At 36.1% G+C, this 72,089-nt stretch overlaps 2 protein-coding genes and 1 long non-coding RNA gene across 8 annotated transcripts; all 3 read right to left on the bottom strand.

The window, feature by feature from the left end:
* Nucleotides 1-24,286: 24,286 nt before the first annotated feature.
* On the bottom strand, nt 24,287-25,901 carry LOC113092949 (uncharacterized). The gene is made up of 2 exons (XM_026258747.1): nt 25,245-25,901; nt 24,287-24,547 (listed from the first exon to the last, which is right to left on the bottom strand). Exons 1-2 carry the CDS (start codon nt 25,899-25,901, stop codon nt 24,380-24,382), a joined length of 825 nt encoding a protein of 274 aa, XP_026114532.1. The 3' UTR covers nt 24,287-24,379.
* A 52-nt stretch (nt 25,902-25,953) lies between these two features.
* Nucleotides 25,954-26,449, bottom strand: LOC113092961 (uncharacterized). Its single transcript, XR_003287666.1, has 2 exons — nt 26,385-26,449; nt 25,954-26,061 (listed from the first exon to the last, which is right to left on the bottom strand). It is a non-coding gene; the product is annotated as an uncharacterized LOC113092961 (long non-coding RNA).
* Nucleotides 26,450-27,337: 888 nt separating this feature from the next.
* LOC113092956 (low density lipoprotein receptor adapter protein 1-B-like) lies at nt 27,338-70,120 on the bottom strand. 6 transcript variants are annotated; one of them, XM_026258756.1, is made up of 10 exons: nt 69,860-70,120; nt 42,635-42,777; nt 41,479-41,591; nt 39,065-39,179; nt 38,806-38,878; nt 36,984-37,079; nt 35,196-35,308; nt 34,962-34,996; nt 29,731-29,762; nt 27,338-28,432 (listed from the first exon to the last, which is right to left on the bottom strand). In XM_026258756.1, exons 1-10 carry the CDS (start codon nt 69,942-69,944, stop codon nt 28,386-28,388), a joined length of 852 nt encoding a protein of 283 aa, XP_026114541.1. In that variant the 5' UTR covers nt 69,945-70,120; the 3' UTR covers nt 27,338-28,385. The 6 variants fall into 6 exon arrangements, with proteins under 6 accessions (XP_026114541.1, XP_026114542.1, XP_026114539.1 ...); XM_026258757.1 differs by having other exon boundaries at nt 35,202-35,308; XM_026258754.1 differs by lacking the exon at nt 29,731-29,762 and having other exon boundaries at nt 27,339-28,432; nt 35,202-35,308.
* Between the last annotated feature and the right edge of the window lie 1,969 nt (nt 70,121-72,089).

The raw sequence follows: 72,089 nt of genomic DNA, 5'->3' as shown, positions 1-72,089 counted from the left end.
ATAAAACAGACTTGGATAAGCCAGTCATTTTTTCTGAAAAGTATTACTTAAAAAAAACATAGGCATCTCTGCAAGCTAATGGTAAATTTATTTACTTAAAAATTTCAGATTAAAAACACAATAAATTATAATATTATCATGCTTTTGCATGGTTTATACTCCAGTTACCGCAATGCAAACAGCTCTGAAAACTATCTAAATATTGAAATAGAGTAAAGAGGTGAACTTACACAGAGCCCAGGCACGAATGAGATGAGTCTAAACCGAGACTGTGGATAAGAAACTGAACATCTGAAACGGTACACAAAAACCTATCAAGCCACTCCTCAACATCGTAATTTCCTTTTAAGGAGAAGTTTTTTTTTTTTTTATTAGTATTTTGTACTACATACAGACCCACACATGGATTATAAATATTTTTAATTTATTTAGCTTCACATTACAAAGCTTGAATGAAATGTGTTCATATTCCACTTTTGGATTATTGGAGATGTTTACAGCTTTGTGTTTGTTGTTTCAGTAAGTTCTTAGATAAAAAATAATTTAGTTCACAAAAAATTTAATTTCTGTCAATTTCTTACCCTAATGTCATTTCAAAAAATGTTTTGTCTTTTTTTTCTCTCTCTCTCTCTTTCTCTCTCTCTATGGAATAAGCACTAAAAAAATGTCCCATATGCTTTTGTTCTAAATTTGCAGATCTACTGAACTCATTTGATAGCTGTAAGACACAGACTGCCTTTAAGTCGTATTCACTGAAAATGTATTGCCATTAATACTGATTTAGACACATTTGAGAACAAAAGGTAATTGCCCTCAATGACCTCAAACTTGGTGTTGATAATAATAAAAACCATTAAGAACAGAGCATCAGTAATAACTGAGCAGCAAATTTACATATTTTAATGATTTCCAAAGGATCATGTTGCACTGAAGACTGGAGTAATGATGCAGAACACAGAAATAAATAACATTTTAAAATATATTAAAATAGAAAAGTTCTTTTAAACTATAATATTTCACAATATTCAGTTTTTTTACTGTATTTTTGATCAAATAAGTGCAGCTTTGGTGAGAATGAGTGACTTCTTGCAAATCCTTAAAAAAAATATTTTGGCCACCATTATGTGAAGACAAGGGGTCATATGATGTTGCTAAAATGAACATTAATTTGTGTATTTGTTGTAATGAAATGAATTTACGTGGTTTAAGGTAAAAAATAAATAGAAAAATATTATTTTCCACATACTGTACTTCATTGTTTCTCCTCTATGCCCCGACTTCTGAAACGCATTGATTTTTACAAAGCTCATCGTTCTGAAAAGCGAGGTGTGCTCTGATTGGCCAGCTATCCAGTGCGTTGTGATTGGCTGAATATCTCAAGCGTTGCATGTCGTGCCACTTAAATACAAAATCCTGTCTGCATTTGTGATCAGAGAAATGACAAACAACAAGCTCTACTCTACACTGCTCAAAACTCACGATGAATCATCAGTGGCAAATTTTCTTATGTAAACATAATAACAAACTGTGATTTAAAACAGCCGGCATTGTAGTTCACCCTCCCAGGACCAGGAAACAGTAAAATTACATAAAATAAAATGTGCTGCACACATCTGAATATTTGGGTTGAACTGTTCTGGAACAATGTTGTAAATACAACTTAAAGGGGGGGGGGGTGAAATGCTATTTCATGCATACTGAGTTTTTTACACTGTTAAAGAGTTGGATTCCCATGCTAAACATGAACAAAGTTTCAAAAATTAAGTTGTACGTTTGAAGGAGTATTTCTGTTCCCAAAATACTCCTTCCGGTTTGTCAAAAGTTTCGGAAAGTTTTTTTCGAGTATGGCTCTGTGTGACGTTAGATGGAGCGGAATTTCCTTATATGGGTCCTGAGGCACTTCTGCCGGAAGAGCGTGCGCTCCTGTATAGCAGAGGACTGAGAGCACAACAGACCTTCACTGATCAGAGCGAGAGCGTCACGAAATGTCACAAAAGGAGTGTGTTTTTGGTTGCCAGGGCAAGACAACCCTGCACAGATTACCAAAAGAGAAACAGCATTAAGGGACCAGTGGATGGAGTTTATTTTTACAGAGCATCAACCGAGTTGTGCAAGTGTTTGTGTTTGTTCCCTGCATTTCGAAGATGCTTGTTTTACAAACAAGGCCCAGTTTGACGCCGGATTTGCACATTGTTTATTTCTTAAGGATAATGCAGTCCCAACGAAAAAGGGTCACGATCGTGTGTTGGAACCGCAGGCGGTGAGTAAAACTGCTTCAAATATCTCTGTGTTGTTAACTTAGCTATCGGCGCGTAAGCACATCAAGTAAACAACAACGTTGTTGCTGATGCTGCTCTTGTTAAATTTCAGCCTCTGGATCTGATTCTGGATCATAAATATACGCTGAATCTGACTGTTAGCCATGGTTTGTTTTGGTTGGTTTTGTCTTCACGGTGTCACAGCTTCCAAACGCTCTCAACGCAAAAGCCTACTGGCGCTCGTGATTCTTTAGCTCCGCCCACACGTCACGCCTCCAGCCGGTCGTGTTTTTCCGGGAAAAATCGGTACAGACTATCTTTCTCTTATGAATATAATAAAACTAAGACTTTTTGGAGTTATAAAGGATGCAGTACTACTCTATAGGTACTCAAGATTAACAGGATATTGAGTGAAAACGAGCATTTCACCCCCCCCCCCCCCCCTTTAAAGGGGTCATATGATGCAATGTCAAGTTTTCCTTTCTATTTGGAGTGTTACAAGGTGATTGTGCATAGATAAGAAGTTGAAATTGCAAGACTAAAATCTCAAAGCCAAAGAGATATTCCTTATCAAAGTTAAGACTCCACCACACCCTTCTGAAATGGCTCGTTCAAACATGCTCCACATCTACATCACTGCGTGGAAATATTTGCGTAATGCTGCCTAAATGATCATGCAGTTGAAGCAGTTATGTCAGGGAGATGCTGTGTGTATCTAGACAAAAGCAAAAGTACTTTATTTGGCCTTCAGAAAGTAGAAGGCAGAAAGTAGAAAGTAGAAGTAGAAGATTTAGGAATCTTTAAGATTACTTACAACAGAACTGCAATACATTTTATGGATGACCGTTTTGTGAATCTAGGAGAGTAGATCATTTTGACTTTGCTACGACAATTTGGTGCTTCTGAATCAGCTACTGTAAGTATGTTTTGTTATTAGTTTAAGCATTTTCTATCGAATGTTCAAATGAGGAGTTTAGCATTTTGTGTGAGTGAGAGAGTCACATCACAGTCTTAACCGTGGCTTGTGTACTGCAAACACATACGAGCTTCATCACTGTATCTGTCACACAACTCTGTTCCCCTTTCAGGCTTGAACTGATGGTAAAGCTAAGGAAATTACTACTGTCTTTACATTTATTTTGAAAGATGTAACTGACGTTTATGGAGAGGGACGTTACATTTCTGTCGAGTGCTTCCGGTGTTTGGCCAATTACAATGCACTGGGTCAGCTAGCCAATCAGAACAGACTGTGCTTGACGGAAGGAGGGACTTTGTAGAAAACAACGCATTTGAGAGAGGCGGGGCCTACAATAATGTACAGTATTTGAAAAATAATGTGTTTTTTTAACATTAAAGCATGTCAATATTTTGTAACACCAAATACACAAAATAATTAACTTTAAAAAAGCATAATATGACCTCTTAAACCTCTAATTTTTAGTCTTGTCCTATTTTGAAAGGCCAAACAAAGTATCTGTGCTTTCGCAAGTAAACACAAAGTGTCTTCACAACATGGCGGCAGCAGTGGCAGCACAGGAAAGTTGATAACTCAATCTGTCTGCAAACAGCATTTCTGTAACTGTATCTGGAACAGATACATTTACAGATAAAATGTCATAGCACTATAAAAACATCCTGTAAGTTTTACAGCTCAAAACTCTCTCGTAAAAACAGATTTTAAAGTGACGTGTGCCAAAGTATGGTGACACATACACAGAATTTGTGCTCTGCATTTAACCCATCCAAATGCGTGCACACACACCGTGAACACACACCTGGAGGAGTGAGCAGCTATATTGGGAGCAGTGCCTTGCTCAAGGGTCTCACCTCAATCGTGGTATTGTGGGTGGAAGAGAGCCCTGTTGATTCACTCCGCCCACCTACAAATTCCTGCCGGACCTGAAACTCGAACCCCAAACCTTCGAATAACAAGTCCAACTCTCTAACCATTAGGCCATAAAATAAACAAGAGTAACAAAACAGTACTTCATCAAACAAGGCTGAGTCCACATGGTATATATTAAGGTGAGCTAAACTGGCTATTATTACACACATCTGGATATGATGAGTCATGATAGTCTGGCAAAGTTTAATGAGAATTGTAGTCCAAAACAAGAGGCTGTCATCTGGGAAGATTGCCCTCTGGTGGCTCTCATGGACACAAGGGTTAACGGCTGTGACAGACCGATTGTTGAATGTGGCATTTTATGTCTTAATAGTGTGACTTAACCTCACCTCCGCAGAAGATTATCGCCATCTTCGACATCACTTCCTGCTTTATTCATTATTTTATTCACTTAGCTCAGGTTCAGATGTCCTGCGTGGATGTGTACAGTGTTGGTTCAGTTATCAAAAAAACTTGGCTAATTTTTTTGATTTTATACAATATTATTTATATTGTTATTTCTTAAGGGGTGAGTCACCAATTTAATTCTGAAAGGGTCAATTCAATATTTGAATTTAAGGAGATTTTTGTTTAGTTTTGTAAAGAAAAACCAGTTGTGAACCACTGTTTCTGACACATATTCTACAATCTTGAATGATTTCATAAACCAGAGGAATCTCAATAGGCATTTTATTACTTGACATGTTGTGTTTCATTAAGAAGTAAATGAATAGTTGACCCAAAAATAAAAATTTGGCTGAATTTACATAGCAGATTTACGTAGACAGGGCCAACATGTAAACTTACCACAGTTCATTGTATTTTATTTTCTGTGTGTTGTTTAGGGCCATTCTGAATGGGAATCAAATACAGCAGATGTTATAATAGACAGACATGTTAAAAAAGCAAATAATAGAGTAGGAGTTTGCATGGACAAAAAATAAATGTAAATTTGCTGTCATTTCGTACTTCTATCTACCATTGTTCTTATGAAATGATGCAGTTTCACGATTAAAAACTTATCAAGGACTGATTAAAAATCACAATTGCTTCATCTGATAAAAGAGCTTAATTTGAGAGAAATTAGAAGTTCCTACATATAAACAAAACACATTCAGTATGGTAGTCCAATTTCACCTCTTTTGCCCGTTCACACATACAGTATTGTGTTGCTCTTTTCCAAAGAAATTTCTCAGGAAGTTCCAGGCACTCAAACTGAGCTACTAATAGCTTACAGCTGTTAAACTCTCTACTCTCTTGTCCAAAGAAATCACAAATTTATCGAGTTAGGATGGTCCAGTGGCCAATATATTTTTTTTTAACAATTAAAGCTAACATTCTTGTACTATTTAATTGGTGCAGCTCCCTGTGGGACATACTCCCCCACATTTTGGATATTTACTTTCAACCTAATGCTTTATTTTGTCTCATCACAAAAGTTTCTCACATACAAGTTTAAGTGTCGTCGTATTGTGAGGCTGTCAGCTGTCATGCTTTCTAGTAAAATAAAGAAGGCCTTCTAGCTAATGGATAAAATGCATACTGTATTTGAAATTCTAAATAATGGAGAGAGTTGTTTCTCCCGCCAGCTCTTCCTCAGATGCTCACATGTGTTCCTAGATTGAAAACAGGTAACAGGAATAAGCACAATTGACAATGAAAGGTGACAAGACTTACGACTGTAATTTGTTTTGAAACTGGTCGTGAAACCATTTAGATGGATGCCAAAGCTTTTTAGGTCATGTAGAATTTGCAAATCTATGTCCCAGATTGTTTGCTGTATTCCATGGCTTCCCACCAACTGGCAACCTGGGGTTTTGAAAATACTTTTGGGTAAATTGGCAGCGGAGGAATCCCATATACCCCCCCAAAAACAACATATGTTTAAAATTATGGTCACTGAGAAGTTCTGAAGAAATTTCTCTGGAAGTTTCAGACTAAATGAGACTGATTTCCTCAGTTCAACAAAGCTGAGATGCCTGCTGATCATATGTCCTTCAGTCTTTTCTCTTTTCCAAAGAAGTTTAGAGTCAATGTATTCCAGATGCCAGAATTAGACTTTACTGCTCAGCTGCAGAACATGAGTGGTGCAAGTTGATGGTTAGTTCCAGTGCTGGTTTTTAATGTGTAATAAGAAGAGATCATCAATGGATTAACAGGGCATTGGGTTTTCTCAGTAAACACAGATACAGGTGTATCTCATTAAATTAGAATGTTGTGAAAAAGTTAATTTATTTCAGTAATTCAACTCAAATTGTGAAACTCGTGTATTAAATAAATTCAATGCATACAAGTTTTGGTTCTTTTAATTGTGATGATTTTGGCTCACATTAACAAAAAAAAAAAAAAAAAAATTCAATATCTGAACAACTTAGAATAGGTTGACATGGCAATCAGCTTATCAACTCAAATCACCTGCAAAGTTTCACCACTTGCTGCAGCCTGTAGTGCACTGACGTCACATACCTATGTCAGGTATGTGTTTACCGTGAATGCGAAAAGTGACATAAGGTATGTCTATAACACATGGTGCCTACACATGGTGACTGCACATGCATTTGTAATTTGCATTGCACGATGACGTTAGTTGTTTGCGTCGTGCATGACGTCACACGTCGTTAAAGTACTCTAATAAACTAATAAAATGTTAAAGTAATAAAGAACATTAAGATGGAAAAAAAGAAGGGAAAATTTTAACCATGTTTCATCTGATGTAAAATTATATGGAGTTTACAATTTACAATATATTAACATTCTGTTGCACTTTACTTCACTGTGTATGCTGTAATATTACACTTTAATGGCACTTCATATATTTCTTATTAAGCTAGTCATCATTACAACATATAAAGAACAGTTATCGGCTCTAGTGGTGTAGATGGTAAAACGTATGGTTCACAATTTGATGGGAACGACCCAGCTTTGAATCTGCTTTTTGACTGTTTTTTCTCCCTTTTCAAATCTCAAATCACACCAGGAAATAATTTATTTTCAATCAAAAATAAGGAAATAAGGGCTTTATTGTCCCAATAAGGTAGCATCCATTTAACAATTTGAATTAAAATTATAATTTACATACTGTTTTATGATGTACTACAGTACTGAGCTGCAGATAATTGCCACTATTTGCAATTAGAAGTATAAATAGCAGAAAATTCTGCTATTTTAACAGTGTAAATAGAATATATAGCTATTTGCATTTGGAAATAGCCACTGCCTTTCTTATGTAACTTTTTCCTCTGCCATGGTTCTTGTTTATTTATTTATTAACTCTAATTTTGGTCATTTTTCATTTGAGTCAGTTCGGGAGTTCGGAGCAGGATCGCGAATCATGAGTCGGTTCAGGATTTCAGAGCGGGTTCACAAATCATTTGAGTCAGTTTGGGGTTCGCGAATCATTTGAATCAGTTCGGGAGTTCGGAGCGGGTTCGCGAATCATTTGAGTCAGTTTGGGAGTTCAAAGTGGGTTTGCGAATCATTTGAGTCAGTTTGGGAGTTCGGAGCGTGAATCATTTGAGTCAGTTCGGGATTTCGGAGCGTGAATCATTTGAGTCAGTTCGGGATTTCGGAGTTGGTTCGCGAATCATTTGAGTCAGTTTGGGAATCGCGAATCAATTGAATCAGGTTGAGAGTTCGGAGCGGGTTCGCGAATCATTTGAGTCAGTTCGGGAGTTCAAAGCGGGTTTGCGAATCTTTTTAGTCAGTTCGAGAGTTTGTAGCGGGTTCGCGAATCATTTGAGTCAATTCGGGAGTTCGGAGCGGCTTCGCGGATCATTTGAATCAGTTTGATAGTTCGGAGCTGGTTCGTGAATCATTTGAGTCAGTTCGGGAGTTCGGAGCGGGATCGCGATTCATTTGAATCACTTCGGGAGTTCATAGCGGGTTCGCGAATCATTTGAGTCAGTTCGGGGGTTCAAAGTGGGTTTGCAAACCCTAAGGAGTTCTATATAGAACTCCAATGAAACCTTTTTTCTAAGAGTGTTATCCAGTGTTGGGCAGTAACTGTAAGTGTAACGCAGTTACTTTTGACAGTAACCAATACTGTAATGCATTACTTTTTAAATAAATTAACTCTGTTACCATTACCATATGGTGCATTGTCTGTTACTTTTTTTTAAATTGATTAATTTTGACTGAAGTGCAGCCTAACCTGTTTGCAGCAGCGACGCATTGTAAACATCCACTGTAAACACGAAGACGCACATGTTTCCGTTTATTCATTATCTTAGTGAAGTGAAGTGAAGTGACATTCATTGAAGTGGCAGCCATTTATGCTGCGGCGCCCGGGGAGCAGTTGGGGGTTCGATGCCTTGCTCAAGGGCACCTAAGTCGTGGTATTGAAGGTGGAGAGAGAGCTGTTCATGCACTACCCCCACCCACAATTCCGTCCGGCCCGAGACTAGAACCCACAACCCTTCGATTGGGAGTCCAACCCTCTAACCATTAGGCCACGACTTCCCCGGACTTGTGCGGCAGTCATGGCGAGTCAAGGCGAGAGCAACACAAGTTTCTCAAAGTGGAAATATGCTCATTATTTCACTTTAGTTGAGCATAAAAACAAAAACCTTTTAGTCAAATTTAAGCTGTCTTTCTGGTTTGAATGTCCCATTTTAGCCCCACGAATTTCTAATCCGTGCGCTGAGATTTTGTAAACCGTACCCTCGGTTTTTGAATCTGTACCCACAAATTCATAATCTGCGCGCACACTTGCGCAATCCATTCCCATGGATTTGTAAACTGTAGCCTTCTCACGGATTCATGCAGCAAGCTCCTACAAGTTAACATACAGTTTTAATGAATATTATTATGTGGAATGGGTCTACAGCAAAGTGTTTTAAGTGATTCTCTGTATGTATGCAAATATTTAATCGTTTTTGGAGCTCTAGATTAAAACAAACACAGTAAACAAGTGCACAAGAGGTTGCACTTTATTCTTATTAGTCTATGCCAGGGGTTGGCAACCCACGGCTCTTTCCTCCCTCTATGGTGGCTCGCTGTGGTGTACAATACACGCGGGAGGAGTCCACCCGATTTTTTATAAAACCTAAACACTTTCCCATGCACTTTTTCTCAGGAAAGTGTGTTCACATAGAGGTTTTCAAGGGCCAATTTGAATAAAACTTTTTGGACACCTTATTCTCATCCAAAACGATGTGAACATCAAAGAGCGCTGTAAACTAGTGCGCTGTGTTGTTCATTCATACTCGAAGCCAGCAAGGCTGTTTCTGGTTTGTTCCAGATCGGACTCATATGATAGAAGTAACTTTTGACGCCAGGAAATCCCTATGGACAAAGGCATCCCACTATGGCTGTAGCTAAGCTGATTAGCAAACATAAACCTGCTTACTGACCTGACTGAGGATGATGGTTAATGATTTGCAATTCCTCAGCACCACTGACAAACATCTAATAATGTAAACTGTGTGGTAAGTACTGCCGCTCCATGAATAAGTGCGATCGTGAATCTCGAAAATGAAAGTGAAACTAAAATGGATCGTCTTAATAAAATAAACACAAAGAGATAACTCACTGCTCTTGATTGAAGAACTTTGATACAGTTGCTAAAGTTCAGTAGTGATAAAATAACTTGAAATTTTCAACAATTTTCACCTCATATCTTTTTTGACCAAATAGTATTGATAACAATATAAATAAGTACCAGTATCGATACGCATTATCTGTATCAATAAATTGTAAACGATACTCATCCCTAAACCTGAATGAAGCATGTTGATGGGTGCCCTCTCGCTCTCTTTGCTTTGTTTGCACGCTCTTCCAGGAGAAGTGTCCATATAAGCAACTCTGACTTTCATGATGTCATACAGGGCCATACTCTCCTGAGAAGTGAATCTTCCTCGCTCTGTTGCAAAGCCATTCATGGACACACGCTCCACAATCTCAGGATGAAACCCTGAGCTGACAAAGAAAGTTGATGTTCAGCTTGCATTTATTTATAAATGTGATTTATATTTTATCTTTATAGCACACGTGTGCAGTGTTAACAGATTTGAGTAGTGTTTAGTCTTTTAAAAGTGCATTCATTTATATTTTAGAACTCAAAGTATGAATTGCAGTTTAAACAGTTGTTTAAAATTATGGTCACTAAAAAAACATATGTTGTGAAGCCTTCTCTCTTTTCCATGGAAATTGCTCAGCAAGTTCCATACACCAAAATGAGACAAAGGCAAAATGCCTGCAGAACATGTGTTCATCTCATTCACAGCTAACAGTCTTCATACAGTCTTTTCTATTTTCTAAAGGATTTTCTTCAGTCAAGATGTTCCAGATGCCAAAATTAGACTTTCATGCTCAATACCAAAAGAGATGGAGGATGTTTACACCCCTTCAATTCCCCCTTCAACTTAATGCTTTATTTTTTGACTTGTCACGAAAATCAAGTTTCGGATGCAAAAGCCTTGCCAATTAATGCATCCAAATAGTTTGAAACATTATTTAATCCATTTTCATGCAAGAATATGCTAAAGAGAAATCAATTAAGTATTCATGCACTGTTTTCCGTGCATGCAAAATGAGGGGCAGCGTCCACAGCACACAAATGACCCATCAGTAAGCCCCCCCACTTTAGTTACTGTTGCACCCTCGGACAAACAAATGGAGCTGCTCAATGTGTCACAATGAGAGCTGTCAGTGTGAAAACCTTGTCTCACAATGTTTTTGCACAATTTTGGACACAGAAGGGCAACCATTCAAGTGGGAATTAAACAGAGGTGGAAATTAATGGATTACTTATACCTGCGTAATTGTAACTTAGAAGCTTTTTTTGTGTGCTACTTTTTTATCCAATGCGACTTACAAATGAGAAATATAAAAGCAATCAGAATAACAAGAGAGCAACAACAGTATACAAGTGCCATGACAAGTCTCAGTTAGCCTAGTACAGAACACGTAGCCAGGTTGTTGTTCCTTTTTTTTTTTCTTTTTTATAAATATGATAGACATGAAAAGAAAGGTTAAGTGCTACTATTAGTTGGTTAAGTGCTGGCGAGTCTTTAATCATTTTTTGTTTTAAATGATTAAAGACTCGGCAGTTCGAATTGAGATTGGGAGGTCATTCCACCAGCTGGGCACAGTCCAGAAAAAGGTCCATTAGAGTGATTTTAAAACTTTTTGGGATGCCACCACAAGGCGTCGTTCACTTGCAGAGTGTAAACTTCTGGAGGGCACATAAGATTGAACTAGTGAGTTTAGGTATGTTGGTGCCGTGCCAGTGGTCGTCTTGTAGGCAAGCATCAGTACCTTGAATTTGATGTGAGCGGCTACTGGTAGCCAGTGTAACCTGATGAGGAGAGGAGTAACGTGAGCTTTTTTTGGCTCATTGAAGACATACATACCTGCTGCATTCTGGATCAGTTGCAGAGGTTTGATAGTACATGCAGGAATGCCTGCCAGGAGAGCATTACAATAGTCCAGTCTAGAGAAAACAAGAGCTTGGACAAGACGTTGGGTGGCTTGCTCTGAAAGGAAGGGTCTAATTTTCCTAATGTTGAATAAGGCAAATCTGCAGGACAGGGTTGTTGTAGCGATATGGTCTGTGAAGCTTAACTGATGATCCATCTCAACTTTCAATCACAAGCCAGATCAATCAGGTTTCTGGCTGTCTTGGAAGGAGTCATGTTTGATGAACCCAGCTGTATAAAGAAGTTGTGATAAACGGATGGGTAAAATGGAACCACCAGCAGTTCTGCCTTAGTAAGGTTGACCTGAAGGTGATGGTCATTCATCCAGCTAGAAATGTCACTCAGACAGGCTGAAATGCCAGAAACTAATGTCAAATCATCTGGTTGGAATGAGAAGTAGAGTTGAGTGTCATCAGCGTAGCAGTCATAAGAAAAGCCATGCTTCTGAATGAAAGATCCTAATGATGTCATGTAGATGGAGAAGTGGACCAAGTACTGAGCCTTGAGGAACCCCAGTAACAAGTTGTTGTGACTTAGAAACTTCACCCTTCTAAGTCATCCTGAAGGATCTATAATTTTTAGTGGAAATCATTTGAATTTCTGTGATGGTTTTTTGTCAGCAGGGTCACCATTGGTTTTGTGATGTTATTTGCCATAAACGCGACAGAATTGCTGTAATATTGTGGGATAGTAGCGACAGTTTTGGCCTATTTGAGAGAAAATCCAGGGCTTTTTTTAACTCCCAGTCCGTCCCTGGCTGAGATGCGTCGTATCATGCATGGACGATAGCCAGAGATATTGTCAAAGCATCAAAAATAGGCAATATTAAGAGGATTTAGTATCTCCAAATATTGTAGGCCTGTTACATACTTCTTATTATTAGGCCTTTTATTATTACTAGTAGGTTACTTTTATTAATAAATTTCATGAAATTATTGCCTCAAAATTATTTCATAGCTTACCACTGCATGATGTGCTGTGAGGATAATTAAAGCTTAGTCTTTTAGCTTACTCCTCACTGAAAAAGTTGATTTTTCTTTAAGGTCTATTAATTTATGCAATAAATTACAAGCCTGTAATAATAATAAAAAAATATTAACACTGCAGTCATCAATAAAAATTAAGAGCAGTTTTATTTCGTGCACCTATTGTCAAAAACAACCTGTTTAACAATATGTATCTTCTCATGTTTTCACTATATGGCCACAAGATAAATATTAAGAAAATAATTCATGATATAATGTGTTGAAGTAATTTCGTCTTTCGTCTCATTGTCTCATAGAATATCAGCCATTAAGGCAGGGTTAGAAAGCTGTCAGTTTGTTTTCTTTTTTTTACTTTCACTTTCTCTACTGATGTTCTCCAGCATATCCCTTGCACAGTTTGCGTGTTGCTTGCCTGTACCCTTCTCCATAATGTAAATTGTTTATAGGCCAAGTATTAGGCACTTTTTTCCTTTTTTTTAAAAAGGTTTTTAATGTTTCTTTTTCAATGTTAATGAAAGTGACACCAAAAAAAGGAACATATATGGTTCATTCGAGGTGTTCCCGAGTGCAAATGAATGTGAACGAGCATGGTACTTATGCGCATGTGGAATTTATCAACAATGATTGCTTACTCATGTGGGTAAATATTGCGTGCGCACGTTTGATAAATTCGGATTTCCTTGTACTTAGGCACATTCTAAATTTTATTTGTAGGACTAAATATAGAACCTTTTCTATGCATATGAAATGAGGGTACAGGAACTTTTCCTTTTCCACTAACATTATCTTGTCTGACACCACATGCATGTGAACATTTTGTTGGTTGCTTGATGTTTTCGTTTACTGCATCTGTATATAGTTTTCTTGGTATTTATTCGGCTATGTTACTTGGTTCTTTATCTCTCCTTTTTTTCTTTTACTTTTTTACGGTGTCTGCATGTATTTATTATCTATTTTGTATCTCTCAATTTCTTTGGTTTTTTTTTTTTATTTCACAGCCTCTGTATGCTGCACTGTGGTCTCCTCCACAGTTGGAGCATTTCCTAGTTGTTGCATTACATTGTTCGTATTCGTGCTCATCCCGCATTTTACACATCTTTGTTTTTTATCTGCAGACTGCTGCTACATATCCTATCCTTTGACTTTTGTTGCATCTCAGAGGAGAAGGTATATATTATTTTACTCGATAACTCATCATGCCCAGTACAACCCGATTAGGAATTGTAATACTGAAATGTATCATTACACTGAACCTTTCCTGTTTTTTATTGTCTCTACTTGATATTAGCTGTTTGACATCTTGTGCCATTCCACCTTTCAAGTTTGCTTTAGTTTCTTCATTTGTTGCTGATGTCGACAGCCCTGAGATTACTCCTCATTGCGTTTCTCTATCTTTTCATCATTATTTTTCCTTCATTTAATGATTTGGTCTAGCTGTTTTGGGTTTTTAGCTACCACTATGACTTTACCTCCTCGCAAACATTTAGCATTTTGATACTTTTTTGGAAGATTCCAGATTTTAAAATAGTTGCATCTCAGCCAAATATCCTAATAATCCATACATCAATGGAAAGCATATTTATTCAACTTTCAGTCTATTTCTATTTTTTCATAGTCTATATATCTACTCTATACTCGCATATACATAGTCTATATTCCTACTTCTGCAACAAAGCTTTTATTATTATTTTTATTACGTATGCATGTATGTCTGTATAGTTGTGTATGTATGTTTGTATAGTTTTGCAGTTGTATGGGCTTTCGTGTTGTGGAGAGCCAAGAAAGAATTTCATTGCTCTGGGAAACTTCTTTTCCTCACTGGACATATGACAATAAATCCTTTATATCCTTGAACTAACTTAAGCTTCATCTGTGACTGCACTGATAGAGAAAGATATTTGTTTTATTTGCCATCTTTCCTGGACTAGTACTTTCTTTATTGTGAATGCATTTAAATTCCTTATATACTTCAATCTCTTGACATTTAATTAAAGAGTTTTGAATCTCAGTCGTTCTCTCGCAAAAAGTAAATCTTCCTCACTCTGTTGCAAAGCTTGTGATTGCCTTTATGTAACACATTCATGCGCACACACTCCACAAACTCAGGATCAAAGCCTGAGCTGACAAAGACAGTTGATGTTCAGCATACTAACAAAGCCAGAATGGAGTGGTTTGTTTTTGTCAACTTTAAAGTAATCCTGTAACTCTGAATTTGTTCAACTACCATCATGGCATGGGCCCCCTGATCAGGTCAAATTATAAACATTCAAATTACAGATGATTGTCAGAGGGAATCAGTAAATGCATTTTATTCATAGATTTGATTTATATTTTATCTTTATAACACGTGTGCAGTGTTAACAGATTTGAGTATTGTCTAATCTTTTAAAAGTGCATTCATTTATATTTTCTAAATTAAAATATGAACTGCACTTTAAACAGTTGTTTAAAATTATGGTCACTGAAAAGACATATTTTGTCACACACATTGTTGTGACGCCTTCTATGTTTTCCAAGGAAATTTCTTAGCAAGTTCCAGACACCAAAATTAGACTTTAAACTTCATTACAACAAAGGCAAAATGCCTGCAGAACATGTGTTCATTTCATTCACAGCTAGCAGTCTTCATACAGTCTTCTCTCTTTTCCAAAGAAATTTCTCGAGTCAAGATGTTCCAGATCCCCAAATTAGACTTTTATGCTAAAAACCACAAGTGATGGGGGCGTTCCCACCCACTTTATGATATATGCATACTTCAACTTAATGGTTTATTTCTGAGTAAATTAATCACACCCATGTTTTTAAGCCTTGCCAGTTCATGCATCAAAAAGAAAAAAACTATTTTAATCAATTTTCACACAAGATAATGCTAAAGAGAAATTAATTAAATCCTCATGCACATATGGCAGAGTCCCCCCCCCCCCCCCCCCCCCCAGTTACTGTTGCTTCCTCAGAAAAACATATGGAGCTGCTCAATGTGTCACAATGAGAGCTGTCAGTGTGAAAACCTTTTCTTACAATGTTTTTTGCACAATTTAGGACACAAAAAGGCCACCATTCAAGTGGGACTTAAATATCCCATGGAGTGATAAAATATTTGTAAATAAATATGGTGCATTTTTGAACCCTTTTTGAAGCAGGGGTTTACAGATCACAATGCAAGCTGGGAACAGTCGTCGCGATCACGGAAGACAACATCCTGGATCAACACCATTCATGTACCTCAGGGTACATTAGAATTAATGCACATTTAACTCGTTCAATATGGAGATGCACTGAAATGTAGACCTTCGTTTGTGTTTTTGACTTGCACTGTACATGATGTGAGGAACAGCCCACTATTTAGGTTTGTAAAAGCATTGACACACTAACTTTAATTTTAGCTGGTTTTAGCCAGAGATACATTGCTGAAACACAAGATGATATTAATGTTCTGCTTGAGCAGACGAAAATTATAACTTAATGAGAATATGACAACCAGAAAATGTTGTCTTCATTGGGATTGGGGTTGAATGCTTAGGGACATTTTTGCTGTTTTGTCTGTGTTTAGGAAATTTAATAAAATAAAATGTATTGCCCATTCTCTTGGGAAATCTAGATTCAGTGTTTCAAGTACCACTGGCACATAGTTTTTTTTTTTTTTCGTAGCATAAACACCATCAAACCGATGAAAGCTTTGGATCTTCCAGTGTTTCTCTATGGCACTGAAACCTACAAATGTAGGATGCTCTGCCCTCCCCATGTAACTAATACTCGACTGCCATTGGGACATCTGCATTTGAGGGGAGGGGCTTATGATAGGTCAATTAAGGCAAAAGCTGCGTCCTGGTGACACGCTAAACACTATGCATTTTGTATTATGTACTCAACCATGTAGTAAATGAATTGTAAAAGGTTATTTTGTCATTGATATTCAGAGTCTGATAGCCCCTCCCACTATGTTACATAATTAACGCAAGTCAAAATAATGATTGGACAGTTTATGTTAGTCCCACCCAAAATTATGTTAACAACATGAAGATGCACATGTTTGAAAAAATTATGTTAAATTTGAAAGTTGAACTTGAAAATAGTGATACAAAAACTTTTAAATTAAATATTGGATTTCCCAATTTAAATGTTAAGTCTTTAGTAGTATTGTGTATTGAATCTTAGTGCTGTATTTTTGTTGGCCATTTGATATGCAGTTTTCATATGCTACACTTTGCCCCCCAGCCCCCCCGCTCCAGTTTTATGTAGGTCCACCCACTTAAACATTTCTAGCCTCGCCCATGGTTTAAATATTGAATTTTGAAATTATTTCTTCTTGTAAACTCATGTGGATTCAGACGGCAATTAAAATAAAAAAATTTTGTGTCAAAAAAAAACAGTAGACAATTTGGGGCCAGGGATTTTTACGGGGGTGGTGAGAGAAAAACACAGACATCCTGGATTTGGACGATGCTAAAATAAAAATATACTTATGTCTCTATTTGTTTCTCGGTTTTGCCATGGGATGTAACTAGGATATACACAAGCTCCAGTCTGGATCCAGAACACCTGAGAAAACCCCTCAGAGAACCTCAGATGATCCTTACCCTGAATTATCAAACAGAACTAACAAATATTGCTACAAGTGTGATTGCATCACATGATAATTGCTGTTAACAGTGTTCATCATTGGTTTACATCTTGTATTAATTTTTCTGAACGTTTCTGTCATATCCACATTAACTGACAGTCACCATTTATAAGCTACTACTAAATATTGCAGAAACTTAATTTACTGTAAAGTTGCTTTACAATGATTTGTAACGTAAAAAGCACTATACAAATAAACTTGAATTGTCTGCTCAAATCTGCTCTTTACCAAATAACTTATTTTGCTTCAATGACGATTATTCTATATTTAATGTTTTAGTATTTTGTATCTGATACTGTTAGACCTTCCTGAAAAACTTCAAGCAGTTTAATTTGTACCTAATCAAAAGGACACAACATACAGTACATCCTCTTCCTGAGAGTAACAATGTTCAACAGAACATTTTCCTGCTCACACGATATAAAATCGGTATATGCCTTTATATGCATTTAATGCAAAATCAAAAACAAAAAAAAACTCTGTAATTAGTTCATAAAATAGCTAAAGGAACACTGCAATGTTCCCCCTCAATAAAGCAAACTGAATTAAGTACTACCATGCAACAATGTACAATGGAAAAAGTAAAAAATCACAATAGACACACAAAAATGTATCCGACCTCTCAGTGAGAAACTAAACAGCAGCATGACTCAATGATCCTCGACTTTATACCGATGATAGAGAGAAAAAGCTAAGACAACAAATATATATAGAATAGTGAAAAAAATAAAAAATAAATCATAGCACGGGGCTCCTGTGGAAAATATCTGGTACTTTAGCAAAGTATTGATGGGAAAGATGGTTTCTTTTTTGCCACTGGTCAAGGGAGACTAACAGACATCTGGAACGGGATTGAAGATAATTCCTATAAACACAAGAGAAGAGAGAGAGAGAGAAAAAACAACACATTGACTAAAGGAAAAAAAAAATCACAGGTTTCACTCCACACCATAGAGATCTAACTATATACTTCATCAAAAGTACAACAGCAAAAATAATATTGTATATATGCACTTATACACACACATTATATATATATGAAAATTGTAGATTTACACTGAAGGCATCAAAACTATGAATTAACACATGTGGAATTATATACATAACAAAAAGGTGTGAAACAACTGAAAATATGTCATATTGTAGGTTCTTCAGAGTAGCCACCTTTTGCTTTGATTACTGCTTTGCACACTCTTGGCATTCTCTTGATGATGTGTGTGTGTGTGTGTGTGTGTGTGTGTGTGTGTGTGTGTGTGTGTGTGTGTGTGTGTGTGTGTGTGTGTGTGAAAAAAATGGTTTTTCAGTATCAGGTCATCATAAAAAAAATATCCAGTCCTTGGCAGGTTTTACATTTAGGAAAATAAAACCTCAAGATGAACAACAACATGACACATTGCCCCGTTTCATTGTCTATTTAACAAAAATAAAGCCAAGAAGCCATGTGTGACAAAGTTAAGACACCCTTTTTATTAGAGTAAGTAATGGTCAGGCACTGCTAATCAAATACCTTTGATTAACAGATCATCAGCAAGTGTGAGCCAGTGGCTCGTGGACTGACATGAGATTTGCTTGCAAACATTTAAGCAGTTATTATAAGCCTGTGTGAATTTATCAGTCTTTTGCATGCCAAAGTCAATTTCTGCATATAAATATGCCAAATAGAAGCAGAAAATCATGCATTATGCACTTTCATGAGATCGGGTTAGCCTACAACATTTAATTTGTTGGCTATTTTACAAACTGGAATACAAGAATTCACAACAACGTTTTACACTTAAGATACCCGTAAAATTTATAGTGAAAAGTAATTTAATTGTGTCTGGAACGCAATAAATTAATTTTTAAAGCATTTGCTGCATGGATAAAAATAAACATAAAATAATAAATAGGCTAATAAACAATTTACATATCAGACAAAAATGCCTTGCAGCAAATCCTTTAAATTTTAAGGTATTCAAGAACAGAGGCACATAAAAATCAGAAAATATAAGCAGTTTTACATATATGCCATTATAATTTGTTATATTTTTTAAATTGTACAGAATTATAAAATAAAATGCTAATTATAATCTGGCCTTTTTTAGGATTTTCCCTATTTTTTTATTTTAGACATGCATCTATTATGATGATGAAAAAAATGACTCGCCGACATATTGGCTGTGATCAATTCACTGTCTGCCGCTGGGTCATTTACCTAAAATCCCCCTGTGGTCAAATATGGTATCCCTTAAAATCTTAGATCATCAAAATGACATAATTGTTTTATTTTTCTTGTGAAAATGTTCTCATGCCATAAAGTAGCTTTATATGAAACTCTACACCCTTGCCTCATTTACTAAGTGGATCTATGAATATGCAAATTTGCCCTGACTCCACCCAGTCACACCAGCCAGTGCCTCCTAATCCACCCAACTGTTGTAAATGCCAAACAATGGCATACACAGATATTGACTGATAAAACAGTTTTTAATAGTGGATAACTATACTGTGGTGTTTGTTAAAGTTACTAACTTGACGATGTTGTGTCCTAAAATGGATTAAAGACTAATGCAGTGGATTGTGATTCTTAATTCACGCCAGTGAGTATACACTTGTGAAGCGCCTTTTACTATTGCCATGGCTTATAATGCAAATTAGCAGTTCTAAATACACATTAAACCACAGCTTCATGAGCTTTTTCTCTCTTTTTTTTTTTCTTTTTTGTGCTGGTACTGGTATTTTTTTCATGCTAGTAATTAATCTATTATTTGACGTGATTGGCCATTGGATTGTGACGTTGCAAACCGTGGGCTGTTTCAAACCACACTTCTGGGACTGCCATTGGGAAACTACAGTTTTAATGGATAGGCACATAGTTTGTGTAAAGGCATGTTAAAAACACCACAGACAAATAAACAACATAAAACCTTGATTTTCACTAAAGGGAGTAATTAAAAGACAACAACTTACATTTAAGAGCACAAAAAGCTTTTCAAAAAAAAAAAAATTTCCATTACATACGAAACTTAACTATTTTAATAGCTGGAACTCAAGTAGGTCTAAGTGCAGGGCTCTAATCCAACTTATTCCATGATTCAATGCTCTTTTCATCCAACACCTCATGTATCCACCCTTGCATATCCTGCAGGCGCCCCTGGTGTGAGCAGCTCTATTAAAGAAGTCTTGGCAGTTTGCTGGTGTGTGTTGCCTTCAGGTGTGTGTTAACACAATGTCAAAGAGGAAAGACATCAGAATTGAGCTTACAGAAGCAACTGTTGCTGCTATCAATCAGGGAAGAATAATGTGAACATTTCCAAACAATTTGAAGTCCATCATTCTACATTGAGGAGGTTTGTTCACAAGCGTATGACATTCAAGACAGAAGTGGACATCCCAGGAAATTCACCCCGAGAACAGACCGTACTACACCTCAGACTCTACAGGCCACAGTTAACACAACACTTCAATTAGAAAAATATGGCACATTTGGAAGGCTTAGGAGAGCATAAGTCTAGGTGGACGTCCATGACATGCGGAGTCCCACAATGCTCAATACTTGCACTGCTCTTGTTTAGCCTGCATATGCTCCCATTATGTCAAATAATGAGAAAGAACCAAATTGCCTCTCTAAAGAAACATGGCAGCACAGTTTAGGTTTGCAAAGTTGCATCTGAACAAACTATAAAACTTCTAGAACAATGTACTTTGAAAAGATGAGACCAAAGGGGAGATGTTAAGTATATACAATACATAATGCAGAGAGCCATGTTTGGTGAAAACTTAAAGAGCATATCTGCACAAACACCTCATACCAAAAGTCACACATGCTGGTGGAGGGGCTGATGATTTTGGGCTTGTCTTTAAATCACTGAATCTAACATGAACTCCTCTGTATGCCTATACTAGCGTCAAATTTGAGGTAATCTGTCCGAGAGCAAAAGTTGGGCTGAAATTGGGTCATGGAACAGGACAAATTATCCCAAACACACCGCAAAATCTACAACAGAACGGCTCAAAATAAATAAAAATAAATCACCTCAAGGGGTTGCAACAGTGTGGTCAAAATCCAGACCTCTTCCTGACTGAAATGCTGTGATGAAAGCTTGGCTTAAACAAATGCCGATAAACCTCAATAAACCTAAGCAACGTAATAAATGAGATAGAATTCCTCCAGAACAAATCTGAGACTGAAATAAACAATGAACCATTGTGAAGTTATGTGATGTTGCTCGTTTTATTTTCTAAATTTTAAGACATGTCAAACACACACATTTTCATACACACAAACACACACACACACACACACACACACACACACACACACACATACATATACATATAAGGATGTACATGCTTGGTTTTATGATGCAAAGCTCTGTAGTTTTTATTGTGGAGGCAAAACAATGCAAGCCAATGATGATTGAGAACCTGATGGATCACATTTGATTCTGACCATTTTAACATAACTTTTCTAAAGATTATATAAATCAAGAAAACCCAAATTACTTCAAAAGTAAATGTTCAAGTTAAAATACTGCAAAAAAATATAAAAGTATTGATGTTTACTTTAAAAATGATTAAACTTTTCACAGCAAAATACATTTTTGCAATTACACTGAAATGAATTTAACTTTAAAGGCATGAACTATTCATTAGACGACAGAAGGCACTCTTTTCAAACAAAGCAGACTCTGGTATCCTTTATAGGATCTCAGGGTTTTGTAAATTTAGCATTTTAGAGTCTGTAGCCTCCCTCTAGTGGAGGGGCTCTGTTAATAGACACAAACAAATCATGTCAGTTGAGGTACACTACTGGCCAAAAGTTTGGAATAGATTGTTTAATTAAGTTTTCTATGTTCACCAAGGCAGTAAAATACAGTAAAAGCAGTAATATTGTAAAATATTATTACAATTTAAAAGAACTGCTTTCTAACTGAATACATTTTAAATTTGAATTTATTATTGTAATGGAAAAGGTTCATTTTCAGCATCATTACTCCAGTCTGCAGTGTCACACGATCTTTCAGAAATCATACTAATAAGCTGATTGGCCCCTCAAAAAACATTACTTGTCATGAGAGTAAAAAAAAAAAAAAAAGTGTTTCTTTTTGATTTGCACAAATCACATTTGCCTGTTTCAATAAATAGCAATGAGTTTGCAAGTTTGATGGTGGTAAGTAAGCCAGACTTTATGATAAGAATTATGATCAATCTTACATAAGATTTAATTAAGCAGCTAAACAAACTTTTGATTTGGGGGTAAAACGTGACCCTGATATATTTACCTCTGTGTGAGGTCTGACGGGTGTTGCCAGTGTGGTCCATTTCCTCCAGTTTGGTGACTGGCAACAGTATTCATCAAAGTATGGAGCTCAGTGATGACACCTGCCAACACAGACGTCACACCACCAATCAACAGTGTCCTACAGTGGGGAAAACATTTGATTCCCTGCTGAGTTAGTAAGTTTGCCCACTCACAAAGAAATTAAGAGTCTGTCATTTATATGGGAGGTTTATTTTAATGGACACATGGTCTGTCACAAGCCTCGTCTCGAGAGTTTATCTCACGTTGCCTATCATAAAAGAATATAGCCTAATAATGTTTTTTATTCGGGAGCTTTTATAAAAATAGAGATATTTTCATTCATTCTAAATTTGACGGCTATACTGTGGCTAATAAACAGAAACAGACTCGACTGAATAAGCAGGCTATTTTCATGAGCGTTAAAAATAAATAAATAAAATAGAAATAATTGTATTAATGTGTGAATAATTTTGAGTCCTGATAAATTAAAACAATATGATCAATGCATCACTTATTCTATAGTAGGTAAAATATCGATGCTTTTGAATTTGAATATATAACAAAGCATGCAAACAAACGGCTGCTTTTATCATCTTCGTTTTGTGATCGCGCATGTTCCAGTGACTTATTTCTTAGTTTTCTGATAACTTCTCTTTGTTGGTGAAATTTTGAGGTTGCATGACGTTGTTCTGAGAGGCGTGTAAAGGGCATGTTTTAGTGACGTGCAGCGGTGCTTCAAGCTCCACTGTGGAAACCCTGCGCTATTCTGGCCTTGGTGCTAACTTCGATTTGCCAAACAACGGCTAAGAAACCTTAAGGATTTAGAGAGAATCTAAAAAGAGGAGTGGATCAGAATCCCTCCTGAGATAAGTGCAAACCTGGTGACCAGCTGCAAAAACATCTGGTCTCTGTGCTTTCCAACAAGGGTTTCTGCACCAAGAACTAAGTCATGTTTTGCTTGGGATCAAATACTTATTTCACTCACTGAATTGTAAATACATTTCTAACCTTAATAAAATGCATTTTTCTGGATTTTTTTATTGGTATTCTGTCTTTATACGTTAAAATAAACCTACCATAAAAATTAGACTCTTCATTTTTTAATAAGAGAGAAAACTTACAAAATTAGCAGGAGATTAATTAAATATTTGAGAAAGATTTCCTGTTACATGTTGCTGTAATATGTAAAAAAAAAAAAAAAAAAAAAAAAAAGATGATGATGATGTTTCCCTAAAAATTCAAATTTGCTGAAAACTTACTCTTAGGCCATCTAAGATGTAGATGAATTTACAAGAAAATACAAGTCCATAATCCATAATAACTTTTTCCATTGAAAATGTCCTCTCACGTCAAATCCAGTTACATATGTTTAGAACTGTTTTGGATGGTTTTCTCTTGTAAACTTGCATATTTCTCTCCGGATTCAGACGAGATGACTTTTTCACAAAAGCAAGCAATATTATTGATAGAAGGTTCATATTTTAGCCAGAAGCAATGGTTTAAAATTAAAAACACATGTTGATGGATTTCGTTCTTAAACGCACAGCTTTTGACTTCTTACAAGACATTAACTGATGGACTGGATAGGTGTGGATTATTGTTTTTATCAGCTGTTTAGGCTCTCATTCTGACGGCACCCATTCACTGCAGAGGATCCATTGTTGAGCAAGTGATGTAATGCTACATTTCTCTTAATCAATTCCCATTAAGAAACAAAATCAAGAACACCTTAGATGGTCTAATAATGATGATGGTAAATTGTCAGAAAACTTTCATTTTTAATTAAATTACTCCATTAAAGTGAAAAAAGTGGTCAGTGGTATTAACACTATTATTGGAGCATCATTGCCAGCTGGACAGCAACAGGGGGAATGTTCTTTTTACAGGTTTGGCACACACAAATTACACAACTTGAGCGAGACAGAAATCATAGTGTTTTGATAATTGCGGTACCGTTTGCTGCTCCTTTTTCTTTCATATGTCTTTTTACAGAGTCAACGTATGTCTTCTTCCGTCTCTCCCACTCCTCTTCATAAAACACCAGAGGTTTGCTGGTGGTCTTTGTGTTGTCTGGATCAATCACCTCAGACTTCACCTGCTCAGAGGGCAAAGGGACCGTTAAACAATGACACAGAAAAGTGGGAGTACAGATGACTGATGAGTTTAGTTTGGCTACAAAAATACTCTACAGGTTTAAATTTGGTCTGTTTCTCACATGAAGAATTCATATGGCTTCATAAGAATGTAGATGTTGCAAATTTTAATGGTCATTGCAAAAAAAAAAGCTTCAAATGTTCTGTGTATTACAGTATAGACAAAATACAGAAAAACTGGTTTAAAACAACATCAGGGGCCTGTATCATGAAGGATTAGCTGGTCTGGTAAATTTCAGTTTTAGTTTGCACCAATCCAGGGTTTTAGGTGCCACGTAAGCGAGTCTTTTCCTTTTAGCGGTATTCATTGCCATAACTTACACTCCATGGCTAACCTGCTCTGGGGTAGGTTATACTTTGTGTTGCAAGGCTCGTGATTGGCTGTTCGCCAGTGATGTCACATTCATGTGCAGAGGCTTCACAAACTCAGGATCAAAGCCTGAGCTGACAAAGAAAGTTGATGATCAGAATCATGGTACCAACAAAGCCAGACTGGAGAGGTTTGGTTGTGTCAACTCAAAACTAATCCTCTAACTCTTATTGTGTTCAGCTACTACCATGGTCCAGGCCCCAGGAAGAGTAAATAATGAAGAGAAACTAGTAAAACTATCACAAGTACATAAAGGATGGAGCTCAAACCTGGACCTGTGCACTCTCAAAGCTCTCTGCGGTGGTTTCTTCATTTCCCAGAGTCACCTTGGGCTCTGCCTGTTGACTGACAGACACTCCATCCTCCTCTTTCACCGGGACAACAGTTTCTGGGGGTGCGATGTGGGATTTTGATTCACAGACTGGAATAAGATCACACAAAACCTCCTGGACCTCATCTTTCACAGGCCCCTGAGAGCCATCTAAAGAAACCGAACTGCAAATATCAAAATTTAGAGATGCACGCAATGATATCTCAACCACAGGAACCTCTCTGTCCCATTTAAGAGCCAGAATCTGGGAGGGAGACCGGCTCTCCCGACCTTGATCTATCCAGTTCTGTTTGCACTTGGACAGAGGGACTGACACGACAGGGGTCACAGGCTGATTGACCTTTGACCGAGGCAGTGTGATGGCTTTTGATTTTAATGGCTGCATAGGTCTCCATTCCTGGACTCCAGTTAGGACGTCCACAGAAAAGCATCCCTGATCCAGGGAAAATTTTCTTTTCAGGGGGGTCTCGCAGGTCTCATCGAAATAGGAATCATCCAGCCGTCTTTTACGTGCTCTGGCTCCTTTATGGGAAATGTGTAACTGTATGTTGTAAAAAGGGCTGATGGCATTGTACTGCTGTTTGGAGAGCACCATGTGTGAATATCCTGATAGTGGTTTTAAATGTAAAGATGAATTATCAGACATATTTTTTTTTTAACTGGAGTCAGTCAGGATTGAAAGAGGGAAAAAGGAGTGTCTGGTCAGCTATATCCAAGCAGGAGACATAAAACTGTCTTGGCCAGAGGGCATGCACCTGAGAAAGATTGTTTATCAATAAATCAGACATATCCATTTTGATTGGATGGGGGGTCAGTTTGAATTAATGACCCCAAAAACCAATTTGATGCATATTTAATACTTCCTTTTTATGCAAACAAAGAAATGCATCAGGACAAACAATGGTTTAAATAAATACTTGCCCAAGTAACTCGCAAACAATTGATCTTCGTTTTTCAAACAACATAAAAACGGATTTTGGTGAAATGCGTGCAATGAGTTTGTAAAAACCCTCGAACACACTGTTTTCTAAGATGATAATTGAAGAATTGAGTGCAGATTACAACTTAGAAAATGTACCTGTTAATTTACCAATAAAATGTTCAGTTTCGAAGTGCTATTAATCTAACTTCAGTTAATCGATTCCATCCTCGACTTTCAGATTGCGGATTACACCTGACATTCATAATTTGCCAACCACACTTCGTCTTCTGATTGGCTGGAAACCAGAACATGTGATTTTTTAAAAATAGAACCTGAATTTTATTCACATTTTTTTAAATAATTTTACAATTACGCAAGTGAAGATGACCGAACTTATGATATAAAAATATAGTTATTTATGAATCCTACTATTAAAAACGTGTACCTCATGAATATTAATTACATAATGCGAGGATCTGTCAGTGATTGGCTCAAGGTGTTAAAAGTTAAAGTTAAAAGTTAAAATGCGGACTATCCTATGTGCAGAGACGATTACATTAGTAAAGAAAATAAAATTAGCAAAAAAATAAATAAATAAAATAACAAACTATACCCTCTCCAGCAACCTCAAACGACTGTGGTAGGTCTATTCTGACCAGCGAGCGAAAAACTGAAAAGTACTGAAAAAGTAACTTGTTACTAAAAAGCATAGACAGTAAAAGAAAAAAAGTAAGAGGCATGAATATTAATAAATGATTCTGAAAACTACGTGCCAGCGCCGCCTAATCATTAACACTTTAATACTGACTTGCATAGCCACTGAAATGAAACCACAAAAAGAAAATCTAAATATGAAACATAATATTTGGATTACTTACCACAAAATAAATCTTAATTTCCTGACAAAAATGTCCAGTCATAACTGCACTACATTATTTTCACCACTAGATGGAGGTGATGTCAACGCAAAACAGTAATCAGCACAACATTTTCATTAGTTTTCATTTATGAACATGAAATAATGCAAAACAGAAACTAACACTGACTTACTATAAATTTTACTTATGAAGTCTAATGAAACCTAAATATAGGGCGTCAATGTAAACCACAAAAGAACTGCCCGCGTTGTTTTCAGTCAAATCCAGTGTTAGATATCAGTTCATTGCTTATTTATGATGATCATGTTTCAACAAAAGTTAAGCGGACATATAAATAATATATTTCTGCACTTATTCAACCCGAAATTAATTCCAAGTATATTTTAGGGGAAAGGGAAACATGTTACACAAAATAGATCTGTATTTCAATAAAAACATACCATAGACATCCACGGTAATACAATGTTTTTGCTTTTTTTAGACACTACCATGATAGTAATACCACAGTTTTCTTTAAAGTAATTATAATACTGTGACTTACTTCCTCAGTGCTTTATTGGATGGGTATAGCCCGGTGAAGAATGAACTATATAAACAGAAAGAACTTGAAATGAAACCATGGGCGCTGAGACGCAGAGAGGAATACAAAAATACATTTTAATAGAAAAAATAAGATTCTCGTTTAAATAGACATTTTTTTTTTCATTATTGTATGCTGTAATGTTTGCCATCCATTTTCACACATCTGAAGGCAAACAACTGGTCTATACAAAACCATCACCACTTAAAAAACACAATCCAACTCCACACAAACCTCAAACATCGGGAAATTAGGAAGAGGAAAGCTAGCCTCAGCAACCAAATCCATAAAAAATTAAAATGATGATAATAATAACAAATGAGAAAAACATATATAGTTATTGTCATACACATATATTTTATATTCATATATACATTTACAAAAAAAAATAAAAAAAGAAGAAAAAAACGTATGGGATGTAACAGAAAATGTTAAATGTCAATATACTTAGTCATAAAAAAAAAAAAAAAAAAGATATATATATATATTCTGTATTGCTTTTGTCTGTGCTTTTGTTGAAGTCATCTGTAGGGTTTGCCGAACCCCATGTCAACTCAAAGCCGGTATCAGCTACGGTCAGACAAGCTCGATTCTCTTCATGTCACCAACTGAACGCGTCCACGCCGTCTGCAACCTCAGCATCGCCTTTGTCCCCGTTGCTAGGTGACAAGCACTCTTCAGGGTTGTAGTCCTGAGGATTTACCCCAATGTCCAGCATCTGGGGGTTAGTGCGAGACTCAGCGAGTCTTGGGAGAAAAACCCAAAAACAGAATGAGTTAAACCGAAAAACACAGGGCAGCAAACAGCTCTACAACATCAGAAGCGGTTCAGATCATGTTAGAGAGCCGGGAATACATGTTCAAAACACCAGAAAAACAACACTTTAAATATGCATGGTAAACTTCTCCCTGAACTGGAGTTCTTCACTACATTTTAAAGACATGATAAAATAAGTGTATTACTTGTATGAATGGACAGCGCTCAGCAGAATAATTTTTTTATATACATACATACATCAAAAACTGATGGAAAATGTTATATGTTGTTAAAATGTTGTATTATTAGTTGTATTAGTATTAATATCTAAATGTATATATGATTATATGTAGGCTAGATAACATATATACATTAATAAAACATAAAAAAAGAAAAAAGCTCATTTACAACTTACTTAGCTTCAACTAAATAGAAAAAGAAACTGAAAAGCTAATATTAATACCTCAACTAATAATTCAAAACATTATGAAATACTACAATAAAAAATAATAGTAAAAGAATATACAGATGGTGTCTGCAGAAATACTTCATGTGTAGGGTTAGGAATCACAAAGAGGTTATTTTTGTGAATTTTAATTATAGTTCAGTTTAATATGATTGTAGAAATTAAGGCTGGGCACTGAAATAAAAACAAATCAAATAAATTGGCAATATGTCTTGCAATGCAACCCATGCAGAGTGATCAGTCTGATTTGTGGAAAAGTAAAAAAGGTGTTCCACTGATCAAATAAAATCATGAAGGTGATAAATAATGACAGTAAGTTGTATTTATTTATTTATTTTCCATACTATGGAAGTCAATGGCTACTGTTAAGTGTTTGGTTCCCAACTTTCTCCAAAATATTTTCTTTTGTGCTCAATAGAAGAAAGAAACTCATACAGGTTTGCAGCAACTTGAGGGTATGACAGAATTGACATCTTTGGATGAACTATCCATTTAAATACAGTGTCTATCCAGAATAAGGTTCATAGTAACAGAGTTTGTGACAAGGCAGTGGCGGGAAACTGACGACTGATCACAAGATGAACTAGGAAAATATGAAGATGAATTCAAATGATGTTTCTATGACTCTTGGCAAAGAACCCTAAAGAACGGGTGTCTGGACAGGGTTTTGAGCTGTGAGAAGGAACATGCGTGACCTGCTACAGATGGAGAACTGGACTACAGTCATACACTGTTGTGAATGATCATGGTTTTGTGAAAGAGTGGACTATGACGGACGAGACAGGCACCTTTCACTACAGCTCAGGTGAATGACATCTTTACCTGTGTTGGACTCAAAACTATCCAGACTGCGGCTGAAGGAAGTAAACAACATCAGTGTGAGAAAACAGAAGCAGAAAACGGCAGCATGTTTAGTCAGCATGTCTCGGTTCACTGTTGCCATTATAGAACTTCCACCTTGTGATATTTTTATCAACCTTTTTTCTTTTTTTTTAATGTCCTGATGGAGTTTATTGAGTAGCCAATGAAGTCAAAAGTCACCGCTGGGCTAATGTTGAGAAAATGAGGCCAGAGTTACAGCCAACTCGCCAAGATCAGCTGAGAAGATCTCTTGACAATAAAGATTAAACGGCTGTAAGAACCATTTCTTTGTAAGACTAAATGCATTTTTAAAGATTTCAACACTCCCAAGCAGTGATGGGAATAACGGTGTTATAAATAACGGCGTTACTAACGGCATTACTTTTTCCAGTAACGAGTAATCTAATTGATTACTCTTCTCATCTTAATAACGCCGTTGCCCTTAATGTCAAAAAATGCGGCGCGTTACTATAACTGATGATGAAGTTGTTGTTGTTTTTTATCATCAGACCAACTAGATCTCTGAGCTAGAGGCAAATGCTTTTTTTTTACTGTTCTTCCTTGGTTAGTGGGCAGAGCACGAGACAAGCGCATAAATGCTGACGATTGGCTGAGGTAGAGTAAAATTTCATTGTAAGCCAATCAGAGGTAGAGTTGGGCGGGTGTTCGAAAGCAAGCATAGTTGTGATGGGAATTCGGCTCTTTTGACTCAGCTCACTGAAAAGAGCCGGCTCTTTGGCTCACAAACGGCTCTTTAAATGACTTTGACTATAATATTTCAAGTTGTATTACAGAATTATTTAATTTCTATAGGCTAAATTTGAAAAAAAAATAGAGTTGGCTCTTCAGATATGCGAGCCAGCTCCAGAAGTTCAACTAAAAGAGCCGGCTCTTAGAGTCGGCTCATTCGTGAATCACGAACGACTCATCAAAAGCTCATTCGCGAACGAGTCGATCCATCATCACTAACGCTCATTCGCGAACGACCCATCATCACTAACGCTCATGAATTGCGAACAACCCATCATAACGCATAGTCGGACAGGACAGGACACACAAGGAACAACACAAGCCAGTCAGTCAACGAGAGACAGGTATGGCAACGAGCCCAAATAATCCAAAAGTAGCCTTCTCTAAATGAAAGTATATACATTACTTTTTCCTTCAAGAAATTAAAGAAACAATAAAAGGAAATATCAAAAGTTCCCAAAAATGTATCATGTTATTTGCATTGATCCACTATATAAACATAATATCTACATACATTTGATTGGAGGCTAGTCTCACTTTGTCCCACAGCAACATTTTTTTTTTAGATGTGTGTACAATGTTTCAGATTTATCATAAATAATTGAACATGCACATGTATTTTAAGTTCCTTTAAAGAGGGGTAGAGGTGGGGTCACATTTGAGCATTTAAAATTTAATTTTACTTGAAAGTAACGCAATAGTTACTTTCTTAAGTAACTAGTTACTTTTAAAATTTGTAACTGAGTAACTAATTTAGTTACTTTTTGGAAGAAGTAACTAGTAACTGTAACTAATTACTTTTTAAAAGTAACTTGCCCAAAACTGCTCCCAAGTATCAAACATTAGTGTATAACCGAACAACTTTTAACAATGTAGTTATTGTTAACTGAAACTTAAAATGAATAAAAATTTTAATAAAAATCAGTAATAAATATAAAATAAAATAATAAAATGAAATGAAAATATTAGAATTATAAATGTTGGCTTGACAACTAATTAAAATAAGTAAGTTTAAGTCCACTTAATAATGGTGTAGTATTAACTTTGAAACAATTTTCACTCAGAAATCACAAGTTATTTTTCCAGATAATTACAAAGAAATGGCAAATTACATTAAATTAAACTTCAAATTTTAAGTAGAAAGACTTGTATAGTATTTCTTGGAAAATTTACTGCAATAAGCTGATTTTGAACATTTTTACAGTGATGAAGTATCAAAATTACTAAAACTAAGCTAAAAAAAACAAAACAATTAAAGCTTAATAAAAAAACAGACAAAAGTGCCAAGTTACAAAAACTAAAATCAAATAACTATAAATATAAACATGAAAGCAAATTCAAAATATTAATAAAGAGTATAAAAATAGTACTAAAATAACACTGCATATAATTTGATCATTTGTGCTATGAACATTAATGACATTAAAGGCAGGGTAGGTAAGAAATTTATAAACAACTTTCTTCCAAATTTGTTTAAACTTTCTATTTATATCAATGCATAATTAAATTGTAAGTACTCTGATAAAAAGAGTATAAAAATCGAGTGACTCTAGACCGTTTAATCTGTATTAAACACAGCTCATTATTTCCTTTCGGCACGAAACATAGGATTGGCTTAGGCGACTGTCACTCTCTCACAACCATGGCAACCACCCTTTTGCCACACATGACCTGCCCACTTGCGCACGCACGTTTGATTTGAGGAATTCAAGAGGCACGGATCCTAGGAATACCAAAACAATGGCAGAGAAACAGCAAGCAAAATTCACTGTACCGGCCTATGCAGTTAGTGAAGGCAAACCAGGCAAAAAAAGGAAGACAGTAACAGTACAAGAAAAGGCAATGAACAAAAAGTCTTTGGATAAACAAAGAAATAAAACGCGAGTTAATATCGGCGTGCCTTTCCAGCGATGGCTGGAACTGAGGGAACTCAAGTGCTCCTTGCCCTGCCCTGCACTTCGACCACCCCGTCCTCGGCCTCTACTTCCTCGGACCCTAGTTGCACGGCCTCTTGCACGACCTCCTCTGCTTCGCCCTCGACCCCGGACCTGTCCTCGAGCTGACGATGCGGTACTTGTCTCTGGAGTGTAACGTTAGTCCTCATCAGAGTCAACAATGCTTTCATCATGGAAACTCTTACATGCAGAACAACGTATATGTTATGAATCTTACACGAAATTCATCTTCATCACAGTGTAAATGATGGTAATGGAAAAACGTGTATCATGCAACCTGTTTTTAGCTTTGCCTTATAGATAACTAGCTCGTTAGCGAATCAAAAAATATATATTTTAAACTTTACCAATATCAATATGCTAGCTTGATAGTGAGTACTAAAATACATCTTGTTTGTTTATCTTCATAATTATAAAGTTATTTTTATTACATGTGATTCTGACATGATTTCACTACATGCACTCTGCTCCTTCCTCTCCGCTCGTCTCAGGTAAATAATGCGTCTTCCAGCTCAGTGGTCGGAGTCGCGCGTTCATGTGTTTTGGGGGCGTGGCTTTAGAAGGCGCCCAGAAGGGAGGGGGTGGTGTGAATGGAAATAATGAGCTGTCTTTAAAACAGTCGTTAGAGGTCTACAGACACTCGATTTTTATACTTTCTTTTTCAGAGTACTTACATTTTAATTATGTATTGATATATAAATAAAGTTTAAACACATTTGGAAAAAAAGTTTTTTATACATGTTTTACCTACCCTGCCTTTAAATTGTGCAGCAAAAATTTCAGTCACAATAAACTTTAAGGATACAAAATTACTCACAATGCAACAAAAAGTAACATGTAGCAGGACATTTTTTTATACAAAATAAATAAATAAAAGCACATTTAAAATGTTAAAATATTAAGCACTATATACTCTGAAAATAATACACAATTTAAAGGATCTATTTCTTCATATTGGGGTCAAGAGATCAATCTGACATTTAGATCTTCTATTGGACAAAACTGAAGGTCAGTACAGCAAGCAATTTAAATTTATTTATTTTTTTTGTACTATTTGTAACATCTCTCATCCCAGTGTTTTGGAGAAGAAAACACCTCGAAACACTGAAACCGCCTCAGTTTTTGATGGAAAGCACTTCAATAGTCATTAATCAGGGATTTACTCACTCCCAATTCATCCTTGATTGGAAAAGTTCTTGCATGTCAAAGATCTGGAGCGTCTCTCACACTTACAGGCTGAAAGCATGCTAAATGGAGATTAACGAAGCGCTGCGTTTGATTAAAAGCCAACACTTTTAATTACTGCACACGACAAATAATCAGCGTGAATCAGAGATGGACTGAACCCCCGCTGCTGTAAAACAGCTCATCTCATGTCTGCTAATCTCTCAGGAACAGCACTCTGTGTGTCTGGAAGAATAATGACCATCAGTACAAATTGTTAAACAGCTGTTGTTTGGTTTGCAGAAAAAAAAAAAGACTGTTAATTAGTGCCCTTACGATCCCATAGTATGCAAATAATATTCATTTCAAACATGACCTAATCATTTGTCATCACAATTGTTTGATTTGTGTATACAGGCAAGCAGGAACATGCATATTATCCCAATAATTATGAGGGATCCATTTTTCCTCAATAGTTTCAATTGAATGCTAAAGAGTGTAATTTTCAAATTTTAAAAATACATTTTCCTCTCTGTTAATTGTCAAATGAAGGCTCCCACAAATTGGGCACAGAGTGCAATATGATATCTCATTCTGCATGATCCCTATGTCAAGTTCAAGAGTCCATAAATAAACATTGGTAAATTAAGAAAATATCAACATTTTGGATTGCATTACAGTCATAAACTGTATATCATTCTTAATTTTCAAATGTCATGCAAAGTTGAATATGGCTGAGAAAGGCTTATTCTAACTGCGCAGAGGGTGCAACATGACATCTCAATTTTAAGGATCCATAAATTAAGATTGATACAGTAAAAAAGTTCTTATTTTGGAATTAATTTACAGTTTGAGACTATTAATTGTCAAAACTGATGTCAACTTGAATGTGGTTGAGAAAGGACTCCCTGAATTAGGCAGAGGGTACAACACTATCTCATTCTGCATTAGCACTACGTCAAATAAAGATTGATATAGCATCTTGCACATAACCTCAGCACAAGTGCACATAAAATCAACTAGTGACAGTCTGTTAGAACATCAGTGTCTGCTCCAGATGTCTTTTTCTTTTCTATGAAACATAGAAACTGTAAGTGGACTGTAAAAATAGTCGGGATGACGTAAGACCAACCAAAGAATTTATTCTCAGAGCTGAATGCATCCATCCCAAATACCGCTGTGGTCACATAATGGAGCGCCAGGAATAGTCATGTCCTATACTCCACATCTGTGCTGAAGTTATTGCATGATCTGTTAAAGTTTAATGTGCAGCGTGTTGTGGTTTAAATATGCCAGATATAACTCAAATAAAATTTTACTAACCTCGAGAAAGCCTCATCTAGACCATCCTCAAGTTCCTGCAAAAGACAGCGCAGAGAATACAGTTAAAATAAAGATCTTCATGTGGAGACCATACGTTTCTGATTGCTGCAGCAGAAACAAACGTGCTGTTAAATGAAATAAAATGTGCTGTTTTAATTAAAAGGTAAATATTAATGTAAAATAATTAACAAATACAAATTTAAAACATGTGGACTGAATTGTGTGTGTTCCTACCCATACAGTGTTGTTGTTCTCTGTGCTGAGGTTCTGTGCTGGGTGTGTGTCGTCTTGTCCTGAGTGAGCTTTTACTCCACATTCAAAGTCCAGCAGATCCCCAGTGGCCACCTCTAAACACAAACCAAAATAGTGAAAATAAATAAATAAAGCGAGAAACAAAAAAAAGATACACAAAAATTTATAAATATATAAATTATTAAAATAGATGAATACTTGTTTTTAACATAAAAGAAAAAATATGTAAGAAAATAAGTAACAAATTAATAATGTAAAAAAATTAAATGCAAAAAATAATTTTTAAATAAATGAAATCAAGTAAATATGTAAAAATAAATAAAAGTAAATGCTCAAAAATAAGAATACATTTAAAAAAAATGAATATGTAAAAAAAACTAATAAGTCATGCAAAAATAAGAATACATGAAAAATAAACAAACACAAAAGCAGGCATATATTTCTTGGTCCAAATTATATTTGCATTCTTTTGATGGAAAAGGTGTGATTTTATTTGACAATCCATAAAACAGCTAGTTGTGATCACAGACACAATTGTTATAGTTCATAGATCAACCCTCCACACCTGCAGTGATCATAAAGATTTGTACATTTAGAGAATTAATCAATGCTCTTCTGAACATCAAGCCCTGACATGCTTCACAAACTCATCTTTCTCTTATGTAGTTTTCACCTCCCTGCCTTCATTCTGCTCCGATCCTGAGCTGTTAAACGTGTCCATCTCTGTCCTGCTCTCATATTTCACGAGCGGAGATTAACCGATGTGTGCCTGTGTGACTAAAAGGCTCATATTTCTGATATCTGATGGGATTTACGAACACACAGAGCTTTATTCATGCACACACACGTCTGTCTCACGGCACACGGATCACTGGTCCTCAAGGGTTCATTCACTCACTTAACTCTCCATCCAGGATCATTTCTGTAACCTGAGATCCATTCAGGGTCCTCTGGCACCCTTACAAAAAGCAGCATGGTCCAGTGATGGTATCAGATGATAATACCGGGGTCTTTTAGTGGGTCTGTAAGGTACTTTGACGAATACAAAGTATTATCATTGACGTCCTTGCTGCATGGGTTCGAAGGAGATTAGACTGGCATGTTGTGACCAAAACAATAATAATTATTCAGTGCCGGAAAGCAACAAAGAATCTTAAAATTGACAATTTATTGTGTTCATCCAATTTCATCAATACACTATCATTGAAAAGTTTGGGTCGGTAAGACTTTTAAATGATTTAAGCTCTCTTATGCCAACCAAGGAGGTATTTATTCACAAAAAATACAGTAAAAATTTTGATATATTATTAAGATTTTAAATAAGTGTTTTCTAATTAAATGTATTTTTAAATGTAATTTATTCTTGTAATGCAAAGCTGAATTTTCAGCATCATTACTTCAGTTTAATTCCTTAAAAAAATAAAATAAAACTACTGACCTAATGTATTTTCATCATGTTTCCAGCCACTATTCATTTATCCACACTGAAACTTCAAGATATCATGTGACAACACAATCAAATACTATAAGGGCCGTTTTAATTTATTTAATTCATACACTTCTGTGTAGTGGGATATTGGACCAATGAGATCACACTGTGGGCGGAGCTACACAGCGCAACCCCACAGAAACTGACTGATAAACTATCCTGCTGATAGTTGCATTCATGGCTGGTTAGGCTAAAAAATCATATTTAAATAGAAGATTTAGACAACTAGTAAGAAAACTGTGTGTGTGTGTGTGTGTGTGTGTGTGAGCTCCAGACATCACCTCCTCCTCTCGTGCTGCCCAGACTGGCCGAACTGTCAGACTGAGAGCTGCTGGCCACCTCTCCATCTGATCCACACTTCACCTGCTTCTCTTTCTCTGAAAACATGGGTTTAAAAGCACAAATGTCATGCTTCTATTGTTGTATATTTGCTTCCATCAAACACTTTATTTGAGCTAATCATTTTTTAAATCTTTCTGTTTGAAGTGGGAATACTCTTCTTATATGAAAGATAATTAATTTTGTAAAAACAAAAGAAAGACACAGAAAATTTTCATCTTGAAACTTCGATTCATATGCTATCAAATATATGCATATTTAAATGTTTGTTAAATATGCATTCATGGATTTAAAAAAAAATTAAAAAAATTATAAAGATTGAGGTCAGTGAGTATAAATGTGCACCAGGTCCAGGAGAAACCAGCCCTAAAAGTGCATTTGAATATTTAACAGATGTAGCATAAAACTGTGCCATGGCCTTGATCTCTGACTGATTTAATGAAATGGAAACACTATCAAAGTCCCGGACGCTCAAACAGCCTCCTTCATGAGGAAGTGTATACACACTGTCTAGCGCTCTATGACTATAGAGGGAAGTCAGGAGGGTGGTGAAGTTCTCAGTATCATAATGGTGTTTTTGGTTCTTCTCTTTTCCTCTACTTATAGATTATTCTGATGTTTTATAAACTTTTTAGACTCTCATTCTGACAGCAACCAATCACTGCAGAGGATCGATTGCTGAGCAAGTGATGTCACACTAAATTCCTCCAAATCTGTTCTGCTGAAAAAAACAAACTCATGGATGGCCAGAAGCCGAGTATAACTATTCCTTGAATTCACTTTGGAACATCAGAAGTTATAAAACGTATAAAAACATGTTCTGCCTTTCCTTCCTTGCTCTCATCACCTGTATGTATCACTCATGAAGAGCCATCAAAACACAATGTAAATATAATGGTGTCATTTGTTTATTTTTCAGACACTGTAGTAAAACACAATGAGACGGAGAGAAATGTCTGAGTTCTGCTAGATGATAAGTTCCTGCAACAATCTGTCAGGTCAGAGAGATGAAATTAGTAAATCTTTACAGGCCTCAGGACACACACACACACACATGGATATTCACACATGCAGTAAATTACATATGTGTTCTGCTGAACTGTATGACTGGACCTGCTCTATTTTCACTGAACTATTGTTTATTATTTATTTATTTATGCATTTAGCAGACGTTTTTATCCAAAGCGACTTACATTGCATTCAGGCTAACAATAAATCCATTAAAATCCCTTAAAATCATATTATTCTACAAGACAATGCCTTTTTAAAGTCATAAATACATAGGGTTGGGGCGATATACAGTAGATAAAGTTTTTTAATATTTTGATATTTCAGCCTTTTTGCAATATTCAAAATTTCCCAAAATATGTGCTGTAAATTGCCTTTAAAAGAGTGTTTTTGATGCCAATTAAATTTAAAATGTATAATGCAAAAAAGTAAACAGTAAAAATTATGTAATATTATTTAAAAAAGGAAGGATCAAAACAGATGAACAAAATTGACCATTAGTGTAAGTTTGAGGGTGGAGCTATTGGTTAATACGACCAATGGAAGTGTTTGTGAAACCTGTTTGGAAACAGTCATTATTTAATTTTTTTATTTTATTTTTTTACTTTTTTTATGTCGCTAGTGGTGTGGAAATTACACTTCAGCTTCAAGCAAGACACGTGAATTTTTGCTTCACAGCCCCTAACAAAGAGAAAAAGAGTCAGAAAGAAAGATAAACAAGAGTTGTACTGGGATGCCTGAAGTTGTGCATCGTACCTTCTTTAGCAGCCTGCCAAATCTCAAATGCCACACGGAAAGCCTGAGCCACCGTCAACGTCACCGCCTGAGCCTGAGACAGATGGGAAAAGGGAAGAGAGGGAAGAGACATTTCTTGTCATGGATAGAAAAGCAGCACATTGGTATCCTCTCTCTCTCTTTCTCAGAGAAAGTGTGGTCTTAACGTATAATGGTATTTATAGACTGAAGGAAAGACAGGGAGTGTTTCTGACACACAGACACATGAACACGCACTCACCACTTTCCTCTTGGTGCAGAGGTACGCGTGACACTCCAGCGTTTCATTGCATTGACTCTGAGCGATGTAGGCAAACACTTTATCATGCATCTTATCAGCTGTGCAGTATGATATCCTACAGACAACAAACAACATATAAACAAAATCAATCTAAAGACAACCTACGTAAAAGTACAATTAATAGTTCCTGTGCAGTTATTCTTTTGTACTCTAAAACTCAAGTCAATAAAATAAATACTGGAGTAATGATGCTGAAAATTAGCTTTGCATCACAGGAATAAATTACATTTTTAAATATATTAAAATAATAAATTTTCAACACAGAAAACAATTTTAAAATAAAATATAATATTAAAACAGAAAACAGTTATTTTAAAAAGTTAATATTATTTCACAATATTATTGCTTTTACCATATTTTGGTCAAATAAATGCAAACTTGGTGAGAAATACACACACACAAAAAAAGATTTCTGTCCCAAAACATGATAATGAACTTTTAAACCTTTTTACGATACCTTAGTTGGTTTCAAATATCTGAGACCGCTAGTGAAAATACAATTGTTAATTATCAACATAATCAGTGAAAATATATATATATATATATTTTTTTTTTTTTTTTTTTTTGCTGTAATGACAGTAGCACTTGAAAAACACCTCCTGATCATGTTCTTCAGCATGATCTGAGATGTTTCAAAGAGCACCTTAAGCTTCATCAAAGCATGAACTGGAAGTGAAGCAGTTCACATTATCAATAACACATTTCTCCTTCCATTTGGTCAGTGACCTAAATCCTAAAACTTTCTGTTCATCTCCCAGTTTAAATTAAATGGGGAAATAATCCCAGATGGTCTTAGATTGGTCTCAATCCAGCTAAACACACCCACTGTCCATTATCCAGAGCTAAATCACTTCCATACACACTCCAATATAACAGACCATCACATCACCTCCTCTGAGATTTATAAAAACAAAACGTGTACAAGCAGTGGAGACTCCTCCATGTTGAACACTTTGACAGGAATATGACCCACCAAACCATAACACACACACACACACACACACACACACACAGAGAGACGCATGTGAGAGCTGGTCTATCTGGCATCCTGTTGACATCACTGTAATGTGCAGTAAACTCATGAACTCCTCCAGTGCTGATCTCTCCCCTCAGCCCTGAGTGACAGCTGGCTCAGCCAGTCAGAGGCCCCACAGCAGCAGGGGCGGGACTAATGATGGATGACCGCCATCTGTCCTGTCTCGCATCTAAAAATTCACACACATACTGTTCTTACACACACTTATGAAAGCTTTCACTGCCTCACACACACTTCTGTCTGATGAGGACAAGAGTAGTTTATCCTAATCTGAAAAAAAATACTCTATAATACACTGCTGGTCAAAAGTTTGGAATAATTAAGATTTTGTATAAAAAAAAATTTACATGTGAAAAAGGCTGTATTTGCTTTATTGAAAATATAGTAAAACAGTAATATTGTGAATTATTATTAGAATTTTATATAACTGTTTTCCATTTGAATATATCTTTTAAACTGTAATATATTTCTCTGATCAAGGCTGAATTTTCATTCAAGCATCATTACTCCAGTCTTCAGTGTCACATGATCTTCAGAAATCATTATAATATACTGATTGGTTATTACATGAGATTATTACATTAACATAGAATTGTATTTAATTTTGTCTGCAAACATTACATTAGAATTTGAGAGTAATTTTGCTTATTTGTCATTAAATAATATCACAGTGCAATTTTTTTTTCATTGATCTACATTTTATGGCTTCTTCATTTTCATTTTCGGAATATATTTTCATACTTTTTCTTTTTGATTTTATGGTGAATTGAAACCTGAACATGTTTTCATTAGAACTAGCCTGCTGGTGTAATTGGTGTGGAGAGACCGGCCGGGGACGACCCTTCGCTCATGTTTATTCATTACACACACCACAGACAGCGTCGGAGCGCACTGAGCGTGTGCGAGCTTCCAATAATAGGTGAGGGTCAGAGAGTGTCTGTCTGAGCCTCAGAGACACTACAACAGATCGATAGAGGATCCTGACAAACACCTCGCTCTCCCTCTGTCTGTATGAACACAGCAATCTTCAGGTCGCACCGCGTTAAATGATGGATGGCAGGATTTTTGGGCTAACAAGAACTACTTTCTTTTTTGTTGGAAGAGAGATGGGGTAAACTATCGAAAACCAGTTCTTACTGAGAACTAGATCTGCTTTTAAGACAATACTGTAACTGGCTGCAACTGGACAGTTGTTGCTTGAAAATATCCATTTGTTCACATTTAAATTGAAATAAACATACTAATATATAATATAAATTACAAATTGCATTGATAAAATGTTTTAAATATATTAACATATAACCGCCAAGTGACTCACCTGTATATGGACACATTCTCTATTAGCTGGTTTGATACACTGTCATAGAGAACAATTCCTCGAGGAGAAACCTTCAGCGTCACCTTCTGAAGCTTCTTCCCACCAGCTTTAGCCTGAGAGAGAGAGAGAGAGGGAGAGAGAGGGAGAGAGAGAGAGAGAGAGAGAGAGAGAATGGCTTCATCAAGCAGCTCCTACTGAAGCCATCAGAGCCAACCAAAGAGCTTATTGTTTTTTTTCAGCATCTTCTGCAATAAGCAGCATGCTTTAATATATCTAAAATAAATATAAAACAAAATATATTAAAATGGCTTATTTTTATTTAATAAAAATAAATAAATATAAATATTAGATGGAAAAAAACATCAGTTAATTATTAGAAATGTTTCAACATTTCTAATCTTAAAATGTTAAAGCAAAATATAAATATTAAATATTATAAAAGCGCAAACAAAACTGAGAGTTATCAAGTAGGAAAATTCCACATCTGGCTTTGAGTGGCTCTTAAACACACTTGAAATGTGTCACACACAGGCTGACATAGTTCATCATGCAATTGATTTCTACTGCTGAATTGCAACAATCTGGAGTGTTAAATAAACTCAAAACAACATTATATCATGACAGGATCTAGCTTGTTTAACCACAAAGAACCACACCCAGAAACCCTGACAAACACACACACACACACACATACTAACTCCTCTTGCAAAGCATAGGAGACACAACAGAGCAGTGCATGTTACTTAAAGGTGTCAAACTCAATATACTTTTTTTTTTTTTTTTTGCATTTTTCTCTTACAATCTTAAGAATAAAGTTTCCATGAAGAACCTTTCAAAGCCATGGAGCCTTCCACTTGCACAACATGGTTTTTATAGTGGAAAAAGGTTCTATACAGGATTAAAATGTTCTTCACACAAAGAAAAACGGTTTAAGAGCTGTTCACTGAAAGGAAACTCAAATGGCTCTTCAATGGCATCTTTGAGTGTATGGTAGTCTGGTTAAGATGACAGAAACTGTAACTCCTGGATCAATAAAGCACATTTTACATCTCAGAAGAAAATAGAATAACTACATTTTAAAAAGGCACATGACCTTTGCCCTGTCATTCATTTCAGTCTCTGATTGGCTGGTGGTGATGGTGTAGGTTTGTCTTACTGTGGCAACGATTCTCTTGACAGCAGCGGCTGAGAGCTCTTCTCCTTTGGGTTCCTCCACCAGCGTCATGCCCAGATACTTCAGCTGAAAGACCATTCCCTCCAGCAGCGTCTCCCGCGTGTCTGTCCAGTTCTCTGGCAGCTCTGGAAAAACACACATGGGATTAAAATGTAGGCATGATGCAACGATGGCCAAAAACATGCCAATACATGCTACCAACACAAACACGCTCCTCAAAATGCGTGAATCTCATGAAAACACGAGAAATAAAATCTTATAAAAATAACTCCTAAATAAAACGAATTAAAAATCATGAGAGATTGTATTTTGGCAGGTTTATTTGAGTGTGTGTGTGTGTGTGTGTGTTAATAATAATATAAAAACACACCAAATTAAATAATTAACATATTGCACTACATATATATATATATATAACATGAGTTGATATATTTGTGTAAAATATATCAACTCATATATGCAAAAGAGCACCGAAACACTGAAAATGCTCATTATCTGAATAAATAAACACGTCAAATACTAAAGCAACTCAATGAATAACAGATGAAAACATCTACATATGAAAAACATCACACAATCCTTCATTAAAACACACAATCTTCAATCAGGTCTTTCATCCACTGCTCTTTTGATCCACACCTGCACAGGACAGGAACTCACGTCCACATTTACACGCAGCCTTGTAATACTATGGCATTTACTGTGATTAAGTTGGAACACAAAACTGTGTTTATGTACATAATAACAGTAGCCATATCTTCACTCGGACTACAGAGGTCATGTGCTACACACAAAAATTGGTTCTTCAGTGGTTCTTTAGGATGATTGAGGGGAACCACTTTTATTGCTATTTAGCACCTTTTTTAGAGTGTAGTGTTGCATGCATGAGTTTCAAAACATGGCAGAACTTTTGGAGTTGATGCTTACAGCTTTATGATCATGATTTATTGATCATAAAACTTGTTTTATTGTTTCAGATTGATCATAAACACCAGAAACTAGATGTTGTAGACATTTCTGACAAAGTGAAAACAGGTTGTAGGACAAAAAAAAAAAAAAAAAAAACAGCAGAAATGAACAGACCTTCTGTACGAATAATCAAGAAAATGGCAAATAGCATGTAAATGGGACTGAAGAGAACACATTGTAACATTTCACTCAATGCTGTCATTCACAATAATCAGAATATTGGTGTATATGTCACTGAACACACACACACACACACACCAACCCCCATACTGCCCTGATCTCAGACAAAGAAAAGAATGAATGTGTGTTTAACCCGACATCAGCGCTGGTCTGTGTCAAAGGTCAAGGTCAGCGGTCAAGGACGCACATGAAAAAGGCATTTATCCACTGCATCTCCATTATATCACAACCTTGCTTAATCCATCTCAGCATGACAGAGAGCCAGCCAGAAAGAAAAGAGTGCAGGCATTTTTTTGTGAAAGCAAGCAAGAAAGAAAAAAATCATTAAAGGAACAACGTTGAGTCTGGACTAATCAGACACACCATGTTTCATTAGATTTAACAAATCAATTATTCATTAGATTGACAAAGTCACAGACCCCCTCACCCAATAAACATGACTGCGCATGAGTTCCCATGCATGTTTACAGGAGCGTAAGTTCTGCTCCACTTGTGCGTGTTGTAAGCTTGCATCAGTCTCTTAACAGTGTCTGACCCCGGGGCTGGAGAGCAGCCTTTTCCGGTTCAATCTGATCACAGCACACACCTCACAGATCTTTATCTCAACTGTAAGCTGTTAGCATCTGACTAACTGTGAGTGTAAAGTGTAACGTTTGAACCACTCCTCTCTCTCTTTCTCACTCCTAGTTTCACTTCCTGTTTGTGCTATCATCTTCTCTTTGGATTTAATTAAGTCGGTCCCTCCCTTCACACTTTGGTTTTATTTGTGTTATTTTTTACTTTATCCTGCCTCCCTGTGATTTTATTTTCATTAATGTACCATTGTTTAGTTCTCAATCTGAGATTTAATCAAATCAATTTATTTATTTACCTTTTAGTTTCCTACAGCCATTAGGACCTTTTAATTTTACTCTTACCTTATTTTAGTTGTTTGACCATCACCATCTTCCCTCTTGGTATAGGATTATAGCAGCTCTAGCAGCTGTTGTATCCTTAATGAGCCTTACAGGTTAGCCCTAATTCCTGTCTCTGCTATACCCATACTTCTCAGCACGAGGCCTACTATATAAGGTACAGTTACCATTCTTTATGCTATAGGCCATAGAAGACCACAGAAGACTAGACACACGCAACAGAAGGAAATCACCAGTCTTCAGGAGGCTCTTACAACTGCTAGACACTGAGAGCAGTTTGAAAAAGCCACCAGACAGGACTTGGAAAGAGAACTGTTACACATAAAATCACTGTTAAAAACAGCGTATGTGGAACTCAATGAGAGAGACACTACAGCAAAGGCCTCAGAAGGCCATCTGCACGCAGCCAGAGCTGAAGTCCTAACCCTGACTCAGCAATTCTGCAACATTAAAGGGGAGCTTGACATGGTCCAGAAAGAACTGAAACAGTCCTACAGACTGTGCATGGACTCAAGTAAATTTTGCAGAAGGGAAAGGTTCAATTCAGGCAAACTCTGAAATGGCACATTGAGTGACACTCAAAGACCTTAACTGAATGGCATTAAACTCCCCATGCTTACTACCACAGACTTTGACAAGCTTACTTCAGAGCTCGCACATGGGATAGCGGAGGAAACCAGCTTCAAGAGGATTTTCCTCCGAAACCTCCACCCTATTTTAAGTCACCATTTAGTAGGGTTAGTTATCGATTGGGTTTTTTTAACGTACCAGTGCCATTTCGAATGAACTGCACAAATGAAAGAGAACGCAATGTGTCTGTGATATGTGTTCATTTAATTCTGTGTGAAAATACAAAATTTTTCTGAAATTCTACTTTTGTAACATTCTGGTTTGAACTATGTTATATATGTCAGTCAAACGTTTAAGTTTGCATGTAATTAAAATGGATATTGATTATTGTTGATTTCATTAATTATTCATGGGTCTTTGACAGGTGGTCTCCGAAACCCCCGTCAGAGATCAAATGACAACGTCACCACATCGTTCTGCCTACAGAAGTTAATTTCACTCCCCAAGACCTTCACATTCACTCTTCCCCACTGCGACAGATCAATGACATGAAATATATTCACATCAAAACACTACGGTGTTCATGGGGTAAAGTGGGCTTTGGAAATCGACGCCCCTGATGAAGCTCATTAAGAGTGTCTGTGCAAGCATAAGTGCCATCCGTCTCCATCACAGACACAGACTGACACTCTCACGGTGTGACAGACGTTAATTTAACCCTCAATTAAGCTTCATTATTTAACATAACTGAAGGACATTCATAGAGTTAACAGTATTTCATGCCTCACTGTGATCTGAATGGGTTAATTTTCTTACCAGTGTCAGCCCTCGGTCCGTTCACTGACACAAAGTCATTTGTACACAAAAAAGCACCGGCTAAAATCATCACACAGTCTGAATGGCTGACATAATCACTGGATTTGTCAGTATTGGTGGGGTTAGTGGCATAAAATCTTAGAAAGATATTTAAGAGTTTTGTTTTGAAGTGATTCGGTTTTTTTTAACAAACTTTCCATAAATTTTCATGGGCATATAATGTAAAAAATAAATAAATAAAGAGGATGTAAATAAAACAGATAATCTAAATAAGTTTTACAAGAAAATAGTATGTCAGTATTAGTATTTAATATTTAATTCAATATATTATTTGCCATTGCTCTTATTATTTGTGAACTTTACTAGCCATTTCTTAGTGAAAGATGCTTCAAGGTAATTCTGCTTTGTTTTTGATTTATATTTGATTTAGTTGAGCCACTTTTAGATAAACAAAAATTCAGACAACAAATAATTTATGTTCTATATTTTTCATATTAATATTTGTTTTATTAATATAGTTTATTATAATTTATTATTATTAGATATTGTAGTTTCTGCTCACCACTATATAAGTTGACCCAACTATAAAAAAAGTAAAAAAGTAGTAGTAATAATCAGTGTTGTGGGTAACGTTAGAGTACTCTAATTACTTTTTTCCTGAAATTTGTAACTTAACGCGTTAGTTTCGTGCGTAAGTAATCAGTAACTTCGTTATTTTTTTTTTTAAAAGTAATCCGTTATTTTAAGGAAAGGAAAATCCCGACTGCAGCCTGCTTTTGTCAGACAGTAGGCCTAGGTCTACTGTGCCACCTGCGGATGTACAGTATCAGCGGAGCCGAAGCTCTGTGATCGTAAAGTCAATGGCTGTGATGCGTCTGTGCCCTGCGCCTGACCCTGTGTGTGTGTGGGCTTTTTTTTGTTTTGTTTTTTCCGAACTCCCGGCAAGATAGCAGAGAGGACAGCGTTTGGTTTATGGAAGTACGCACATTATTTTCAATTTGTCAACGACAAAGAAAAGAACATAACGGTAAAATGCACACTCTGCTTTGGTGAAAAGCTTCCGTCGACCGCCAAAAATTCTACCTCAAATTTAACGCTACGTTTTAATCACTGCTTTGAAGAGTAAATGTAAGAGGACTGTGTTAAAGCGAATTTAGGCTTGTGACTGTGAGTGACACTTTAATAATAATTAGTTCGGCTATTAAGCGATTTGTCATTTGCCTGTGTGGCAGTGAAGGATTTAATTCGGTTTGTTATCATTTTTGTTTGACAAGCAGCTGTTAATTTCTGTTAGATCATTGGCTGGCTGGTTGTTCATCATTTCTAAATGGATTTAAATCTGCAAGCCTGTTTAAGGTTGTGTTTACAAGTAAGCTTACTTGTACTTTGATAACTGCATTAGCCTATTTAAAGTTAAAGAAAAATCAGGAGTTATCTTGTGGTGCTCATAATATACAGTAGCCTAGGCTACCCGGGCTGGGTAACGTTAGGTGCGAATTTTGATTAATAATATGTTCTGTGATAATAAATAAATAAAACGCCATGTGGAATAGCCGATTGCTGACTGTCTTTCCTGTTATTGTTATCCTGCAGTGTTAATTTAGTCGGATGACTGACGTTATTCATTGTCGGGAGTCAGACTTCTAGGTGCATTTAAAGGGGCCGGGGGCTGTGTCTGTCATGTGTAAGCCGCTGCAAACGGCTTTTAATTTTTGGTAACGCATGAGTACTCTAACGCGTTACTTTTCTGAATAGGTAACGCTGTATCATAACTGATTACTTTTAATTGATGGTAACGTTGTAACCTAACTAACTACTTTCCAAAGTAACTATACCCAACACTGGTAATAATAATGTGAAAAGGGTCCACTGGCTCCTATTTAACTGAATGAAATCAACACTGAACTGACTCAAGCTAATGTTTGATTTAGTTGAGCAAAAAACAGACTAACTGGATAGTTGAATTATTCTGCATCACACACACACACACACACACACACACACACACAGTCAATAGCGATCCATCAGCCCTGTGTGTAAAGTATTGTGGCCTGTAGCATGCTGGGATTGGTGAGGGTCGTCCTGCTCCAATGAACTTCAAAGCGTGTAAGGAATCAGAGCACATCACACACACACACAAATACATACACACCCAGCAGTACCAGAGATGACAAACTGCGAGTGTGTGTGACAACACAGAGCTGCTAGAGGCATTAATACAGACCAGAGACAAGCATACATGATTCCCATTGACCAGATCCACAAACCCTGCAGTCTTCTGGAACAATGCAGGATCAATAAACAAGCTTCAAGAACAGCATCCAAACAAAAGGAGATTGCATTCTCACTGAACCTGTCACAAACACATTCAAAAGTCAAAACTATATTTTACATAAAAAAAAAACTTAAGCTATGGTATTGCACTAATGGTTGCACTATTGAATTTTTTTTAAACAATATATATGTATAAAATATAATTATATTTAAAAATAAATACACATTCATATATTTATTATTATTAAATTATATACGCACACATTTTATTAAATTACAATGAGCTATGAACTATTACATATTATTTCAATTTTTTATTATGTATCATTTACACATAATGGCATTTTTAGCATGATTTTAGCATACACACACACACACACATATATATATATATATATATATATATATATATATATATATATATATATATATATATATATATATATATATATATATATATATATATATATATATTTATATATTTATATATATATAAATAAATACACACACACACATTTTATAGTGTCACTAATTAAGATTAAATAATTACATATTATTTATACCCAATTTATTTTTTTTCCTTATTTATCATTAAATCAACAGGCTGACAGTGCTCTAAATAAAACTAACCAGTGCTGTGATATCCAAATAGGGACAGGACAGCAGTGATACAGCAGTGTTCCTGTAGCTCAATTGGTAGAGCATTGCTTTATCAAGCGCAAGGTTGGGGGTTAGATTCCCCGGGAACACATGATTGGTAAAAAATGTATAGCCTTAATGCACTTTAAAGTCGCTTTGGATAAAATGCATAAATGCATCATAATTAAAGGAAATGAACAGGACAGAAACCCTCAAACTGTTGATAGGAAAGAGGAGAGGTAGAGGAGAGCGAGGAACGAGAGATGGAGTGGAGAGAGAAAGAGAGAGATCTGACGGGTGGAGTAGAGAGGAAACAGAAGTGAGATTAAAGAAATCACATCTGCATGTTTACGGCTCCACTCATAAACAAACATCAAAGGGAATATCAGCCCAAGATCTGCTAAAGTAACTGAGTAATATTTCATAAAGCATCATCTCATATATTGACTCATCCCTAACACGTTCATTGATACACAGCAGTCGGATAAAACGCAAACACATCAGAGGAATGAGAGAGAAGCGTTTCACACTAGAGCAGGGGTATCTTGGGTAATGTTTACATCATGATTTAAATGCACTTTTCATTTGGCCTTTTAAGATTCCTAAAAAGCGTGTCATTAGTATGGTTTCGCATTTTATCATTTATCAGTAAAAAAAAACATTTGTTAGATGTCATAAGCTTTTCATTTTTGTTACAACCATCCATTTCAGTGAATAAATCGAAACTCAAATTTGAACTGATTCCAAACTAGTTCGACAATCTCACAGAATATTCAATACTCAAAGAGGTCTTTGTGTGCCTTCTTCATATATTTAGATGTTTTACTAAAATCTATCAAAGTAAAAATTGCCGTTCAATAATTTGTATTATTTATATATTAGTGCACAGAATAATGGAAGAATTTAGTGGAAAAAATTGAAAAGAATTGGAGGGAAAACAGGATGGAAAACCAAAAAAAAAAGCCAAAGCAAGTAAGCAACCATTTACAACACCTTATGTTTTCTCAGAAAATGTAAATAATTAAACACATAAGCATATAAATAAATAAAATTTGAGAGTTTTTTTAAATAGACGCTTTTTAGTATTTTAAAAAAGTACTTTTTAAAAATAAATGAAATATACTTTGTCATTTTCAAATAATTACTTAAAAAATAAATAGGTACCGTTTATATTTTTAAATAAATAAATAAACATATCCCCTGTTTCGCTGCAAGCTATTTCTTTTAGTAACTTACAGTTTAGTGAACGACTACTTTTTCAAAAGCTCAGCGTGACTGTAGTTTAACTACTGTAAATTATGCAGTCTGTAGCCTGGAGCGCTATGGTTTGTGTCAGATGAGGTTACAGTATCTGTGCAGGGTGTAAACAGTGCTGGAAATGTGGGTCAGTCAGTACTAGATAACATCTACACCAGAATTTCACTCCCATCCTCAAACCAGCAGCTCATGTTAAACACTGAAACACTGACAGTACTCCAGTTACTTCATATCAGCCGCTCATTATCAAAATACACACAAACCTCTGAATAAAAACCCATATCAAAGTAGAGTTTATATACTTTTATTGTTCTGAATTACAGTTTATTGGTAGATTTTCTGTTTTCAAATCAATTCTAAGATTTTTACTTTAAAAAAAAAGTTTAAGGCTGCATTTATTTTATCAAAAATACACACAAAAAAAAAGTAATATTGTGAAATATTATTGCTAAAGTTACTGTTTTCTATAGTAATATATATATTAGAATTAAATTTATTGCTGTGATGCGCAGCTGAATTTTCAGCATCATTACTCCTGTCTTCAGTATCCCATGATCCTTTAGATATCATTCTAAATATTTTTAAAAAAAAAACTGTGATACACTACCATTCAAAATTTGTAATTAGTAATAAGTGTGATGAAAAAAAACTTTTTCAACCCTTTGGACAGTTTTTGGTAGTTTTTTTGGTTTAGTTATTAGTTAGTTTTAATTTATTTTAGCACTTTAAAAAAATGAGAAATACTGCCTTGACAACTAGCTGAAATAAAACAAGTGTAGGTTTATTATTATTATCTTTTTATTTTTATTTTTAATACTGATGAACATGTTTTTTTTATGGTTTTAGTTTTGATAATAACTCTGTTTCAGAGGTCGTGAACAAACAATATCAAAACACTTTTTAAAAGGAAAAACAATATAGTCTAATTCCAGAACACCTGAGCGAGAAAGATTTAGGAACAGATATCCCGGATTTAGGTAGGATGACGCACAGGAACGAAGCAAAGATTTCAGCAATTTAAGATACTAATGTTCATAGTCTTCCCCATCCAAACGAAAGCCAGGGATCAATGTGGAAAAAAGCCTGCTTCGCTGACACACTTTCTGGAAGTGTCCTAACATTTCTAATTACAGCCTCCCAATTTATCAGTCATTTTCTGGAAGGCCATTAAACTCCGATCCAGTTGGCAGCTATCTCTGGTGTTAAATTAGTGCTATCAAATAATCAACGCAATATGAATGCTTCTCTTACACTCTTGGCATGAAGAGCTGTGTTGCTTAACTGGAAGTCAACAGAATGCATCTGCTTTGTCTGCACCTGTCCATTATATTATTATTTGCCAAAGAAGCCAGAAGGCTTCATAAATCCCATCTGAAATATGTTTGTACTAGCCCTTTTCAGTAGGTTTTCTAGCTGACAGAATGAAGCATGTGCAGGTACATCACATTCAGCAGGAACCTACTGATGAAACCAGCAGAAAGCCCAGTGATCAGTCTTTTCCCCCAGCTGTCAGTCACAGAGACCCCGGAGCTATTCCACATCTCTTTAGGAAAACTCCTTGTGTCCCGTTCACTAGATTGGACGGGATTGGGCCTCTAAATGAGGGGGCTGTTGGGAGATGTTGTTAGCAGGAGCGACTCAGGCTCAGTCGGGACACCCAATAGACAACTCAAATCAGGTTGCACTGAGAATGTCTGATTCATGAACAAATTATTGAGGGCTGTGTTTCCCAAAAGCATTTTAAGCTTAAGATTTTAGCAGCATCATTTTAGTATCACTTTTTTATACTTTTATAATATTTATTCATTTTAAATTAACCTTTATTTATTTATTCATTTATTTTTAGTTTAAGTTTTAGTAATTTTGTCATGCATTTTGTTATGTACTTTTGTCATTTTTACTTTTTTTTTTACATTACATTTTATTACATTTATTCTATTTGGCTTTATTTTCATTTATTACTATATTATTTTAGTAAAATAATACTTCAAGCTAAACCCCACTGTACTTCAGATAAATAAAGTAAAAAAAAAGTAATAATACGTTTTTAATATAATGTATTTTATTTTATTTCAGCTTTGTCAATTAAACAAAAATATTTTTAATAGTTTTGATTTCATACAAATGTATTATCAAAATGTTAGTAAGCAAATGAGGACATAAAACAATATCAATTTAATTAATCTTTTAAAATGTAATTAAATGACAATGTAACTGGACAAACAAACACCTGCACAACAGAGGCTTACTGTTAAAATCAAAACATGGAAGAACAACTATTAAAAATATAACACTATTATTATTAATTTTATCATCATAACTTTTTATTAATTTATTAAAATTAATATTACTTTGCAAAGTACCTTCTACTATACATTAGTAATACATTTGAATCAATTTTTGCAAGTTTTTATTTCATTTTATTTTAATTTATTTTTTGATGGGTGGTGGTTGTGAAGAACTTTGTGAGTCTTATGTACCACTTTTACAATGATTTTCATTATTCATTATTTACAATTTGGCCAGAAGAAGTAATCTCAGAAGAAACAACCTTCATCTATGATGCCTTAAAATGCTCCCTAGGTTTTGAAACAGACCCGCTTCCACACTCTAAACATTAAATTCCGACCCAATTTCCTGGATCCCATTTCCAGGGTCAGGTCGTTCGTTTCTCAAATGCATTCAAGGCTGCTGTTTACATAAAGCTCTGAATCAGTTTCCTGTGAGCATCTCCGATGACACTGTAATCACTGACATGTAATCATGTTCCCTACGGTCTGCACAGACCCATCCATAAAGCACCACCAGCAGCTTCTTGAGGATACGGCCTCAATGTCAGTCACAGAGCTGCTGAATCAACACGCTGACTGTCTGAGGTGTGCTCTGATTACAGCTCTCACTGCGTGAGCTCAGCTTTTCCAAACACGGATCCGCCGTCTCCTGAACCACAGCTGAAAATAGCACTTAGATGGAGATCCGCTCCAGACTGTAAAAAGAGATTTATATGCCCTCAAGGAGTGTTTGAGAAAACCTGTGTGAAATTTCATCAGTTATTATATTTTCACTGTGACACTGGAGGTGCAGAAATCATATGCCAACTACTAAAATAATAAAAATGATGAAGTTGGAAATAAAAGCCAAGACTATTATTTTAGTCTTGTTTCACTTTTTTTCATATTTAATTCTATGTGTTACTTGCAGTTTCACAATATGAATACTCTTCAGTATTTCATTATTTGTGAAATTGAATTATTTCGGAGTAAAAATGTTTCCAATGTAACTGCTACACCCTTTTTTCCAGTATAAGAACAATTTATGAAAATAAAAGGAATATTTTGGGGTTCAATACAAGTTCAAAAGCTTAATCTGTGGCATAATGTTGATTAGCATGGTAAATTATTTTGCCCCTTATATTCTTTAAAAATAAGTAAATAAACAAAGAGAAACAAATTCTTGGTGGAAACAGGATGACAGAGACTGGTCGATTACAAGTGAATCACTTATTTTAATGCTTTATTTTTTATTTCTAATGTTTGTTAAACAAGTTTAAATATGCAATATGTATGGCCTTCATGTATTCAAATGATACAGAATATGATACTGATTGAATCAATCCATTATGTTGTGTTAAAACATACCAATTTGCTGGGGCAGGCCTTGGGTTTTTTAGGGAAAAAATCATTCAAAATTGAGAAAACGTGCTTAATTTTAAAAGTCCAATTAAAAAGCCTCACATTCTAATTTCTTAATTTCTTCAGTTGATTTGAGGCTAAAATATAAGTCGGACATTTTCTTGAAGATGATCACCCTCTGACACGCACTGAGGCAGTATTAGATTCACAGTAGTGCTGGTCACTGCTGACTCAGTCCAGACTACATTTACATTTATGCATTTAGCAGACACTTTTATCCAAAGCGAATTGCAGTACATTCAGGCTAAACATTTTTTTTAGCAGTATGTGGATCTCTGGGAACTGAACCCATGACCTTTTGCGTTGCTAACACTATGCTCTACCACTGAGCCACAAGAACACTATCTACAGAACCCATCACATGACCACTGCATTTATCAGCAAAACAGCCGTGAGAGATTTCTGTGGAAATGCACAACTCAAGAAGATACTGCTATTACTGAACAACACTAACAACAATACAACAAAATACATTGACATATTCACAAAAAAACACACAGACTTGTGGCTTCTACAGTATCGTGCACATGACCTCGGGTAGTTATTGTTAAAATCCATTTCTCCATATTGAAAATTAATGGGACTAGAACTTTACGTTCTGCTATGAAACACAGAGGCTGTTGGGACAGATCTGTGTGAACTCAAGTAACACAGATCATGCCGTCGCAGAGAAAGATGGGAATAGCAGAATAGGAGCATTGTTCAGTCAGGAGATAAAACAAGAGATGACAGAGCTGCAGAGGAGGAGGAAAGAGATCTCAGCCTGACACTGCCTGATACACACACACACACACACTTAGTTATTTATGTTGAAAAACTTTCCTTGAAACCATAATAATGTCTTTGAATATTTATATGCAAATTCTACTTTAAAAGTAACCTTGATGAGGATGAAGCCAAGAGGATCAGCGGAGATGAGATGTGTGTGTGTCGTGAGACCCCATAAATAACATGATGATTTAAAGAGATTTGAAGAGTTGTGTCACTGCTGTATTTAGCCCCAGGTTACACACACACACACACACACACACAAACATATCTACAGGTTGCAAAAAGACACAATCAATAGGCTCTCTGAAAGTGTGAAAGACCTGCTGCATCTTCATTTTACAGATTGGCAAATTAAAACATGCTGATGAATCATGTCTCACAGAGATGACTAAAAAATATAGCTAAAAATATTATTTCAGCCATTTGACAATATTCAATCTCAATATTTATGTATTTCTCTGAAAAAGGCCATTATTTCCCATCAAATAAACAATCATTTTTACCAAATGATCAATGTTAAAAATAATGAGCTGCAGGTTTTCTACACTGGTTCTTACTACGAACACTATGAAAAAATTATTTTTGTTTATTATATATTTATAAAATATTTATTGATATTTATCAAAATTTTCAGACATTTGGGGCCTCTGAGATTTTTTCATGTTTCTGAAGTCTCTTATGCTCTCCAAAGCTTTATTTATTTGATTTAAAAATATATACTAAAAACAATAATAAAGTAAAATATTTCAACAATTTTAAATAGTTCTTTTCTTTCTACATTTATTTTAAAATGTAATTCATTTCTGTGATGCAAATCTGGATTTTCAGCATAGTTACTCCAGTCTTCAGTGTCATGATGATCCTTCAGAAATCATTCTGTTATGCTGATTTTCTGCTCAAGAAACATTTATTATTATTATAAATGTTGAAAACAGTTGTGCTGCTTCAAATTTTTGTGGAAACCATGATATATGCAATTTTTTTCTGGAATCCTGGCCTCTTTCAAAACACATGAACACACACACACACACACATTGTGAACATGCCCATGGAGCAGTTGGGGGATCGGTGCCTTGCTCAAGAGTCTCACCTCAGTAGTGGTATTGAAAGGGTGGTTAATGTTGAGACCGTCCTCTATCTCTGTGCCAGATTTCACAACTTTCACACAGTGTTGTAGTCGATTCACCAACTGTCGAGTCCGAGTCGAGTCTCAAGTCTCAGTGTTCGAGTCCGAGTCCAAGTCCGAGTCACCAAAGAGGAGTCCGAGTCGAGTCCAAGTCGAGTCCCCATTACCAGAGTTCGAGTCCGAGTCGAGTCTCGAGTCCCTTATTGGAATTTTTTTGTTTGTTTTTTGAGGAAACAATAGCAACCAACTGAGTTGGTAGACACTGAAGTCCATTATATGAAGAAAACATCCTGAAATGTTTTCCTTAAAATACATAGTTTAAGAAAAAACGCCATGGATATCCTGGATGGCATTGGGAGGAGTAAATGGTTAGAAAATTTTCTTTTTTGTGTGAACTAATCCTTTAACACTGTATATAGAAATACACTCGGCGAAAAAAAGAAATGTGCATATTACAATGAGTTTGTGTGTGTGTGTGTGTGTGAGAGAGAGAGAGAGAGAGAGAGAGAGAGAGAGAGAGAGAGTGAGTGTGTGTGTGTGTGTGAGAGAGAGAGCGTTTGTGTGTGAGTGACTGAGTGATTTAGCGTGAGTGCGTTTGTATGTGTTCAAGTGAATGTGTGTGTGTGTGATAGCATGCGCCTGGTCATAAAGCAACGTGTAACGATAAGGGCCGTTCAAATATTGCGTCTTTTTCACGCTAAAGTTCGTTATTTCCAATGTACTGTAGGCGCACGGTATGCACGCTCATAATCGAAGCGTATGCGCGCTCATAACGGCAGCATCCAGGCGCGTCCGCACCGCATCAAGTTAAAAACATCTCAACTTTTCAGAATTCCGCGAGCGCACCGTGGGTAATGTGATAGGAACTAACCAACCAGCTTCATCCTTTCCCGCAAGTGCCCGAGCGCTTTGGAAAAAAAGTAAAGTGAAAGTAAAGTGAGTGACGTCAGTGAGTGTGTTGTCAAGCAAAGAGAGCGAGCGGTAGCAGTGTCTGTGAGGGAAAAGAATAGATCGCGACCGGTCTTGGGCACGAAACATTTTTTTTATAACATTTCTAGTCAAAAACAACGTGATGAATGCTCAAGTCCGATTTTATATATCCTCGAGTCCGAGTCCAAGTACGAGTCATCAGTCCACGAGTCCAAGTCGAGTCACGAGTCCAGAGAATGGAGTCTCGAGTCAGACTCGAGTCCAAAGAATAGTGACTCGAGTCTGACTCGAGTCCGAGTCCAGGACTCGAGTACTCCATCACTGCTTTCACACATGCCATTATATGGGCTGCCACAAACTCAAGAGCGGAAAAAAAGAAGAAGAAGAAAAAGCGGATGCAAAAGGTGCCTTTGCACCTTCTACCCTAAATATCATTAATGGTCAATACATCACCCAGCCATATACTAAGGTTGCAATGTTAAGTAAACTTTCCCACAGGTTAATCAACGTGTGATAACACCAGTAATACCAGTATCACCGTGGTATTCCTTCCCTTTAAATAGCTTGTAAAAGTGGCATGCGCATTTTACTTTCACTTTCAAATAACGGCAATTCGGCATAAAGCAATTGTTTGTACTTACAGTAGTTTGTCTGAATTTACCCTGTTTTCCTCAATTTCCTTCACTTTTAAATAGCTTAAAAGTGCCAAATTAGCAGCAGTTAAATGTCAAACTCACTTTAGCCTATATATAAAACATATATGACAGTTTAAATTAAGTAAAAATCAGCAAACAATGTGGAATCAATTAAATAAGAAACATTTCCAAAATCACCTTACATAAACGGCAAAAGGCGACAGACTTTTCAAAATCCAAAATATTGCCAAACATTTGCTTTTGCATTTAGTTTCTAAACTAAATCATCCGCCATCATCTTGTCTGTCTCTCCTCACTCTTCTCGTCAGTCAGCTCGACTCACTCTCCTCACTTGATAAATGTAATCTTATCTGTGCTGCGACTGTCATTCGGGACGCTGCATTGAGCAGCCGTGTTCAGTTTTAAATTGTAGTGTCTGTTCTTTTACTGAACTAAATTATTTTATTACTACAAAATATCAAAACGATGGTGGGGGTCGGTGCCACGGTGGGCAAGTCACGCTACCATACACACAGGCCTCCCATAACAGCACTTAAACATGAGAAGTTAAATAACCAATCAATTTCACTGCTTCTTTACAAAATCACTTTCTTAATCTCTTACTGACCCTGATCTGCTTCCAATCTCCGGCCACACAAGCAGGAATATGAGTGTGTTTGTGTGTATATGAGTGCTGAAATACTGAGGATGTCTAAGGTGGTAAATCTGGTTTGTAAAGAGAGCTTTGATGGACAAAGTCTCCATTACACATTGACAGCGGCGCTCAGATCTTCTGCATGACACATTTCACTCCCGGCATCCCAGCGGGAGCTCCAAACCCTCACCGCCGGAAAGATGGGAATTACAGACACAATATTTTTGCTTTGAGTCAACATAATCAGATTTATCTCAGGAAGGGAGTTCAGGTATTTGAAACCTGCTGAGCTCCCGGTTAACATCAAACCAAATGTTATAAATATTCTGATATTAATCAGTAAGAGATTTCCAGTCAACTGATTTAATTGAATATTCCACAGTTGTAATATTAAACATCCAATAATTTTGTTGCCAAAACAAACTGTTGAAAATGCTTTAATATAAGTATACTACTCATATTAAATACAAAAAAAGAATAATAGTAATAATATCATTATTAGTGTTGTCACGGTACCAAAATTTCAGTATTCAGTACCGATACCAGTGAAAATCCACAGTTCTCTGTACCAATTTCGGTACCAAAGCAAAACTCAAAAATATGCTAATTTAAAAAAAACACACTTTTAAATAATGAAATTTAAACACATTTAATTTTTTGGTACATAAAAGGGATTTTATATTAAAATTAAAACATGGAAAAAATATTGTGTGATTTATTTCTTTAAAAGGTTTTATACATTTTGTCAACAGTAGTAGCAGTATTACATACATTCTACTAAATAATAGTAATATTTCTAGCACAATGCCTTTATGTAAAAAGGAACTTTTATTTTGACAGGCTACCATGAATACCTTTAACTTTAACACTGGTGATGTTGTTGATGTATTTATGTCCTCACTGAGACGGCAGATGCTGAAATTACTGCAAGCGTCACACTTCAGTCTCTGTAGTAAACAAACCTTTTTTTCATTCACACAGAGATGCGCAGAACATGCAGGATTCAGATTTCAACCAACTTTTTTTATTTACAGATACTGGTCCATATGGAGATTTGATTTATTTGTGCTAACTTTGACAAAATCCATGACTGTCCATTTTAAAATGTAAGTTTCATTTTCATGACTGGATTTTGAGATTCCATCCGTATTTTCTCCTTCGCGGAAATCATAGCGCTGTATCCGTCAAAAACTGGGTTGACCAGATCCTCGGTGCCACCGGTACTTAAAGAAACCTGGTACCATCACATCTTCATTTTATTAGTACCGACTTGGTACCGAATTACTTTTGACAACACTAATCATTATGTAAAAATATTAAGTATTTACACATAAAAAGTAAAAAAGTGCTGTTCTACAATACAGAAAATGACTGTTGAGTATGAAATTAAACAAATTTTAAATAAAAAGAATTAAATCAATCAGAATTTGAGGGAAAATATGCTATAAAACAATAAATAAATGAAATAAAATGTCCTACAAGTAGGCTTTTCTTTCAAATGTCGCAATTGATTCTGTTGATTTTGGGGTGAAAAATGAACAATATTAGAATCAATCAGTTACTAACAGCATTGGATGAAGTATTTTCATGAATTACTCACAATTACTTTTATTATGTCCATTTTAAAGTGAACTGACAACTTATGGGCTTCTACAGACATATAAAAAGAATCATTAATGAACTCGAATATATTTAAAAAATTTAAAAAAAAAATTAAATTCCAGAGATCGGGTCGTCGGGGGTCTCGCCTTCGACTGTTGCCCGATCCTCTATGCACCGGCCCCTTACGCTCCCTCCTGCAGGTGGTGAGCCCACAGGAGGGCGGCCCCACGTCACTCCTTCGGGCTAAGCCCGGCCGGACCCCATGGGGGAAGGCCCGGCCACCAGGCGCTCGCATACGAGCCCCAACCCCGGGCCTGGCTCCAGGGTGGGGCCCCGGCTGCGCCATGCCGGGCGACGTCACGGTCCTTGATTTTAATTTTGCCATAAGGGGTTTTATGAACTGTTCTTAGTCTGTTCTTAGTCCTCCACATCGAGAGGAGCCAGCTGAGGTGGCTCGGGCATCTATTTCGGATGCCTCCTGGACGCCTTCCCAGGGAGGTGTTCCAGGCACGTCTCACCGGGAGGAGGCCCCGGGGAAGACCTAGGACACGCTGGAGGGACTATGTCTCCCGGCTGGCCTGGGAACGCCTCGGGGTCCCCCCGGAAGAGCTGGAGGAAGTGGCTAGGGAGAGGGAAGTCTGGGCGTCTCTGCTTAGACTGTTGCCCCCGCGACCCGGCCCCGGATAAGCGGAAGATGATGGATGGATGGATGGATAATTAAATTCCCTGCAATTTCCATTCCTGCTTACAACCAGCTTTATGTTGAAATATAATACCTGTGTGATTTCTCATAGAGCAGCTGTTACTTCACGGAACCGTTGTTAACTGACTAGCTGCGCATCTCCACGTTCATTATCAGCGTTTATTTGCGCAGCTAGTCAGTTAACAACAGCTGTGTGTAATAACAGCTGCTTTATGTGAAATTACACACCTGATGGAATTTCCCGCCGATTAGAGAACCGGCTTTACTGACGAGATGCGCATTAATTATCGGACAATATTTATCGTGCACCCCTAAACAATGGTATCATCAAAATTTCCCATAAAGCGCCAGTGATGTACCAGTGGAAAATTAACTAGGTGGCTTATTACTTCAGGAATAGAGTGCAACAATCAGGTTCTATAAGTAAAAACTTGATTCATATTTTTAACGCTGACTTATAGACCAAGGTCCAAGGTTGTCAATCAATGGTGTAAGCTTTTTGAAGCCAACTGTTTGCATTATTTCAACTTATTTTTTAAATAATCATGTTTAACAGCTGAATTTGTGAGGAACAACTACATTACCCATGATGCTGTGCAGAAAATCCCACCAATCAGAAAGTCGGGGCCAGTAAAGCATGCCAAACTAGCTTGCAGTAAACATCCACTTTTATAAAACATCTCCAAACGCTCTCAAAATACTTAAATATTTTTTTTTCTATTTCACCATCATTTTTAATTCAGTTATATCATTTGGAATGTTTCATGGGAATGCAGTTATTTTCATCGCTAAACATCATGGTCTAGTAGCCTACCTTTTTTGACTAATTTTCAAATAAGTTTTTGCTTTAAATAAAAGTTTGTAATGTTGTGATTCACCTCCTTGCCTAAAATCCTTATGGAAAAAATGAATGGAAAAATATCTCCGCAACCAACACAACTGAAAAAGTGGATGGGAACTAATGCCCTCTATATACTTAAAAGACATACTTCACGGCTCTGGAAATGACAGAGCTTTTCATTCACCCAACGATAAGCTTGCACATGATTACTGAAACCAACTGCCACTAGCCCATAGAGACCCTGTCCACAGACATGAAAACACCACAGCCTTCAAGAGCTATTAAATCAGGCCTTCAAAACATAATGGTTTATTTGACATGACAGTTCCAGCAGGCAAAATCAGAAGCTCTGCTCAAATGATGATTATAATGCAATTTAAATAACCGTTTTGACTCTATAGACTCTGATTTCTAAAAGGCCACTACATTCATTCCTCATTCCACTTGTCAAAATAAGCAGCTTTCATTAAACATATACTTGAGCCACAAATTAAATTCTGTCATCATTTACTTAGCCTCATGCCGTTTCAATCTGACATCAGATAAAAGAAAGTTGTTTCATATATTACTTAACTTTTAAATAAACAGCCTGTCATTTCTCAAAAGGAGAAATGTGTAGTTTAACAAAGAGGGACAACCCAAAACAAAGATGAGAATAAAGGTCACAAAACAACAATTGAACATTATAATTGATACATTAATGCATATGATTTTGAAACTGTTTAAAAAGTCATAATAAATCAGTTCTGCATATCACTTAATCCACACCTAAACATAAAAAAAACTTAATACTGAATAACCATAAATATTACAGCTATCAAGCTCCAAAATTCTAAATAAAATTAATAACAATGAATATAATATAACAATGCATATAATGCTTTAATTAAATATTTAAGTTTTACATATCACTTAATCCACACTTATGGAATAATCTTCTACGATTGTATATTTTTTGTGACCAATAAAAAAAGGTTGATATTTTATAGCCATAAAAATTCATATTTATTATCAAGCTCCAAAATTAATTTATGAATTCAATTCACTACTCACTGCTGTGTGTGTGCACTTGGATTGGTTAAAATGCAGAGCAAAAAATTATTTTTTGTTGGTTTGTTTTAATCAATGCATATAACATTTAAAATGTTTTTGAGCCTTAAAATAAATCAGTTCTTCACCAACACTTAAACAAAAATAAAAACTATGATCAGCTACCTGAATCAAAAAAAAATATGGTAACACTTTATTTTGATAGTCCACTTTAGACATTCTACTAGCAGTAAGTAACTTTGCAACTACATGTCAACTAGCAGTTAGTAGAGTATTAGTAGCCTGTCTGCTTAATATATTCTAACACTTTCTTTGTCAACTTATTGTCAACTAATACTAAGCCTAAACCTAGCCCTAACACTAACCCTAAACCTACCCTACAGTCTACTCTGAGAGTTAGTTGACATGTAGTTGCAAATTTCTGAGATTAAGTTGATATGTAGTCGACATGTAGTTACAAAGTTACTTACAGTCAGTAGAATGTCTAAAGTGGACTATAAAAAATAAAGTGTAACCAAAAATATATATTTTTTTTTTACCAAACAAACAGTCGATATTCTATACCAATAAATACTACGTGTATGTGATAAAATGGTTATTAAACCATTATCATAAAAATCAGAACAAACAGTCTTCTGCTAAGTAATATAGTTCATTAGCTTTCAGTTACTTTGTACAAGACTCATCTAATCAGAACTCAGAATCAGAACCATTAGTTTCACAAAATATATTCTAGAACCTTTGATTAGAAATCCTAAATTCAAGATCTGGGCAGCAAAAGTGGCCACATAATCTCATGATACAGTACCAATCTACAGTCCACTGCTGCTATCTAGGAATGCACCATGATTGGGCGGGCTCAGGGCACAACTGACTGTGGTTTTCAGGCTTCATGCTGTGAATCTGCTGCGGTGAGAAACATTTCCTGTTAAGACAAGCTCAGAAATAACAGCCACTGTCTGCTGCACTCTTACTGCAGAGACTCTCACAGCTGATACCAGTAAATGTCCTCAGAGCAGGTGAGCTGGAACTCCGTGTATAGAAAAATGTGTCAGTCTTGTGCAGGATGAGGACACGGACCATTAGTACAAACCCTGACCCAGTCCACTAAAAAAGTCACCATGGATATAGAAAGAAAATCAGTCTTGGGAATGATGCCGCATTCAGTTCATGTTGGAATGATCACGAGATAAGCACTGAAAAATATATAAATATATATAGGAAGACTGGACATATTTTATATGACTGTATTATTAAATTCAGGGGTGGCAACAAATGGCGCAGAAGCGCCCAAAATAAAAAGTGTGCTATGTGTAAATACAGACATGATTGACAGCCATCACCATTTTAGATCAACTAACTGCAATACTAAGTTTTTCACGCTTCACTTACACAATTCACTTGACACCAACCTACCAAAATAAAACCTTCTTGATTTTAAGTTTGGAAAAAAATAAAAAAAATAGTGTATTGTAAAATAATTGCATTTTTATTTTATACTTTTTATTTTTCAATATAAGAGTATTAGCTAGTGGTCGAAGGATATGTGTTTTTTGACAGCCGATGGCAATGCCGATATTATAATGTTTGCCTTTCTATTACTAATAGGCCTAATATAAAACAAATAATTATAATACTTTCTGTATAGATTAATTCCTTTGTTTAACAGTTCTATCTGATTATTAGACAGACTTCTATTTATATTAGACAGAACTGTTAATGACGACAACAATCAAGAGAGAGAGAGTGTGAGCACTGTGCACTTAGACACTGCTCTCTCAGCGGCGTCAAAATATGGCCAATGCCGATATTTGAAAAATACCAAAAATCGGCCCATATATCATTCAACCACTAGTATTTGCGACTTTATTATTTTGTTTATTATTTTATTGTTTTATATGTGCAGTTTGAGCACCAAACCAAACATCCAGGTGCTCTCATGAGAACCAGAATGAATAACTTTTGTGCATCTATACATTGCTTTTACATTTACTTTATAGAAGAGGTCTAATGCTATATCATGCATTCTGACTTATTTAGAAAGTTAAAGAGTTGGATTATCATGCTAAACATGAAGTTTCAAAACACGAGTTGAATGTACAATTGAGTAATTCTGTGGCAAATACACTCCTTCAGGGTTCACATAAGTTTCAGAAAGTTATTTTCGAGTATGGCTCTATATGACGTCATAAAGGGCTGAATTCCTTATATGGACACTTCTCCTGGAAGAGTGCACGCACAGAAGAATCTCTTCTAAGAAGTGTGACTTTGGTTGTGAGGGAAAGATAACCTTGTTTATCTTCACATAGAACCCACCCTTATGGGAACAGTGGATGCATTTTATTTCTCCAGGGCAGTAACGAAGTATTGTCAATACTAGGGATGGGTCACGATTTTTCAAATATACGATTAGCCGATTTAATATTCAGAATATCGATTTAGGCTGTACGATTATTTTCTGAGGATGTGATTGTGAACTGTGCCCAAGCACTTCTGACCCCCAAAGTCCGGTTCGGTTGACTGTGATCACTCCATGCCACACTCGGACGCGGTTGGTTGTAAGAAGTGGGCCAGAGCATGGTTCAGTTTAATTAGGGTGCAGTACACATGCAGTTTGAGCGCTAACCGCAACGGAGCAGGGAACTACTCATACGTGCAGCATGATTACGTGAACATTTCTGAGTGTCAGACGCAACAGATTTATAAAGCAATATGTTGTGAGAGGGTCTTTTGTGTCACCGCATCCCAAACAGCTCAAAATAATAAACCACAAAGTTAACAAAACGATGCACTCCACTGTGCTGAGCGAGAAACTTCCTGTTTCCCATGTATTAAGTCGTGATTACGAGCTAGCTGCATTAAAATAATGTGTTATTTGTTAAAAGAATAAAATGTAATATTCCACTGGTTGATAACCATAAACATTGACTGTTTAAGCTCTTTAAGATTTTTAATCTCTTTAATTTGTAGGGAGATATTCGCCTACTTTCAAGCGGCATGTGACTCAATTATATGTTCCTGTTTAATATTTGAAGCACGAAAAAAAACTAATAGATATTTGAGTGCATGTTGAAAAAAAAACTGATAAATTTAATACAAATGAGTGTCTTGTGAAATAAACCAATTTGAGTTTAAAAAATCGTCAGTAAGACTAATGCTGTTTTTTGTGTTAAATGTGGAAAATGACAGGTGCCACATGCCTTTTTTTTATAATTTTTTTGGCGGAGTATACAGGTGTAATATATTCACTTTTACTTCACTCAATGGAACATGATTTTCTTATCGTAATTTTTACTTTATTCCTAAATGATGCTAATCTAATTTATTTTTATGTTTTTTTGGGAACTAATTATGAACAGACTGCGCTGTGAAAATTTGTGAAATTAATGTTCACATAAGTGCTGTCATTCAGGCTGTTCACAATATATTTTAGCGCGTAGCCTAATGTGTTTTAAGCCTAATTTTCATGGCTCAATTAATCTGTTCTAATCTTAATGAATATGTAATAATAAAAAAAAATGCTATTAATGTTCATGCTCATTTTTAAAATAGAAATGTCCTAGGCTCCTACAGCCTTGTCAGAAGTTGATAATAGACTGACTGTTATGTTAATAAGTGCCGTCATTCTGTTATGTTATATTAATATGTTTCAGCAATCATTCAACTATCAGTTGGCTTGGGTTAGAAGAGTTAGTTAGGGTTAGTTTGTTATCATAGAAATTGAAAGCCTGAATAGTCTCTCTCCCTCTCTCTCTTTTTATGGGTGTGTGTTTATGTGTGTGTGGGTGCGTGGGTGCATGCGCGGGAGGGGTGCGATTTTCGACTACTAATCGAATAATACCCAACTATTATTGAATATTACTTTTGCTTAAAATGCACATCCCTAGCCAATATTAGCATGGTCACCAATATATCATGCATTCCAAAACCCAAACATGACAGTGTGCTGACATCAGTCTGACAGCTTCCCCATGTGAAAGCAAAGGGTCACCAGGCAGTTAAGCTTGTTTTTGTGGACCGCCACCGTGCAGCAGATGGACTGAACTGTGCTGTCTGTGGGACTTACACACAACATCAGAGATCAAAGACGCCTCTGGATCCAGTGGAACACCAACAGCTGATACCAGTGCGCGTGCACAGAGATTTAAAGAAATACTTAACCCAAAAGACAAAAAGCAATTCATTGACTCATCCTTGTATTGTACTGAACTGTATAACTGCCTCTCTGCACAGGAACCAAAAATTTTATTTTTGAAGAATATCTTGAAATGAGCTTCTTCCCAGGTCAGTTACCTCACAAACCCAGATAAACCCCGCCCCCGGGAACACACAACAAATGGGGCGAGACCATGCTGTGTTGCTTAAGAGAAGAGGAGGAGAAAACTAGGGATGCATTTAAAAATCTGTTTATATATGAATTGCGTTCTAAAGCAGCGGTTCTCAATCCAGTTCCTCACGTCCCCCTGCTCTCCATCTCTCTCTCTCGCTCTCTCACTCTCTTTCTCTCATTCAGATCATCAGATCAGCTCCAACAAACTGTTCCATTTATACTCTCATTTTCACATAACAATGAGAAATGTTATACATGTGATACAAGCGTATGGTTCATGTGGTGTATCAAAGCTTTAATCAGAATAAAACCGTATATTAAAAGCTAACAGAAGCCATAGCATTTACAAACAACAGTGTATCTACAGTCATGGCCAAAAATATCGGCACCCTTGGTAAATATGATCAAAGAAGTCTGTGAAAATTAAACTGCATTGTTAATCCTTTTGATCTTTTATTTGTAAAATTCACAAAAATATATCCTTTCATTGGATAATAAGAAATTAAAATGGGAGGAAAATATCATTATGAAATAAAGATTTTTCTCAAATACTCATTGGACTAGGGCTGTGTACCGAACTTCGATGCCTTTAAGGTATCGAACGAAAAAGTATCGAAACTGAGTATCGAAAAATTATTTATCTTTCGGTGCCAAATTTCTGATTCAAGGATTTCTGAAGATACCCACAGTCACACAACACAAGTGTCGGCAATACCACCAATTTAATGAAGGATTTGTTTGGATAAGTGTTTTTCCCTCCCTCCCTGTTTAGTTTGGTCTACTCCATTGCGTATCTTGAAACACGCCCCCTTTCACGTCGTCTAAATAACAGAGAGAGAGAGACAGATTTATCCGGTACAGGGAATTTCTCTGAGCAGCAGGCCACTTTATACGTTTACTTAAAACATTACAGATTGTGTTTACGAGAATACATGCAGAGACATTTATTTTGATATAATTGTGTGTGTATGTGTTCATTCAGAAGTTACGATGTGCCAAAGATGAATTCATTCTCTTTACGCGTATTGTCTGAAATGCTGCTCGCAGCGCGTGCGTTCAATGAGTGAGCGCAAGCTCCGAACGCGCACAAATTGTTTAAAACGCTTGAATCAGCAATATTTAGAAACAAGTGCAAACGATCAACTACGAGAATTTTACATCACTATTCACGATAGCCCATCGGACTGGAAAACACGGGACGTGGGGCTAACGATCATGAACTTGTATTACCGAGCCAAAGATGATCTATTATTGATCTATTATTGATCTATTATCTCGAATGAATAAAGACTTCAAGTTCATCTGTAAAGCACACAAAGCTATTGTTTGAGTTTAGAAACATCTACCTCATGCCTGATTCACTCTGTCTGTTAGTTAGTTAGTTAGTTAGTTCTCTTTTATTGTCTCCCTTAGGAGAAATTGTCATAGGCAACTGGGAGAGCAGATCAAAAAAAACAAAAAAACATCCACTACAAACATCCACTTTACATATATACACATGCACATATATACACATTAATAATAATAAACCATTCCAAAACATAATTCCCACACAATCCTAATAATACACTAACATTACATGTTACCCATCACATTACCCTCACTCACATAAACAATTTCAATCACTTATTCAATAATTTGACAGATAACGGAATTAGAGAAAATCTATTCAGTTTACTGATTGGAACTCTCCTGCCCAAGGGCATTACCTCATACTCCTTATGGAGAATATGACTTGGGTCACTAATAATTTTAAGACTCTGCTTCTTAACAGACCTCTCAAAAATTTCCTGAAGAGAAAGTGGAGATACCAATTATTTTTCCAGCTCTTCTAACCACATTTTGATGTTGTGACTTAAGTTTAACAGTCAAATTGCCAAACCATATTGTAAGACCACAGCATATTATAAATTCAATAGCTGATCTGTAAAACAGTAACATAATAGTTTTATCCACCCCATAGACCCTGAGCCTTCTCAAAAAATAGCGGTGACTAGCTTGTGTACAAACATAGCCCACATGATGACTCCATTGCAGCTGAAAATCAAAGTAGATACCAAAATACTAATATGATGTTACCAGCTTGATTTCCTCCTCATTAACTAAAATTGGACTATGATCATCCACCAACCTCGGGTCAAAGATCATTTATTTAGTTTTTTTGACATTCAACATCAAGTTGTGTTCCTCAAACCACTGCACAACCCCTTCTTTTTCTTTTTTGGTTTGATTCACTTTAAATGGCCGGATCATAAGTAATTTGTTCGGGAAATCAGGGTACAGAACGTGCCATTTGGTTTTGATTCACTATAATGAAACGGTTCCGATGAATCGTTTGTTCGGGAAATCGAATTGCTCGCGTTGTATGTTTGCAGCTCCACCAGAAAAAAACCGACTCATAGGAATCATTCGTTCGCGAATCGTTGTATCGATCGCGCTGTTTGTTTTTGATTCACTTTAAAGAACAGGTTCATAAGAATCAGTTGTTTGGGAATCGAACGACATTGATTTCGCAGCTCACGTAAAAAAAAAAAGAAAAAGAAAAGAATCGGCTCGTTAGAATAATCTGATCGTGAATCGGGCGACAGTGATCTCGCTGTAACCGACTCGTAAGAATCATTCGTTTGCGAATTGGAGTACATTTTTTATTCAATTAAAAAAAACGATGGCGCCGTTAATTTTTGATTCACTTTAAAGAACAGGTTCATAAGAATCAGTCGTTTGGGAATCGAACGGCACCGATTTCGCAGTAGCTATGTGTTCAGCTCACATAAAAAGAAAAAAAAAAGAGCCGGATCATGAAAGTCATTTCGGGAAATAAGGGTACTCCGATTCTGCTGTTTGGTTTTGATTCACTGTAAGAAACTAGTTCAGAAGAATCGTTCGTTCGGGAATCGAACTAACACTGATCGTGCTGTAGATTCAGTGAATATCATTGCAGGGCAGGCTGTCAAAAACCGAACACAGAGGCATTGGATTTTGTATTTAAAACTTGAACCGTTTCTGAAAAAGACCGCATTCAAATTGCACTAAAATATAATTGACTAACAAACAGCGGACCCATTCAACAATTCGGAAGATTTCAACAATTCAAGATTTGTGATGCAATGTAATGTAAACACGAGTAAATCCCTGCTTTAACACACAGGTTGCAAGCAACTTTGACTCTGAACTTCATATCAACAGATACAGTGAAGAACTATAACGACCGTTTCCAAGTAAATGCATGCAGACTGACAGCTGTAAAACTCACTTTTATGTTTTCCAGAGGTCCAAGACTGCTTAGCCAGACTGGGACTACGAATGATCGCGCGTCCGGCTGATTTTAGCGCGTCCATGATGTTTATTGCGACAATTAATAATCCTGAGAGCGCGATCCTCTGGCGGTCCTCTGCCCGAACGAGCCCGATCCTTTCCCAGCAGGAAAACTTTTCTGACAGCCAGTAATTTTCTTCCTTTTCCGCGGATGGTCCCGGGTGGATGTATGAACATGTTCGCCACGGCGGGCGGGGTTTAGTATGTAAATTGACCGGATAGTGTTCCATCATGACGCTGCCGTGAGTGGGCGGAAGGCGGGGTTCTAGTATGTAAATTAGGCAGATAATGTTTTTTCAGTGATTGGGGCTTCGCGTGTATATATAAACAGAACGCCGTTTGACTTGTGTGATTAAAACAAACAATACTATTAAACGATAAACATGTATTTTACAGTATTTGGACGCTTTAAACCACACATAATATTACGGTTTATAATATTATGGATAATGGAAAAGGTTAATAATAAAGAAATGATTGAATAAACAAATGAAAAACATAAACAGAGAAAAATACTAATACTAACAGAGAATATTGCAGTTATAAGATCCAGTTTTGATGTATTAACCTTATTTTTATTGTTATTATTATTATTATTATTATTTGAATAGATAATAATTTATAAATATAATAGTATATGTAAAACAAATTTATAAAAAGCATAAAAGCATGAAAAGTGAATCTAACAATAAATGTCAGCATGGTTTTTGTATATATATACTATTTATTGGCAATGAAGAAATACAGAACGGATGAGATAGAAGTGAACCTTTTCTTTGAGAGTGTAGTTGTCATTCTCTCCACTCATCCGTGTCTTAACTCATCCACATGAGTGCTTCTACACTGACAGTCCATCACCACATGGGGAAAGAGATGGAAAAATGGAAATAAAGAAAAAAAAGACATTCAAGAGTGTTCCTCTGAGAAATGGTCATTTTGCTTGTCATTGGGCCTTTTGTCAGTTTAGAATGGCGTCTCACAACCTGCATGTATGGTTCAAAGAGCAAATAGAGACCTGGGCATCAGGTTCTTCTGACCCCTACTGTGATTCACCAAAACCTGTTAAGTTTCATGTGAAGATGCACAATAATTACAGTTAACCAGGGTCTCCCAGCAGAACAACAGGTGATCACTCAGTTCAGGTGATTAAGACCAGTCATCAGTCTGCAGTTCATCTGAGAATATAACCGCTTTAACTGGTGAATAGATAGATATATACAGTACATACAGGTCGGGAATGGTGTAAGAGTGAACTATCACTATCCACCTTATTTTGAACACAAGATTGAGCGTGGACATTTTAACTTGAATGTGCAAGTGTTGCTTTCACTTTTTTTATTTGCAATGACACACAGCTTTGTAGCACAATTTGTTCTACTATTCTTTGTTATTCTTCTAGTTATTTATCTAGTTATAGCAGATAATGCACATTCACATAAAAGAGCTTATGTGCATTGCAAAATAATGTGGATGTGACATCTTTAAATAAAAGCTGAAAAGTAGAGCCTCTGAATGTGACTTGTGTCATTTCTCTGAACCAGAGTTTTTACATGCACACATCATGCCAGTGATGCACTGAAGAAAGATCAAGTGTGGAACTGTGCATGTCTGCATGGTTATAAAAAGAGATGTGTTTAATATGAATGCTCTGGTTATTTATTCATACACGTAATATGAATGAGGGGATAAAGGCCTCACATTTAGAACTCGGAGAATCTGTCAGCATGAGATGCTGCAATAGTTAACAAACAAGCAACTGTTACCTGCAAATATTTATATATAAACAACAAAAAAAGAAGATAGGATTGAGCTGATTGTTAAGGTGTTTCTGATTAGATCATGATTAAAATCTAGCATAATTGCCAGTTATATTCATCAAATTCATCAAAAGTCAAATTTAACCAAAAATGGCTGTTTGAACAACTTAAAATGAACATTAAACAGTTGGAAATAACATATAAAAGTAACAACAAGATTGCAACTTTGAAACAGTGTAATATGAATGTTTTTCTATAGATTTTTAATTTTTGTATTTATATCACTGATGTGTTCCCATTTGTCAATGAAAATCTGTCCCAAGAAATCAGATAAACAAATATTTACCTACTCTTAGAGGAAAACATTTTAAATTTAATTCAATTTATGTAGATAAAATCGTGGCATTCAGA

The sequence above is a fragment of the Carassius auratus genome, unplaced genomic scaffold (genome assembly GCF_003368295.1).
Source record: "Carassius auratus strain Wakin unplaced genomic scaffold, ASM336829v1 scaf_tig00214790, whole genome shotgun sequence".
Taxonomy (NCBI): domain Eukaryota; kingdom Metazoa; phylum Chordata; class Actinopteri; order Cypriniformes; family Cyprinidae; genus Carassius; species Carassius auratus.
Note: the sequence above shows the minus strand (reverse complement) of the source record. Positions and strands in the feature narration are given on the sequence as shown.

Coding starts and splice junctions, on each gene's coding strand:
- LOC113092949 (XM_026258747.1), bottom strand. CDS start 25,901: ATGGTGCTCTCCAAACAGCAGTACAATGCCATCAGCCCTTTTTACAAC. Junction 24,548..25,244: donor TTGAGAGTGCACAGGTCCAG/GTTTGAGCTCCA, acceptor CCCTCTGAGCAG/GTGAAGTCTGAGGTGATTGA.
- LOC113092956 (XM_026258753.1), bottom strand. CDS start 69,944: ATGGACGCGCTAAAATCAGCCGGACGCGCGATCATTCGTAGTCCCAGT. Junction 38,879..39,064: donor TCTGCACCAAGAGGAAAGTG/GTGAGTGCGTGT, acceptor CATCTGTCTCAG/GCTCAGGCGGTGACGTTGAC. Junction 35,309..36,983: donor GGGCAGCACGAGAGGAGGAG/GTGATGTCTGGA, acceptor GTTTGTGTTTAG/AGGTGGCCACTGGGGATCTG.